The sequence below is a fragment of the Oryx dammah genome, unplaced genomic scaffold, assembly GCF_014754425.2.
Source record: "Oryx dammah isolate SB20612 unplaced genomic scaffold, SCBI_Odam_1.1 HiC_scaffold_21, whole genome shotgun sequence".
In the NCBI taxonomy this organism is placed as follows: Eukaryota; Metazoa; Chordata; class Mammalia; order Artiodactyla; family Bovidae; genus Oryx; species Oryx dammah.
This window is the reverse complement of record NW_024070205.1, coordinates 17,242,466-17,306,322: the sequence shown is the minus strand read 5'-3', so window position 1 is coordinate 17,306,322 and position 63,857 is coordinate 17,242,466. Positions and strand designations below refer to the sequence as shown.

At 46.5% G+C, this 63,857-nt stretch overlaps 2 protein-coding genes across 2 annotated transcripts; both read right to left on the bottom strand.

Moving 5' to 3' along the window:
• Nucleotides 1-4,153: 4,153 nt before the first annotated feature.
• On the bottom strand, nucleotides 4,154-21,933 carry RNASEL (ribonuclease L). Its single transcript, XM_040263847.1, is given in 8 exon segments — nucleotides 4,154-4,250; nucleotides 4,252-4,381; nucleotides 5,047-5,177; nucleotides 7,294-7,426; nucleotides 8,300-8,505; nucleotides 9,922-10,007; nucleotides 17,261-18,921; nucleotides 21,810-21,933. Coding segments are annotated over 7 exon segments (2,211 nt in total). The 5' UTR covers nucleotides 18,735-18,921; nucleotides 21,810-21,933; the 3' UTR covers nucleotides 4,154-4,199.
• Nucleotides 21,934-31,682: 9,749 nt separating this feature from the next.
• On the bottom strand, nucleotides 31,683-37,275 carry RGS16 (regulator of G protein signaling 16). The gene is made up of 5 exons (XM_040263846.1): nucleotides 37,127-37,275; nucleotides 36,138-36,248; nucleotides 35,308-35,372; nucleotides 34,848-35,014; nucleotides 31,683-33,568 (listed from the first exon to the last, which is right to left on the bottom strand). The coding sequence occupies exons 1-5, from the start codon at nucleotides 37,168-37,170 to the stop codon at nucleotides 33,347-33,349; spliced, it is 609 nt and encodes a 202-aa protein (XP_040119780.1). The 5' UTR covers nucleotides 37,171-37,275; the 3' UTR covers nucleotides 31,683-33,346.
• Nucleotides 37,276-63,857: the final 26,582 nt, after the last annotated feature.

Sequence of the window (63,857 nt, the reverse complement as noted above, 5' to 3'; positions counted from 1 at the left end):
AACATATAGGAGAAATAAGTATTAACCTTTAAACATATAGGAGAAATAAGTATTAACCTTTAAGATTAATCCTGTTAACCTTGGGTTAAATAAATTCCTTTCTTGATTGTAACTCACTACACCCTTACCCTATAGGAATGCAACTTTATCTGGAGGGTGGTGCCTGGTTTAAGAAAAACCACCCTTGGAAGAAATAAGGATTTTGGTTATCAGAAAGAAAGGGTCATAGAATGTCAGCAGGTCTCACTCATGGCCAGAAGATGATGTAATATCCCTAAGACCCCCGCGTGACTCTGTATTCATCCCTATGTGTAACAAAAGGTATATAAGCAAACCCCAAAATAAAGAAATCGGATCAGTTTCCGGAAAGACTGATTCCACCATGTCACTTCTTTCTTGCTCCCATTTCTCTGGCTGAATTCAGCCTCTTTTCTCCAACTAAATCTCCTACTACACTATCCATTTCTAATCTCTCTATATATCTGTAATTAAATATGTATTTTTCCAAAGACACCGACGCTGTCCCCACCTTCGAATTCCCTGGATCCACCGGGGCTGGACCCCGGCAGCCGTCTATGGGGTCACAGAGTCGGACACAACTGAAGCAACTTAGCAGCAGCAGCAGCAGCAGCAGCAGCAGGCTTAATGAAGGAATGGATGAAAAGCCCCGAGACTCATCCTCACAGTGACCACCCAGCCTACCTGAACTCCTGTAGCTGAGGATTAGATGATGAAAAGCCATCTTTGGCTGTTCAGGAAAACCACACTGTGGACTTACAGAACTGGGTTTGCACCTTGACTCTTCCACTTCCTACCCATACTTAGCAATCCTTTCTGAGCATTAGTTGTGTCCTCTGTAAAATGGGAATAATTGCATCTGATGGCAATGTTATGTGTGTGTAGGGATGTCATATGTAAAAGTATTTGGCTCTAGAAAGCGGTAGGTGCTCAAGAGGTGGTTATTGTTAACATAATTTTCTCTCTTACGTTGCTTGTTTAGTGCATTCTAGGCAGGCAAGCTCCCCTCATCTCTGTGTAACTGGCACCTCTGCTTGACAAGTCCATGCACAGAATGACGGTGCCTAACATAGTACCTAACATGAACTACAAGCTCCACTAAAGGTTTGTGATAATGGCAACTGAATCAGAAATATGTGTAGCATATCCACAGAAACCCTTAGAGGATTAAAGCAGGGAGAAAAATGATCAGATCTTTTTCTACAAGGACACCCAGGGTGTCCCAGATTAATGGAGAGCTAAAATTAGGTTCCTTTCCCCATTACTAAAGAGCAGAATGCCTTTCTTAAAATTTACCCAGGAGTTAATCATTGAGCATTTCCTACTGTAGATATCACCACTTTCTAAAGTGGAAATGTCACTCAGAAAATCAGACATTTAGATAATTCAAAATTTTACTGAATTTTACTAATGGACATTTGATTGTCCTATCTAGATGCTGACTACAAATCAGAAAATCAAATCTTACTTTTAAGACTACTGCTCCTGAAACCTTAAAGAGAAGTCAAGTTTCTTCCAGCACCTGTTAATTTCATTCCATAACACTTGTTTTAGACCATCTCCTTTTAATATTTTTTAATTTATCTATTGGCTGTGTCATGAGGCATGCAGGACCTTAGTTTCCTGACCAGGAATCAATCCTGTGCCCCCTGCATTGGAAGCACAGAGTTTTAACCACTGGACAACCGGGGAAGTCGATACATCTCCTTTTTATTTTTTATTTCTTTTTATTGGTATACAGTTGCCTTACAGTGTTGTGTTAGTTTCTACTGCACAGCAAAGTGGGCTGGCTATATGTATACACATATATCCCCTCTTCCTTGGATTTCCTTCCCATTTAGATCACCACAGAGTACTGAGTCGAGGTCCCTGAGCTATACAGAGATCACCTTCTTTTTATGTATGTATTTTAAAATGTTTTACTTATCTGTTTATTTATGGCCATGCTGGACCTTCATTGCTCTGGGCTTTCTCTAGTTATGGCATGGGCTTTGGAGCACAGGCTCAGTAGTTGTGGCACACAGCAATGAGGGGCTTAGTTGCCCCTCGGCTTGTGGAATCTTCCTGGCCCAGGGATCAAACCCCTGTTCCCAGCATTGGCAGGCAGGTTCTTAACCACTTGACCACCGGGGAAGTCCCCACATCCTTTTTTGAAAGAACCTATGAGACATGTTCTTGCCCAGCTCCTCTCATTACAAAGCTTCATCCTTACCACCACAGTGAGGATTCAGTTCAGTTCAGGTCAGGTCAGTTCAGTCACTCAGTCGTGTCCAACTCTTTGTGACCCCATGAACTGCAGTACATCAGGCCAGTGAGGATAAATGGAAAGAAATAAGACTTCATGCCAGAAAATCCTTTCAGATCGAGACAGTCACATTTCCTATGCATTAGAGTAAATCAATCTGTCTCTAACCTTAGTTTCCTCATCTGCGAAATGAGGATCATAACACTTACCTTACAGGATTATTTTTAAAACTAAAAGATAAAATATGCAGGTGTAATTTATAAATTATAAAACACCATCAAAATGTCACCTACAAATATTACTCATCTATAAGATGGATCGTTCATTTTTCAATAATTATTGATCACTATCACGTGGCAGACATTTTGCTAGGCTGTAATGACACACATCAATATATCATGGGCCCTAAGGAGCTTAGATTCCAGAGAGGAAGAACCATGCTCTGGGTGGAGAGAAGCATGCTCTGGGATGGCTGTGAGTGCTAGGGAGCAGACAGGACACTCAGACTCAGGAAAGTGAGGGGCTTCAGAGGACTTCCTGAGGAGGTGACCCTGGTGCTGTCTCATTACAGATCCTAAAGCAAGACATCAAACTCTGGTCACTCCTTTGTGAAGTGGGCCACACACTCCATAGTCTTGGGCTCCCAGCCAGTTAAGAGGTGTCACAGCCTCTTAATGCAGAGTTTCTCATCCTCAGAGCCACTGATATTTTAGGCTGGATAATTCTGTTTGGGGGGGTGCTGTCCTGTGCATATCATAGACCATTCAGCAGCATCCCTGACCTCTATCTACTAGAACGCCAGTACCACCCTCTACCCTCTGCTTGGATAGCCATTTTAACTGCCAAATAGCCCCTGAAAGGCAAGATTGTCAACAGTTCAAAAATACTGCCTTAGGTTATAGGAAACCAGCACAGGTGATTCTAGAAGGGATGCAGTTCATATAACTGGTGCTTAGACATACTAGTTGGACTTCCCCAGTGGCTCAGATGGTAGAGCATCTGCCTGCAATGCGGGAGACCCAGGTTCGATCCCTGGGTTGGGAAGATCCTCTGGAGAAGGAAATGGCAGCCCACTACAGTACTCTTGCCTGGAAAATCCCATGGACGGAGGAGCGTTGTAGGCTACAGTCCATGGAGTCTCAAAGAGTCGGACACGACTGAAAGACTTCACTTTCACTTTCAGACATACTAGTTAAGAGCTCAACAAATATTAACGAATGAATGAATGGAATGAATGAACCACCTAGAGTCCCTTTGACCTATTCTTTTTGGGTTTCATGAAGAAGAGCTCTGAGCTAGTCATTAAGTTATAAGGTGACCGAGTGAGAGTTAACAGTAACTCCACATCTATTTATACGGCACTCTGTGCAGGCTGTATAAGCTGGGTCAAGTTGTTCAAACTCCCTGAGTCTGTCAGGCTCTTCAGTTCCTAAATGGGGACATTAATCCTATCTTGTAAGGTTGTTGGAAGAATTACATGAGATAATTGATGTAAAAATAAAGCATTAGGGGTCTAGGAACTCACTCCTTTGGTGTAATTGGCAAGAGGATGCCATCTTAGCAGGATGCCCTCTCAGCTTCTGCCACTAAGCTTTACTAAGGATCACAGTAGTTTGAGCATATGTTTTTTATTGTTGTTGTTTTTGTTGTAAATGTGGAGAATGTTGAGCACTGCACCAGCCGAATTGACACATCGGCTATCCAATTCATCACTCACAAGCAACCAGGTTAGTCAAGAGGCCCAGGGAATTCCCTGGTGGTCCAGCAGCTGGGACTCCACACTTCCATTGCAGAGGGCCCAGGTCCAATCCCTGGTGGGAGAAATAAGATCCCACGTGCTGCATGGCATGGCCAAAAAATAAAAATAAAAAAATCAAGAGGCCCAGAGAGTTGTGACTCGCACAGCAAAATTGTACCTCCCTGAATTCAAAAGGCACTAGGGCTGGCCAGCCTGCTCACCATCACCAATTCCATCACACGTTGGCTTTGTTTGGATTGAGATTTTTTGGAAAATGCTTTGCATATTCTGTGTTCTGTAGTTTCTTATAGACATACATGACCAGATCTGGAAATTTCTCCTGAAAATACTGGGAAGGTTCTCCAATTTTTGACTTCATCCTGAAATGAAACAGAAATATTTTGATATGCCTGCCCCAAACTCTGCCATCTTCCCTTTTATAGAATATGGCCCTGGAAATTTTTTTTGCTTCCCTGGTGTCTATAGCAAAATAAATAAAGACTGTGGAATCTGACAGAGCAAGATTCATCTCCTGACTGTTCAACTACAAGTAAATTTCGGCAACTTAAGTTTTTTTGCACCTCAGTCTTATTATCCATAAAATGGAGATAATACAGTTCTACAATCTCTTATCTACAATGCTGAAATCCAAAAGAGCCCTGGAAACTGCAAACTTTGGGTGAGTTTGCAACTGAGGTTTTTGGTAGCAAAAGCTAACTGAATTAACATGGGGCTACACTTACACTGTACATTTGTTTTACCCAGCCACCTAGCCTCCTGTGTTTCTTCTCATAAGAGTCGCTAGCCTTCTGCTCAAGCAGGCTCCACAAAAACTGGAAAGGAAGACAAGAAGCTGATGGGAACGTCCATCATGGACTATAAGACCCTTGTGGTGGGCCTTTTCCAAACAGAAGGGAGGAATGACTGTCCCTTCATCAAAATAAGTTTTATTCTTTCCATCGAATAGCAGATGTAAACTTAGAACTGGGATTTTTAAATTATTCTGATCTCATATATGACTTATAAGAGCGGAAACAGTTCTTACTGTATATTCTGTTGTTCATTAATGTGCTCTCCCAAATTCCGGATGAACTTCAGCAGGTCACCTACAGTGTTCTGATAGGTATTTTTTCCTTTATAAAATGCATTCATTTTGTTCATCACGGATTCGTCAACCTAAAAAAAAAATTACACAAAAATGTGGTAACAACACAAAATAAATCCTGATAGAATGTTAATACAAAAAGGCAGAATACAAATTTGAATATAGGCCAAAATTACCACTAATTAATAAAGCAAATTAATAGAAAAGAATGGAAGTAAACACTGTACACCATAATGCTAATTGTGGTTGTATTTGGATGTGAGACTATAAATAACTTTAAATTTGTGTATCTATTTTCCAAGAGAATTATTTTCATAGAAATTAACTACAGTAAAACATGGTTTAGGAAATCGTTGGCTACTGCATGAGGAAATTGGCTCATTATACTATACAGTACTGCTATCCCGTGGCCACCTTTCCAAATTCATACCTGATTACATCGCCTCTTTAAAGAGAGTTGTCCTGACTGAGACCAGGCCTTGCAGCCATTGCCATAGTGAGTGTGGCTGTTCTTTGTTTTGTTTGTAGTACGGCTCCAAAGGTTACATATTTCTCCGTGTCCCTAGGTGTCCCAGGGCAGCTGCTCTCCTATTAGTAATTCCTTTTTCTTTGTGCTCTCACTTTTTTTTTTAAATTTTTAATTGGAGGATGAATGCTTTATAATATTGTGTTAGTTTCTGCCATACAGCAACATGGATCAGCTATAAGTATATACATATGTCCCCTCCTTCGTGAACCTCCCTCCCACCTCCACCCCTTCCCACCCCTCTAGGTTGTCACAGAGCACCTGGTTTGAGCTCCCTGCATCATACAGCAAATTCCCACTGGCTATCTATTTATGCTCACACTCTTTGTAGACAGTTCTGATATTTAGAAATAGTTTGGAGTAAGAGAATAAGATGTAACAACCATGAAGCCAGAGGGTCCCTTAGGAAGAGTAACTGGTGACTAGAAGGCTGCCTGGGTGGTACTATCAGTTCCTTGCAGAACTTACTGGGTAGTGGGAAAGACAGATGTTAAGGCAGCAATTATGAGTGTGATGTGTGGGCTAGAGGCAGACAAGGCAAGGAAAGCAAAACGAGAACCCAGAAACAAGGAGGTATGGGAGAAGTAGAGCCCTACATCAGGTCCAAGATATGGAAGATGTTGGTCCCACTCAAAGATGAGAGTTATGGATTTTCCCATAATGCTCTGCTTATGTCTCAGGGGTACCCAGCATGTATCCCACGGCCATCCCTTCTGTAGGTCTCTCAGCCCCACTTGGATACCATACTCTGCTTTGTATATCCATGACCTTGCATGGTCCTAACACATACTGGTATTTGACAGATATCTGCTAATTAATAACAGTGAAAGTTCCGATAGTGCCAATTAGACTGAATGGGTGAGTAATTATTATGCTCCACTGTGGATGCATGTGTACTAAGTTGCTCAGTCGTGTCTGACTCTGTACGACCCTGTGGACTGTGGCCCGCCAGGCTCCTCTGTCCATGGGGTTCTCCAGGCAAGAATACTGGAGTGGGTTGCCATGCCTTCCTTCAGAGGATCTTCCCAACCCAGGGATCAAACCCACGTCCCTTGTGCCTCCTGCATTGGCAGGCAGGTTCTTTACTATTAGCGCCAGCTGGGAAGCCCATGTTCCGCTATATTGAGTTCAAGTTGGGTGGACCTTCTCTGGAAGAGAAGGAATTTGAAAGATGATTGTTTTTTGTTTCTCTGTTTTCTCATCCATAAAGTAGGTGTGGGTGTGTGGATGCTCAGTGCTGGGCTGTGCACTGGCATCAGAGGCAGCCAGTCTCCCTGGATGGAAATGCCCCTGTGGAAGTACCTCCCTTGGACTAAACTCTATTTAATCAGCTGCTCTTGTCACAATGGAAATAGAATTATTAGTCAGACCTCACTCAGAAAACAAGGCTTGAGAGAAAGAGTCACAGAAGAGGAAAAGGCTTTGGGGCTGTGACAAGTCCATCCTAAAGAGGAGCCTAGATGAGTATCTCAGGAGGACCTGGCCTGGAGCAGAAACCCAGAGAGCTGAGGGGGTCTGGGATGGGAGGAGGGCAAGAAAAACCCCTCTTACCCCTTGGTTGAACCAGGCTCATAGTATAAAAAAGTTAGGAAAACCAATATAACACACGACACAGATTCTTATTTCTGGAATAACTCCCAGACCATAGGAGTTGTTCATACCTTTTCTGTCCACTGGTTAAAACTTGTGGAAAGTTCAGATGTTTCAGGTTGCAGAAGCTGGAGGATCCTGCCACAAGTATTTCGTGTTTTGATGTCAGATTCATTTCCCACATCCCGGAGGGTCCGGTAGCGGCTGAGAATGACAGAATGATCATGATCGTTCCACCCTTCCCACTTTTCCCAGAAAGAGAAAACTATTAGATTTTGGCATTTGAGTAGTAACAGCATGTCTCTAAACAATCTGCACAATAGAAGAGCTCTCGCTGTCTCTTTTTGCCCGAATCATTTTTCGGTTCTTCAGTGGAGAAAATCAGATCCAGAAAAGTTAAGTCACTCCTCCAGCGATGTCCTCCCAGGAAATTCCAAGCTGAGAGAAAAGCCTGGGTCTGCTGATTCCCAGCCTGACTCCTGCCCACCTCACCATGATGGTTAATTTCATCTGTTAATTTCACCAACCACAGCACTCAGATTAAATATTACACTGGGTGTGTCTGTGGGGACGTTTCCAGAGGAGATTAACGTTTGAACCAGTGAAGCAGACAGCCCTTCCCAGTGCGAGTGGGCATCATCCAATCTATGGGTAGCCTGAACAGAATGAAAGGGGAAATTTGGCCCCTCCCTGCTGATCACTTTGGCTAGGATGTGGTTCTACTCCTGCCCTCAGTTCTCCAAGTTCTCAGGCCTTCAGACCTTTACTGGAATCTGCATCTTCAGCTCTCCTGGTTCCCATGCCTTTGAATTCAGACTAAATTATACAACTGACTTTCCTGGGTCACCAGCTTGAAGAGGGCAGATGGTGGAACTTCTCAGCCCCAATATTGCATGAGACATTTCCTTATTTTGTATATATATCAGGTTGGTTGAAAAGTTCTTTGCGGTTCTTCTGTAGTAACATCTTATGGAAAACCCCAATTGAACTTTTTTGGCCAACCCAATATAAAGAGCCCTGACTAATACACTCACCATCTCCATCCTAGAGGCCTGTAATATACACTGTTTTCCTTACCTCTCCCAACTCCAAAAGAAGGGATGAGCCAGCAGGCCACTCAGATGACCCTTCACGTTGTCCCCGGGGACTAACAGATGCTGAATGAGGTCCCGAGTTTCCTCATCTGGAGAATGTTCAGTCAAGTCTTCAGTTTTTAGATCCTTCAGCCTCTCAAAAGAGACGTTTCCCTTGTTTACCACATACAGGACCAGCAGTCCCAGGGCCTGCACCGAAGCCATGAGTGAATGAAAGTCACTCAGTCATGTCTGACTCTTTGCAACCCCATGCGCTGTAACCCACGAGGCTCCTCTGTCCAGGAGATTCTCCAGGAAAGAATACTGGAGTGGGTTGCCATTCCCTTCTCCGGGGGATCTTCCCCACCCAGGGATCAAACCCAGGTCTCCTGAATTGTAGGCAGATTCTTTACCATCTAAGCCACCAGGGAAGCCCATAAATCAAGTTAAAAGTGCTTATGAATTCGCACTCTATTTGGGGAACTTTGGAGGGTGGGGCACAGGCTATGAGCAAATGGAAAATGGATAGAATCTCAAGGAGCCCACAGGTTGGGTATGGGCTTGGGCATGGAGAACTCTTCAAGGAAGTGTAGGTTTATAAGAAGCAGAAGATAATCCCAGGCCAGAGCTGTCAGAGCGGACTGCGTAGAGGAAGAGGAGTTTGAGCTAGACCTCAAAGTACAGATAGAATTTTTAGATAAACCAGGGAAAGGGAGAGGGTTTTAAACAAGGGGCAGGGGGTGCTCAGAGACTGGCTCGGAACAGGGACTTTGGGTTGGGCCTGTGTCAGGCAGGAGATTAAAGGGCCAGACCAGATCCAGAAGAACACAGTGAACACCCCAGGAGTCAGGACACAGCAGGGAAGAAAGACTAGGGAGGAGACCAGCACAGGAAATTCTGCACTAAGAAAGACACCAGTCAGGGAAGGAGCTCAGATCTGGAGCCATTGAGCCAGAAAGGCCAGACATGGATGGAGAACTCTTACCAACTGGGTTGTTGGAAGTTCAGCACCCTGGAGAACTCCAGGGGCGGGCTGCCCTAATGGGTCAGAGTCTATCCAGGAGCTGTGGTCTACAGAGGCTATATGTCTCCTGCTTTGTCTCCTCTCTGGGGAAACAGTTATTTAGGATCTTAACCTGTGGAGCCAAGTATAGTCTCTTGAGCTGGGAATCAATCCCATCATTCCCACATGCTTCAGAAGGCCTCAGTATCTGGCCCTCCTAGAGTTTAGCACATGCATTTGAATAGAGTGGGGAAAGAAATCTCATTTACTTTGTCTTCAGGCAGCAAATACCTCCAATAGGAATTGTGGAATTATTCTGGAGAAATCTCCTGGAGGTAATTCTTCAAGAAATGTGGCATGCTCAATATATTTGTTATTTAGCCTGTGCGGGTAGAGAGACATCCAGAGATACAGAAACTGCCACAGCAAGGACCAACTCCACACCCACCCATAGAGATGCTGTTGTCTGCAAAGGAGTGAGGGCCATCATACCAGGGAAATGCCTTGACACTTCTTTCTTTCCTAGGCAAAATCAGAACGTCCTTTAATCGGCCACAGGAAGTAAGGTAATGAACGAATAAGAAAGTAGAGAGATGGAAAAGAAGACTGTTTCTAGAAATTACCTCTAGATCTCTCTTGATTTCCTGTGGCTCTCCAGTTCCCTTGATGCTTTTATCAAAATCTGCCAGGCAAGCACCATTCTTGGAATCTAAAGGAGAGTTTGTAGAGATGCATTGAAATTGCTTATTCTTAGGCAGGAGGTATGCAGAGGGTAACATGGAAACTTACATTACCATATGTAAAATAGATAGCCAATGGGAATTTGCTTATGACTCAGGGAACTCAAACTGGGGCTCTGTAACAACCTAGAGGGTGGGAGGTGGGTGGGAGGTTCAAGAGGGAGAGGACATGTATAATGTGGCTGATTCATGTTGACGTTTGGCAGAAACCAACACAATACTGTAAAGCAATTATCCTTCAATTTAAAAATATATAAATACATTTTTAAAAAAGAAAATCCTCAATCCCCATGTTATAATTAATTTACATAAATCTGTAACTCAATGTACAATCCATCATCGCTGAGGAAGACAATGATGAGCTCATATCTGCCTTGTTTACTTTTCAAAACAGCCACGTGCACTGCATTCTTTGACCTACTGGTATCTGCCAAGAGCAAGATTGACATTTTATTCATCCCAAGCCACGGGTTGGGGAAGCATGAGGACAAGTATAGCTAGCTCCCCCTTCATGCAATTCCTGGGGTCAAAGAGCACAGATTTGTAAAGAAGCTGCTGGCAGGAGTTAAGGTTATATCCTATAGCTGAAGAACAACTGGACCCTAGAGCTGAAGGGTCCAAATCCAAGACCACCTTAGCACAGCATTCCACCAAATCAAGCCCACTCACCAATGCCCACTATGACACTGTCATCTGTGACCACGAGTCAACCACGTGCTTCTAATGAGTCGTTGCCTCCCTTCCCCCTTCAGCATCTTCCTCCCTTGAAGGAAGCCACTGAGTCCTCAGAAACAGGGATAAGAGAGGTGGGGAACAAAGTAAAAGGTGACTTGTCCTCAAAGAGGTGGCTTAAAGGAGTCTGAGAAGGAAGGCTGGCTAACCGCAGATACCAGCCAGTACAATTGTGTACTCAGAGCCCTTTCATTATGAATTTGGACCTCAGCATTGTAGGGAAATCCAGAGTCCCACAAAAATGAACCCATCAAATTGTTCAACAAATGTTTCATGTGAGAAAAAATGATGGCAAGGAAGGAGAACACAGTCCTTGCTCTAAAGAGTTTAGAGTCTCTGGGCAAGGAGACTGATAGTAAAGGAATAAATACATGGCTAAACATTAATTGCAGTTTTGAAAATGCTAGCCAAAAGTTCAGGATGCCCTAAAAGTGTACCATGAGAAGAGCTACATGGCTGCATAGAGAGGGGGAAGTTTTCAATAAGGAAGAGATGCCTAGGGAATTTCCTGGAGACCCAGTGGTTAGGACCTCACACTTCCAGTGTAAGGGGCATGGGTTCAATCCCTGGTCAGGGAACTAAAATCCTGCAAGCCTCAGGGTGAGGCAAAAAAAAAACCAAAGAGATGCCTAGAGAGAAAAGATCAGTAGTAATTGGATAGGTGAGTGGAATGGGGAAGAAGGGGAAAAGAGAATTCCAGATAGGAATTCATGGAGAATGCCTGGGCCGGCGAGACAGAGTCAGAAGGTGGTCTCTAATGAGAGTGAAGGAGCAGATGGGGTGCACATCATAAATCACAAACTGTTTTCAATTATTTCAATAATTCCCTTCACTTATTTAAGCCACTTTGTGTTTTCTGCTACAGAAATTTGAAAATGTTTAATGGGACACTTCACATCTATTCTAGCATTTGTGTTTTTTTTTTCCCCATGAAAAGTGAAAGTGTTAGTCACTCATTCCTGCCTGACTCTGTGATCCCATGGATTGTAGCCCATCAAGGTTCCTCTGTCCATGGGGTTTTCCAGGCAAAAATACTGGAGTGGGGTGCCATTTCCTTCTCCAGGGGAATCTTCCCGATCCAGCAATTGAACCTGTGTCTCCTGCATCGCAGGCAGTTTCTTTACCATCTAAGCCCAATTTTTTATTTTTAGTTTCAACAGACATTGTTAAAGTGCTATAAAAATTTTAAAGCTTATACCCAGTTTCTGTATACAGTGTCAAGAGGGACTTCGGCCCTGCTGACACCTGAGTTTGTGCCAGTGGAACTGGTTTCACACTTCTGGCATCCAGAACCATGGGAGATTAAATTCCTGTTTTAAGGCACCAAGTTTGTGACAATTTCTTTCAACAGCCATGGGAAAGTTATATACTTGGTTATAGCTGTTTCTTTGGGTATAAATTCTCCTGTTTCATGCCTCTCTTTCATGGTCTTAAGAGGGTAACAGACAGGAAGGCCAGGTTTTCCAAATGGAGAAAATAGGCTGCAAGTGTCAGACATTTTTTATTTCTCTTAAGTGGCAGGAGGAAACAAACTACAAATGTTAAGATTTTTTTCCCCTTCTCTATACAAATTTAAAAAGAGGTTTCTCTTAAAATTCTGTGTTGCCATGATGACACCTAGCTCCACCTGAACTTCAGTGCAGTTCAGTTCAGTTCAGTCGCTCAGTCGTGTCTGACTCTTTGAGACTCCGTGGACTGCAGCACGCCAGGCCTCCTTGTCCATCACCGACTCCTGGAGTCTACTCAAACTCATGTCCATTGAGCCAATGATGCCATCCAACCATCTCATCCTCTGTCGTCTCCTTCTCCTCCCACCTTCAATCTTTCCCAACATCAGGGACTTTTCAAATGAGTCAGTTATTCGCATCAGGTGGCCAAAGTATTGGAGTTTCAGCTTCAGCATCAGTCCGTCTAATGAATATTCAGGAATGATTTCCTTTAGGATGGACTGGTTGGATCTCCCTGCAGTCCAAGGGACTCTCAAGAGTCTTCTCCAACACCACAGTTCAAAAGCATCAATTCTTCAGCACTCAGCTTTCTTTATAGTCCAGCTCTCACATCCATACATGGCTACTGGAAAAACCATGGCCTTGACTAGACGAGTCTTTGTTGGCAAAGTAATGTCTCTGCTTTTTAATATGCTGTCTGCTGCTGCTGCTACGTCGCTTCAGTCGTGTCCGACTCTGTGTGACCCCATAGACAGCAGCCCACCAGGCTCCCCTGTCCCTGGGATTCTCTAGGCAAGAACACTGGAGTGGGTTGCCATTTCCTTCTCCAATGCATGAAAGTGAAAAGTGAAAGTGAAGTTGCTCAGTAGTGTCCGACTCTTAGAGACCCCATGGACTGCAGCCCACCAGGCTCCTCCATCCATGGGATTTTCCAGGCAACAGTACTGGAGTGGGGTGCCATTGCCTTCTCTAATATGCTGTCTAGGTTGGTCATAACTTTTCTTCCAAGGAGCAAGTGTCTTTTAATTTCATGGCTGCAGTCACCATCTGCAGTGACTTTGGAGCCCAAAAAATAAAGTCAGCCACTGTTTCCACTGTTTCCCCACCTATTTGCTATGAAGTGATGGGACCAGATGCCATGATTTTTGTTTTCTGAATGTTGAGCTTTAAGCCAACTTTTTCACTCTGCTCTTTCATCTTCATCAAGAGGCTCTTTAGTTCTTCTTCACTTTCTGCCATAAGGGTGGTGTCATCTGCATATCTGAGGTTATTGATATTTCTCCTGGCAATCTTGATTCCAGCTTGTGTTTCATCCAGCCCAGTGTTTCTGAACTTAACTTTTTTCAAACCTTGAGCTAACCAGTGTGTTTTTCTTATGGAAATATTTGTCTTAAGCTATGTTAATGAACTATGTATTTACCCTAGACTGTGTCTTCAAGATGGTTCTGCCTAAGACTCAGACTTGACAAACCAGTATGTTTTACTCATACATTGTTCTTCTAATCTATGATAATGAAACTCTATATTTACTTGGAAACCTGCCTTTCTTCAAGATTCATGTCAATCATTTTAACCCGTGATGACTCACCTGATGCCAATGTTATCTCAAAATGCGTGTTGTGGGTGAGGGGGTTGGTGCCAGTCTCTGAGTTTTAAGACATTTCCTTTCTGTAATTAGCAGAATGCTAGTAGCTATATAACATCCGGCTAAAGACTAGCAGGGGGGCACTCCTTCTGCCCCCTGCTGATCTCTATGTCAGAAGCTTTCTCTATCTCTTATAGTTTAATAAGGCTTTATTACACAGAAGCTCTGAGCGATCAAGCCTTGTCACTGGTCCCGGATTGAATTCTTCTCCAGAGGCCAAGAATCCTGCGTCTTTCGTGGTTCAGCAACAACCTTTCAGTATCAGCAACTCTTATAACTTTCTTTTTTTTTTTTTTTTGCCACATTGTGTGGTATGTGGGATTTTAGTTCCCCAACCAGGAATGGAGCCCTGGCCCCTGCATTGGAAGCAGGGAGTCCCAACCACTAGAACCACCAGGGAAGTCTACCAGCAACTCTTAGGTGATTTTTGACTGTATGTTTTACATTGCAGTTGAGACCCCCTGACATCCTGTGAGGTGCTTCTGTTAATGCCATCCAACACAGAGGAGGGATGAGAGCATTGTCAGATCCTCTGCTTTGCATTTTTTTCAGTGAAGCTCTGGGGTAAGCGGGCCATGCCACTTAATAGTTGCTTTGGCAGACATCCAGTGTGTATAACAGCTCTTTGTTTCTCTCTCTTTTTTTCTGAATTCTTATGAGTTTTTTTAATTTATTATTAATTGGAAGATAATTGCTTTACACTATTGTGTTGGCTTCTGCCATAAAACAATGTGAATCAGTCATCAGTTCAGTTCAGTCGCTCAGTAGTGTCCGACTCTTTGCGACCCCAAGAATCGCAGCACGCCAGGCCTCCCTGTCCATCACCAACTCCCGGAGTTCACTCAGACTCACGTCCATCGAGTCCGTGATGCCTATATCCCTTCCTCTTGAATCTTACCCCATCCACCCCTCTCGCTTGTCACAGAACACTGTGTTGAGCTCCCTGTGTTACACAGTAACTTCCCATTAGCTCTCTATTTTATTCATGGTAATGTTATGTGCTACTCTCTCAATTCGTCCCACCCTCTCCTTGCCACCCACCCCCCCACCCCGGCCCGACCCCCCGCTTCAAACAATAAATGCTGAAGAGCATGTGGAGGAAAGGGAATCCTCTTGCACTGTTGGTGGGATTGTAAACTGATACAGCAACAATGGAGAACAGTATGGAGACTCCTTTAAAAACTAGGAACAAAACTACATTATAACCCAGTAATCCCACTAGTGGATGGAAACCATAACCGAAAAAGACACATATACTCCAAAGTTCATCACAGCACTATTTATAATAGCTTGGACATGGAAGCAACCTAATGTCCACTGACAGATGAATGGATGAAGAGGTTGTGGTACATATATATAATGGAATATTTCTCAGCCATATAAAGGAACACATTTGAGTCTTTCTCTTAAAATCATCAGTGACTCAGTGTCTCAAACAGTCCCCATGTCTGCAGGCAGAAAGGCCTGTCACAGATGCTTGGCCCCTAGGGGAGAGGGGAAGCCCAGGGTTTGATCTTCCTAATTTCTACTGAGGTAGCAATCTGCCTGCTGTCTGGTCCTTGGTTCTCTCCTGTTTCTGGCTTCCATCGCTTTTGAGTGGTGCTTTTCTGTACTCTTCCCACTTTCATGAGTAATGTTTTTCTGTGGCTTTCTGCATTTGTCCTGGGCTCCTATGCTATTCTTCAATCCCATCCTATCTATGTTTAGTCTCTCCATGATTCCTCAAGGATTTTGTCCTCTAAGAATTCTTTTTTTAATGTTGATTTTAATTAAAAATTCACTTAAAAATCTTTTCCCATCATTTGAAGAATTTAATACAGGGAAGAGTCTACAGTATGTGTTAGGTTCACCACCTTGATGCAGAAATATAATCGAATCTTTATTGTTCAAGCTTAGGAATGGAAGAAGTGGTGCTAGAAATTTTGAAGAATAGGTAGTCAGAAATTATTTTTCTTTAGAATGTGATGTGTGACCCTTTCACATCAAGATTGGCAAGTAGAATTGGGAAGGTCGTCACCCCTGAATGAACCTCAAAGACTCTTTCTCACCAGGTAGAGTTGTACATACTTCTGGCCCTTGTCCATCTTGCCAGCAGAGTTGCTTAAAACCAGGAAGGAATGACATGAGCACCTGTCCTCAAACTAAAGCCAGATCTTATGTGTACCTATTTCTCTCTTCCAGTACCTTATACACTGCTCTCTGCCTCTAAATGCCCACACCTTCTTTTTGCCCTGGTCCCTTACACCAAGTTTAAACTCAGTGCGTATCTGTAGGTTAGGCATCTACTTCTGCTTTAGCCCTCTAGACAAGTACCTGGCCTTTGTTGGGCACATACCATGTACAGGTGACTTGTCCATTTGACACACAGCACTTAGACTTTGTAACAACGTTATGAAGGAGGTATTATCAGTCCCAAGTGAGGAAACCAACACTCACAGAATTAAGCAACTTGCTTGAGGTTACAAAACTACAAAGTGGTGGGACTAGGCTGCCAGGCTCCTTAAACCTGGCTGAAGCTGAGGATCTTTCTAAATTATTATTTATGTTTGGCTGCACTGGGTCTTCATTGCTGCAAGAGGGCTTTCTCTAGCTGTGGTCAGCAGCAGTTACTCTCTAGTTTTGGTTCATGGGCTTCTCATTTCAGTGACTTCTCCTGCTGTGGAGTACAGGTTCTAGAGTAAGGGCCTCAGTAGTTGTGGCACATGGGCATAGCTGCCCGGCGACATGTGGAATCTTCCTGGACCAGGGATCAAACATGTGTCCCCTGCATTGGCAGGCGGGCTCTCAACCACTGGACCACCAGCGAAGTCCAAGCTGAGGCTCTTACTATTGCACTACCTCGCCCCCTGGGACTTTATACTCAGCTCTGCTTGTTTCCTTGAACGTTGCTGTAGTGTATGGTTTTGGTTTACAAGAGTGCACACTGACTTGTTCAGCCTGCTTGTGGTGTGTTTCACTTGTGTCACATCTTATCCTGGATCCCAAGTTTGACCTCAGGTTTGCCATTAAGTTTCACGGTAACTGAGCACACACACAATATTCACTGTTAACTGCCACCTTGTCTGAAGGAACACGCACTTTCTAGATTCTCTTTCTTACAGACTACTCTAAGAATTCAAACTTGGAGTTGGCTCCATCCAAGACCTACATTCATATTTGTATTTGCCAAGGGCAGCATAAAGTTAGCCTGGTATTCCATGAGCTTCCTTCACCTCCACATGGAATAATACAGGTTCTACCTGGTAGCAGGAGAAACTCCACTCTATCTACGGATTTGCTACATTCATCCTCCAATTGAACAATCCACACTGACTGTAGTTCTTTCCTATTCTGCCATGAAAATCTGTTCCTCTGATAAATAAAGACCCTATATTTCTAGAGAAGACTGGGGACTCACCTATTAAGATGTTCTGTGGTTCCAGATCCTGATGAGTGTATCCAGACAGGTGTAGTTCCTCAACAGCCTTAAACAGAGATGAGAGGATGTTTCGGGCAAATTCATCTTCCTTGTTTTGCACAGCCTCTCCTCCATGGTCAGCCAAGTGCTTCTCCAGCGTGTGCTCACACAGGGCAAGGCACACATACAGACAGCCCCCGTCACTCTCACTGCCATAGAATGTCACCACGTGGGCGTTGGCTCGGTTGCTCTGCAAACAAGAGACTTCATTTTGTCCCCGTGTGCTGCCTTCACAGAACCGCTTCACGGCTACCTCTTGTTCCTCATAGAACCCCAGGTAGATGCCCCCTTCAGAAGTGTCAGCGATTTTATATTCTTCATCAATAAAGATCTTGAGTTTGCCTATCATAGGGCGGTATATCCTGTGGAGATGTTTCAGAGCCTCCCCCCAACATGAGCTCTGAGGCTCCCAGGCTTCAGCGGGAGGGCAAACGTCTTCTACGGCTCCATGCTGTCGAAGAAACTTTGCAAGGTCAGAGTCATAATTGCGCTTCGCTATTGCGACAAGGTCCCCGCATTTTGTGCTGGCTCCTTTGTGACACAGCAACTGGGCAATTTCCTTCAGCTTAAGCTCAACAGCAAGCAGCAGTGCTGTTTTACCCTCACTGTCTGTGTCATTGATCTCTATACCTGTTTGTTCCAGAAGCATCTGTACCAGATCCAGGTTCTTCTTTTCCACTGCCAAGATCAGCGGCGTCTTCCTTCCTTCCCCCCTCACATTGACATCAACCTTACAGTCCAGCAGAAGGCGAGTAATGGCTTTCACCTTCTCATCATCAGAGTTCAGAAGAGCATAGATCAAAGCATTTCTGCCCCTATTGTCCCGGGCATTGACATCTGCCCCCATCTCATGAAGAAGGATCTCCACGACATCTACATGCCCTTCTCTAGCAGCATCCATGAGAGCAGTGGCCCCTCCTTTCTTAATCCTCTCTTGATCCTCCGTTGTCTTTCTGTGTAAATTCACCTCTGCCCCACTGTTATACAGGAACCTTAAGGCTTCGACTCTGCCATACACAGCAGCTTCCATGAAAGCGGTGAAGCCATTAGCATCACACTCATTGACATCTGCTACTTTAGGAAGTAATAGTTTGAGCAACTTCACGTTTCCGACAGTCCCAGCAATGATGAAGGGAGTGGCCCCATTCTTCTTCTGCAGACAAGGCTCAGCACCATGACTAAGCAGAAGATCCACAATGTCTTCTCTGTCAATTTGCACTGCATTATGCAAAGGTGACCAGCCCCATTCTTCCTGGAAATTGACATCAGCCCCTCTTTCTAGCAGTTGCTGGACCAACTCAATGTTTTCATCTTTAACAGCTTTAATCAACAAATGATTGTCATCCTTTGAAGCCTCCCCATTACTAGAGGGTGTGGGTCTTTCCTGAGGGTTGTTATGGCTCTCAGTCTCCATGATGGTATATACCACTGGCTACAACTTTCTTGGCTTCTCTTTGAGAAAATGAAAACTTATCTCCTTGGGATTTGATCAAAGAGACATAGAACTCTTAGAAACTCCTGTCAGGGGAAATAGGAATTGTCTGGCTACAGACCACCAGTATGAGGAGGCACAATACTCTTGGGGTCTTCTGAATTTTCACCTGGAGATGAAAGAGGTAATTTGTAGTGTTATAAGAGTGAGAAAACATTTGAATTAGATAAATTAATTTTACTAGCAATGTTTTCAAAATACATCTATTATATAATTTTTTTATTATAGAATATTATAAATAGATGTCTTTTCATACTGTTCATGGGGTTCAGTCCTGAATATTCATTGGAAGGACTAATGCTGAAGCTGAAGCTCCAATAATTTGGCCACCTGATGTGAAGAGCCGACTCATTGGAAAAGACCCTGATGTTGGGAAAGATTGAGGGCAGGAGGAGAAGGGGGCAATAGAGGATGAGACGGTTAGATAGCATCACTGACTCAATGGACATGAATTTGAGCAAGCTCCAGGAGACAAGGAAGGACAGAAGAGCCTGGTGTGCTGCAGTCCAGGGTGTCACAAGTGGCTAAGTCAGCCACAACTTAGCAACTGAAAAGCAACAACATAAATATATGTAAATTGTAAGCAAGAAAAGTATTACTCTATTCTCCCACTGCTTAGAAACAGGCATAGTTAGTACAGTCTGTAAATTATTTTTAAAAATAGTTGGGCTCATGATCTGTAACTTTGCATTTAGCTTCCTTTCATTTAATACCTTAATTATAAATAATGTCCTATGTTATTACAAAGTATTTTAAAATATTTTAATGTCTGCAATACACCATCAGAGAGGTGTTTCAGTTCCCTACTACTGAGCAGATTTTTTAAGTAACTTTTAAACAAGAGTTTCAAAATTAGATTTTTTTTTTCACAATTCTAAATAATGTTACAGCAAATTTAGCTTATTTTATCTTGTTTTCTTATGATAGATCTTATAATAGATTTCTTACAATTGATTTCAAAGAACTGAATGATGAGTCAAAGGCTATGATTGTTTTTAAGATTCTCACCTATATTAATACATTTTTTTCCAGTGCAATATAAACACACTCTTATTAGGAATAAATGGCCTCTTAAAAAAACCAGAACCCTTATTTAATAAGAAAAACCATGTTTTTCATCAATCTCAATTTCTGGTTGAGCATGCTCAGTCCATTCCTGGCTCTTTGCAAGTGCAAAAGTGTGCACTCCTATTCAAAGTAGTGTAGAGTAAGCAGCAGTCTCCACACTTTTGGGCACCAGGGACCAGTTTTGTGGAAGACATTTTTTCCATGGACTGGGGGTGGGGAAGGGGTGGGTTTGGAGATGATTCAGAGCATAACATTTATTGTGCACTTTATTTCTATTATTATTACATCAGCTCCAACTCAAGTCATCTGGCATTAGACCCCAGAGGGTGGGGACTCCTGGAGTAGGGGAAAGAACTCGAACTCCCACCTCTGCAAGATCTAAGTTTGGCCCCTGGTTGTGTAACTCTTCTGCTGCTAAGTCACTTCAGTCGTGTCCAACTCTGGGTGACCCCATAGGCAGCGGCCCACCAGACTCCCCCATCCCTGGGATTCTCCAGGCAAGAACACTGGAGTGGGTTGCCATTTCCTTCTCCAATACATGAAAGTGAAAAGTGAAGTCCCTCAGTCGTGTCCGACTCTTACCTACCCATGGACTACAGCCTACCAGGTTCCTCTGCCCATGGGATTTTCCAGGCAAGAGTACTGGAGTGGGTTACCGTTGTGTAACTCTAGACTCTTCCTAATTGTGTAACCTTAGATTATTGAGTCTGAATTCTCTGTTCCCTCAAATAGGGATGACAAAAAATAAAGTCCCCCATATAAAGTGTACTGAAGTAGGGAGAAGGCAATGGCACCCCACTATGAGGGGTCAATTTAGTCCAACTGCCCTCTATCAGATCTGAGCAATTTAGATACAATTCAGACAGCAGAGGGCAGCAAACTTACCTGAATGTTTATAACTGCTTCTGCTACAAAGCGACTTAGCAGCAGCAGCTTTTGTTCTTGGAGAAGGAAATGGCAGCCCACTCCAGTGTTCTTGCCTGGAGAATCCCAGGGACCGGGGAGCTTGGTGGACTGCCGTCTATGGGGTTGCACAGAGTCGGACACGACTGAAGTGACTTAGCAGTAGCTGCTACAAAAATCACAAAGCAACCATTTTTCAGCAGTCCCACCTGCCTGACAGTCTCAAAGCCTCTACCCTCAGAGAGCTAACCAAATGTGCAGCGGAAGCACAATCACCCAGCAATGAACTCTTTGGATCAAATGTTTGTGTAAACAACTTTAGCGACAATGAATGTGAGGTGGGCTGGAAAAGATCAAGGAAAGAAAGAAGCTCAAAGAAACCTGGAGGATTCAGGGTTTCTACAAACTTTTCTTCTCTGCTCTTTTATTTATTCCAGGTGCTTCCTCCAACTGCTAACTTCAAAGTAATACAATCATTTAAGAACACCACACCTTGGAATAACTTATGAGGAAATGCAAAAAAAAAAAAAAAAACAAAACAAAAAAAAACCAACAACAACACATGATAGTAGTAAGACTCCACGGCCTGTAGCCCACCAGGCTTCTCTGTCCGTGGAATTTTCCAGACAAGAGTACTGGGTTGCCATTTCCTGCTCCAGGGAATAATAATAATAACAATAATAAAAGAAATCCGAGTAAAACTTCAGAGTAGAAAATAAAAACAGCTCAACAAAAGCCTTGCGAAAGTCGAGTCCTGCTTTCAGTTTCATTTTCCCCACACGATCAGAGGAGCCTGATAAACAGAGACGCCTTGAAGAAATAATGTGTGTATTATGACAGAACCCTGGAAATCTCAGGAGGACTTAGGTGCAAAGGGTCCCCTGGGACTGGCCGGCTGGCTCCGTGTGCTCTTTCCTCTCCCCCAGTTCCACACCCATTTCACCTCCAGTCCCCAAAGCCCGAGGAATCCTTCAAAGAAAACACCTTCTCAAGCTTTCCCAGCTCTCCTCCCTCTGCATATCCTACCTTCTAAACGCAGAAAACTCCTCCTCAGTCTTTCCTCTGGCGGCATCTAACCGTCAAATACCTGCTGCCAGCAGGAAAACAGCCTCTCCTGGGAACTGAGCCCGCGGGGCGGAGTCCGGAGAATGACAGGAGGAGGAGGGAACGCTGACCACGCCCATACTCGGCCGCGTGCCGTGAGCTAGTAGCATCTTTGGGCTTCCCCGGCGGCTCAAACAGTAAAGAATCTGCCTGCAATGCAGGAGACCTGGGTTTGATCCCTGGGTCGGGAAGATCCCCTGGAGGAAGAAATGGCAACCCACTCCAGTATCCTTGCCTGCAGAATCCCATGGACTAAGGAGCCTGGGCAGGGAGAGGGCAGGGAGGCCGCATGCATCCTGCCGCTAGGCCTGCGGCCTTTCAGGTCACAGCATCCAGTTCCATCTCGACCATGTTGTTCCAAATCCCATATCTTCTTAAGAGAAATGAACGGTAAATAAATATTTATTGAGCACTGACTGGGTGCCCGGCACTTTGTTCATTGCTTCACAAGAGATATGCACCCAGTCAACCCCTAACAATACTGCTGATGATGAAACTAAGGCTCAGGAAAGCTGGGTGAGCCCAAAGCCCAAGCTCCCTCACTCACTGGGGCGCTCTGGAAATGGCACCAAGCTGGCAGTCCAGAGCTGTGGCTGTTCTGCTGGGTGACCTCAGGCAGGTAGTTGAATGATGTTGGGACTCAGTGATTCATCACACAAATGCCTCGTAGGGGGTCTTCCTGGAGCTTGCATCTTAGTAGGGAGAGACAGACCGTTGACCATTGAGAAATGCAAGGTCCATCTAGTCAAGGCTATGGTTTTTCCAGTAGTCATGTATGGATGTGAGAGTTGGAATATGAAGAAAGCTGAGCGCCAAAGAATTGATGCTTTTGAACTGTGGTGTTGGAGAAGACTCTTGAGAGTCCCTTGGACTGCAAGGAGATCCAACCAGTCCATTCTAAAGGTGATCAGTCCTGGGTGTTCTTTGGAAGGAATGATGCTAAAGCTGAAACTCCAGTACTTTGGCCACCTCATGCGAAGAGTTGACTCATTGGAAAAGACTCTGATGCTGGGAGGGATTGGGGGCAGGAGGAGAAGGGGACGACAGAGGATGAGATGGCTGGATGGCATCACTGACTCGATGGACGTGAGTTTGAGTGAACTCCGGGAGTTGGTGATGGACAGGGAGGCCTGGTGTGCTGCAGTTCATGGAGCTGCAAAGAGTTGGACACGACTGAGCAACTGAACTGAACTGAACTGAACTGAACTGAACATGATTTCAGGTCATGATATCATGACCCTAATCATCCCAGTACCTTATGGGCATCATCACTACTACCATCCAGTCCCCCGTCACATCATACTGCTTCCCACATTCATGTCTCTGCGCACACTGCTTTTGCTATCTGAACTAATAATGATGGTAGTAGCAAGCATTTATGTAGCTCTTTAGTATGCTGTAGGAACTGTTCTGAGCCAACAAAAAATACACATTCTTGTTGTTGTTTAATCACTTAAGTCCTGAGATAGATGCTGTTGTGACCCCATTGTACAGATGGAGAAAATGAGGCACAAAGTGATTAAGTGAATTCAATTGTTCTAGAGATTTGAGCTACCTCAAGGAACAGCACAGAGAAAGATGCCTACCCTCATTCTGGTGGGAGAAGCCAGAAAATGAACAAAATAAGTAAATTATGTATAATACGCTTTATGGGGAAAATCCTATGGAGAATAATAAGTAGAATGAGGAAGGTTGAAAACACCAGAATGGGAATTATGAGTCAAGAGAGATATTTTCTAAATAATGAAAACTGAAACTCCATTATCTAGCACCTAACTACATTACATTCCTTACCCTTAGGATCACTCCTCAATTATTTAAGTTTTAAACCTTTCTTCTCCTCAGAAAGTAATTTGAACAGCTGGGCCAATTTAAAAGGTTCAGTAACAGTGAATTACCTTGTGATCACCACTTAATATGCCCCGAACACCTTGTTCTTGTTACCTAAGAGCTTCCATTAAAATTTTTTTCTAGTTTTATTTCACTTTTTTATTTTGATTTTTTTGTCCATGACATATGGCCAGGAATCAAACCCAGGCCTTGGCAGTGAAAGCACCAAGTCCTAACTGCCAGGGAATTCCCTCTAGTTTTATTGAAAAACAGCTGACATATACCATTCTAGAAATTAAACTTATATAGCACGATGTATTGATTCACATATACTATGAAGTAATTACCACAATAGATTTAGTTAACACCCATTATCCCATATAGCTACAATATAAAGAAAAGAAGGGGAATTAATAGATCATATGACAGTTCCATTTTTAATTTTCTGAGGAGGCTCCACACTATTTTCTATCTTGAGAAATTTACAATTTACAGTCTCACGAACTGTGCACAGGGGTTCCTTTTTATCCTCATCCACACCAAGATCTTCAATTTTTTAAGTAAAGGTCAGCCCTGCTGACTAAAGAAATCTTACTGTAACCCCTGTACCTACTGAGCTATCTTAACAATTATGCTAATAATTTTCAATTCAATTAAACATCATTATTAAACTGCATTAATAAACAAAACTAAAGGTTATATCTCTTGGATATAATTCCAAAGGAAAGAGTCAAATTTAAATCAGAGCAAAATTAGGCAGTTTCTCAGAAGAAATGGAGTAGTCCTCATCATCAACAAAGGAGTCCGGAATGCAGTACTTGGGCACAGTCTTAAAAATGACAGAATGATTTTCATTCATTTTCAAGGCAAACCATTCAATATCACAGTCATCCAAGTTTTTGCCCCAACCACTGATGCTGAAGAAGCTGAAGTTGACCAGTTTTATGAAGACCTGGCACCTTCTAGAGCTAACATCAAAAAAAGATGTCCTTTTCATCATAGAGGATCAAAATGCAAAAGTAGGAAGTCAAGAGATATCCAGAATAACCAGCTAGTTTGGCCGTGGAGTACAAAATGAAGCAGGGAAAAGGGTAACAGAGTTTTGCCAAGAGAACACACTGGTCATAGCAAACACCCTCTTCCAATAACATGAGAGATGACTCTACACATGGATGTCAACGGATGGTCAATACCAAAATCAGATTGATTATGTTCATTGCAGACAAAGATGGAGAAGCTCTATACAGTCAGCAAAAACAAGACCTGGAGCTGACTGTGGCTTAGATCATCAGCTCCTTATTGCAAAATTCAGGCTTAAACTGAAGAAAGTAGGGGAAACTGCTAGACCATTCAGGTATGACCTAAACCAAACCCCTTATGATTATACAGTGGAAGTAACAAACAGAATTAGATCTGGTAGACAAAATGTCTGAAGAACTATGGATGGAGGTTTGTAACATTGTATAAGAGGCAGTGACCAAAACTATCCCAAAAGGAAAAGAACTGAAAGAAGGCCAAATGGTTGTCTGAGGAGGCCTTACAAATAGCTGAGGAAATAAGAGAAGCAAAAAGCAAGGGAGAAAGGAAAAGATGTACCCAACTGAATAGAGAGTTCCAGAGAATAGCAAGGAGAAATAAGAAGGCCTTCTTAAATGAATAGTGCAAAGAAATAGAGGAAAACAATAGTGTTGGAAAGACTAGAGATTTCTTCAGATAACCACAATGGTGTGGTCACTCACCTAGAGCCAGACATCCTGGAATATAATGTTAACTGTGCCTTAAGAAGCATTACTATAAACAAAGATAGTGGAGGTGACAGAGTTCCAGCTGAGCTATTTCAAATCCTAAAAGATGATGCTGTGAAAGTGCTGCACTCAATATGCCAAAAATTTGGAACACTCAGCAGTGGCTACAGGACTGGAAAAGTTCAGTCCCAAAGAAGGGCAATACCAAAGAGTGTTCAAACTACCACACAATTGCAATTATTTCACACTCTAGCAAGGTTATGCTCAAAATCTTTCAAGCTAGGCTTCAGCAGTGCAGGAATCAAGAACTCCCATATGTTCAAGCTGGGTTTAGAAAAGGCTGAGGAACCAGAGATCAAACTGCCAATATTCATTAGATTAAGGACACAGCTAAAGAGTTCCAGAAAAATATCTACTTCTGCCTTTTGACAGTGTTAAAGCCTTTGACTGTGTGGATCACAAGAAACTGTGGAAAAGTCTTAAAGAAATGGGAATAACAGACCACCTTACCTGTCTTCTGAGAAACCTGTATGCAGGTCAAGAAGCAGCAGTTAGAAATGGTCATGAAACATCAGAGTGGCTCAAAATTAGAAAAGGAGTATGTCAAGGCTGTATATTGTCACCCTGCTTATTTAACTTATATGCAGAGCACATAATGGAAAATGCCAGGCTGGGTGATTCACAAGTTGGAATCAAGATTGCCGGGAGAAACATCAACAACCTCAGATACACAGATACTCTAATGGCAGGAAGTGAAGAAGAACAAGAGAGTCTTTTGATGAGGGTGAAAGAGGAGAGTGAGAAAGTTGGCTTGAAACTCAACATTCAATAACTATAAGATCCTGGCATCTGGTCCCATCACTTCATAGCAAATGGAAGAAGAAAAAGTGGAAGCAGTGACAGATTTTATTATCTTGGGCTCCAAAATCACTGAGGATGGTGACTGCCGCCATGAAATTAAAAATGCTTGCTCCTTGGAAGAAAAGCTATGACAAACCTAGACAGTGTATTAAAAAGTAGAGACATCACTTTGGCGACAAAGGCGCATGTAGTCGAAACCATGGTTTTTCCAGTAAGTCACCTATGGATGTGAGAGTTGGACCGTAAAGTAGGCTGAGTGCCAAAGAACTGATGCTTTCGAATTGTGGTGCTGGAGAAGGCTCTTGAGAGTCCCTTGGACTGCAAGGAGATCCAACCAGTCAATCCTAAAGGAAATCAACCCTGAATATTCATTGGAAGGACTATTGCTAATGCTGAAGCTCCAATATTTTGGCCATGTGAAGCAAAGAATGAACTCATTGGAAAAGACCCTGAGGCTGGGAAAGATTGAAGACAAAAGAAGGCAATGGTAGAGGATACAATGGTTAGGTAGCATCACTGACTCAGTGGTCATGAAACTGAGGAAACTCTAGGAGATAGTGGAGGACAGAGGAGCCTGGCGTGCTACAGTCCATGAGGTTGCAAAGAGTCAGACGTGACTTAGCGACTGAACAACAGGCAATTCCAAGGAAAAAGTTTGTATAGCCTGACTTGACATAGCCACAGGGAGGCAGCAGAGAGTGTGGAATGGCCTGGTGAGGGATGGGCCAGGCCTCCAGTCACAGGAAACAAGACTGATTGGGAAATAGCATCAGCCAACCTGGCTTTAAGTGAATACTACCTGGATTAATGCCTCAACACTTGATTCCCTCTCCTGGAATTCTGGAATGCCCTTCATAGCAAATAAAATACAGTATGGAAACAGCTGTACTATACTTAAAAAAGTAGACTTGGAATCCTGGCTTTGAATTGTGACTCTTCCATTCTTTTCAAAAGTCAATAAATAGTTACCATGCTGAGTGCCTGGAATCAGATAATAATTACAGTTTAATATTCATGAGACATCAATGTTGTGCCAAACACGTTTTCATTCCATGCTCTATGAAGGGTGCATACACTCTTATTATCCTCATTTACAGATGAGAGACCTAAGCCTTTGGAGAGGTTTAATCACTCCCCCAGGTCATGCAATGAATGAACCAGTTTCCACTCCAACATTCCAACTCTACAGGCTGGGTTGCAGTCTGCCATGGTCTGTTCTGTCCCATTGTATCAAATAATATGGCTCCCAATCTTGAAGAGAGTGGTTTAGTGAAAAAAAGAGCTGCGAAGAGGTAAGTGACAGTGACATGTCTTACATGAAGTAGTCAAGGTAAGAAGAGGGTGTGAAGAGGAATATCTCCTGCCACATCTATAAACAAGGATGTCACAGGCATCGGTTTGAGATTCTGCCCTCCAAATGTGAATTTCTGAGCCCCGAGGGCCCCCAGAAGGGAGAACAGTGCCTGCAATCCAGCAGCTGTCAGCTCCCACCACTCCCTACAGTTGCATCCCTAAGGATGCAACAAAATTAAAAAAAAAAAAAAAATAGGATACAGGCCCCAGACAGCTGAGATGCATATGAAAGGAATGAGCTCAGTGAGCCCTGACTCTTTCATCTTCCCATACATAGACGAGCCCTAAATTCCTTGAGATAGCTGATTTTCCTTAATTAACAATAATCTTCGATGTTCAGACTATCTGCCTCCTCTGTTACAAACTTGTATATAAACTGACTCCCTTCCCCACCCTCCTCCTCGCCTCCCCTCCTCCCCTTTCCCCCCACCACACCCTCGCTCCCACCCCCACCTCCAGAGCACTTTCTCAAGGGCTATCTGAGATGCTGCCTCTGCCTCCTGTCTCAAATTTCAGGTTATGAGCTTTTTTTTTTTTTTTTAGTTGGCAAGGCTGTCCTAGAATCATTGAAGTGTCAGAGAGATTCCCGGAAATGGCTGACTGGGAAGCTTCACTTAAGAAGGTGATGGTTTTGCTAGATTTTCAAGAGGATTTTTGAGGAGGGCATTCTCCTCCACAGCTCCCAAGCTCTAATTTTTTAAAACAAATAAAAGGAAAAAGACATTCCAAGCAGAGAAAAACAGCAGGTGGGTAAGGGCCACCTGGGCAGGGGAGAAGTCATAAGAGGGTCTTGTGTTGGGTCAGAGTGAACCTTATATGTCATCCTGAGAGCTGGACTCTCTCAGGGTCAAAGGAGAGCCACTGAAGGGCTTGAATGCAGGCACGAAGTGCCCTGATCACTGCTTTATGGCTAAAGACTGGCACAGCGGGGACAGGTGAAGCACAGGCATCCATGATCAGACCCAAAGGCTCAGGCCCAGAAAGAGCCTTGGGCCAGCTTTTGAAAGTTGCTTCCCTAGGCTGATGAAGGAGGCTGTAGGTAGCTGTGATGAGAATAGGCGACACTGCAGGGAGCTGGGCCAGGAGGCAGAAGTCAGGAGGCTTGAATAGTAGGGTGAGTGCGGGAACCGTGAGCGATTTGTTTTCAACGGGCAGGTGAGGGAGCAGAGGCCGGAGAAGGATGGGCGGCCCACTCAAGAAGGGCTTTGGGTGCTAAGCCAAAGCCTGAAGTGCTGGGGGGAGGAACTGAGTGGGTGAGTTTAAAGATGCTGGAGACTTCTTGCTGGCTGCAAGATTTTCAGGAAATCTCTGAAACACTCTGAGAACCAATACAATAGGGGTCCTGTGTGTGGTCTGAGCCTGACACCTGAAAGACCAAGAGCCATTGGTCTCCAAGGTCAGCCAAGAGTCTTCTTTATCTCTAATGAGTATCTACCACCTTGAGGCTGCACATGGGCTTCAAGACCATCCTGTATGTGAAGAAGGGCTAGGAGACGGCGACAAGCCTTGAGGATGGACTTACTGGATGAGGAGCCTGCCAGGACCCACCTCAGTCCCTGGAAGTCCATCTGCCCCCATTCATTCCTCTACCATTCGCCGGCCACACCCACCATTTCCTACTGGCACCCATACCTGCATGCTCAGTCATTTTAGTCGTGTCTGACTCTTGGCAACCCCATGCATGGTAGCCCACAAATCTCCACTGTCCATGGGATTTCCCAAGCAAGAATACTAGAGTGGGTTTCCGTTTCCTCCTCCATGGGATCTTCCCAATCCAGGATCTCAACCCGAGTCCCCTGCATTGGTAGGCAGGTTCTTTACCACTGAGCCGCCTGGGAAGCCTATACTGCATCAGAAAATACACATCTGTGCCCTTGTCTGAACCTACCCAGAATCCCCATCCACCATTAACTGAGGCCACCTACAGTTACAGCTATTTTTGGGCTTCTGGCAGGCATGCAGGATGCGCTAGATACAAGAAATGCATGTTTAAAAAGAAAAGAAAGACAAAAAGGTGGGAGGAAAGTAATGGGGACAAGGGTCCTGACTCTCTGGGTACCATCTTTTTTCTTCCCTCATGGATCATATCCCTTGACCATCTCTCACAGACTGGACTTCCCACCCACCACCCACCCCGCCTAGGTTTAATTGTACTCAGATCTCATCTCTGCCCCTCTCTCAAACCGGCTTCCCTGGGCATGTTCCCCCAGACCCCACCCCTGGGAGCTTCAGTTTCCCTCTCGGTATCATAGGGTTATCACACCTATCTCACAGAGCTGTCGTTGGACTAAACGAGATCAGGGCCTGCCCTGGTGTTTGTTCCCATCTTCCTTTCTGGCCTTTAACTTCAGAATCCCTCCTGGCATCACACACACAACTACCCCTTAGATCTGGGCTTCAAATGTGATTCCATGGGCTTTTCTACTTAATGTACCTGAAGTCTGGTCACTTTACTCAGACTAACAACGCTGCTGTTGCCAAGTCACTTCAGTTGTGTCCAATTCTGTGCAACCCCATAGACAGCAGCCCACCAGGCTCCCCCGTCCCTGGGATTTTCCAGGCAAGAGTACTGGAGTGGGGTGCCATTGCTTTCTCTGAAGACTAACAATGAGGGGAAAATAAAAGTCAATATAAGGCCTAGATTTGTATATAAACAGATAATTCAACTTAGAGAAGAATTTGGGGAGAACAGGAGGTGACTGGCAGAGGAAGAGCAGTTTTGATCCTTGCAAGCCTAATGCCAAGTTCTTTCTAACCCAGCACAAACTGCTCATTCTCTTCCCTGGGAATGGAGTAGTTCCAAGCATCAAGTGGTTTCCCAAAGTTCATCTCAGAGATGGAATGCTAATTCCTTGAATTCATAGTGAAATGAAAGTCATTCAGTCATGTCAACTCTTTGTGAACCCATGGACTATACAGTCCATAGAATTCTCCAGGCCAGAGTACTGGAGTGGGTAGCTTTTCCCTTCTCCAGGGGATTTTCCCAACCCAGGAATCGAACCCAGGTCTCCCGCATTGTGGGTGGATTCTTTACCAACTGAGCTATGAGGGAAGCCCAAAAGTACACTAATGCAAATTGGAAATGGGCAAAGGTGAAAATGGCACAGAAGTGCCCCCCCCGCAACCCCTGCAACTGATAATGTGCAGCTACTTGGCCAGGGGAAGCCACCCCTTGCTGTTCCAAGAACCGAGAACAGCTCATGCTGGGTCAGGTGGACAGAGGAGATGGGCTCTGCAATGACAGCTGAGCCGGGTCCAACTGTTACCAGCCAGGGTTCTTGGCCTTCCCCAATCAATAGAAATTGACTGGAGGCCAGACAAGAAATTCAGGCATGGCTCAACCGGGGCCCCTGCTGCAGCAGCAGGGAGGGAGAGCAAACAGGTTCCCTTGCTTGCTCCCTCCCTGAGGAGAGGAGCGGGGAGCTGGTTCCTTTGTGAGGGGAGGGTGGAGTGTTGTTCAGTGTTGTTCAGCTTAGGCAGAAGGGGTAGCCTAGGTGTTCTGTCCACCCCTTAGTTGGTGTTTTGTGCAGGGTGTCTGCGCAGTACCCTATTTTTGCTCTGGCTGCTCAAAAGTGGCAGTTGTGTTTTTTGGTCTCTTTGTATCTTTCGGGTACAGAATTTGCCCCAGCTGTGCATGCACGGGGTTCTTTTGAGTCCCACAGTTCCTTTATATTTTGTTGCTGGAGGAGACATGTATCCAGGTACAAGCATTGCAGCCTTGCTGCAAAGGGCCCCAGGTCCCAGGCTAGGCTCACCGTCAACAGGACACAACAGCTTGACATGAGCTGGGCCGTCACCAGCTGAAGGAAGTTACCATCCTGGAGGCCACTGTTAGAACCAGTCACCAGGCAAACTCGGGCCTTGGACGTGCACCTCTGCCCATACACTAGCAAGCTTCCCCGTGTGTCCTGTGACATTTTTGGAGACCCCCTCTCTCACAAGGCACCCCCTACCCTGAGCACTTCCCTTCCCTCTTCCCCTGACGACACGGCCCTTGCAGACAGGATTGATCTCGCGTTTGGGTTTTATTTTTATTTCACAATAAAATAACATGCTGCAATAGGAAAACGGGGATTGAATAAGTACATCATTCACACCTAGGAAACCAGCTCCCGTGGTCAACAATAAATAAATATTTAAACGGCGAGGAGTTCCTGGCGGGCGCCAAGAGGTTCCCAGCACTTCAAGAGGTAGCATCTGCTGGAAAGAGGGAGACAGCCAGGCTACCAGCTCCTGTGCATTCTCCAGGAGAGGCAGACACGCAAATAACAATAAATAACAATAGCAACAACATGACAACAGCAATAAAAAATAATGTGCCATGACCATTGTCTCAAAACCAACAATATGTTAAGCTTAAGTACTTTTCTCCTGGAGGAGCTCCTAGCGCAGAGAGAACAGTGTGGATTCCCTGGGGGCAAGAGGGGCTGCCTGGTTAATTCACCTCCCCAGCCCAGCCAGGGCAGAAGTCCCACCAGGGAATGGGTGTTTGGTGATGCCCTGGGGTGACAAGCAGGTTCTGATTTCCCTTAGTCCTGCTCTTCCCAGCAGCCTCTCTCCGCCCCAGTTTCATTCCCAGCTTCTACAGGCTGTCCAAGTTCATCGAGGTCCCTGCCTCATTTCTCATCAACACCCCAGTGAGTACACCCCAACAATCCACAGGGAAGAAACACAAGGTTCCCCTTCCATCCTGGGGAATCTCTTTTTCCCTGTTCTCGTCCTCACAAAAATAAAATATTAGCTTGATTTAAACAGGACTTTCTGGAACTGCCATGAGGTTTGTCTCCCAGGAGCCCTTTCTCCCTCGTTCCACCCTGCCCAGCCTAAGGGCTGGACTAGCCGCTCACCAAGAGGCCCCACATCTTGCTCCAGGCAGCTCAGAGCTAAGAGGGGACACATCCCAGCAAGAGGCTCTCACAGGTGGACCCGGTGGCACACATGGAGTCAGAGGCCCCTGCGAGAACCCACCAAGAGCACCAAGGTTCATTTCGCATGGGCAAGATGGCCTGTTTTCGGGGCTCTCTACTGATTTGGAGAGGGGCTTGAAAGCCAGTTTTTGAGGTAAACATCTCATTCGGGGCAAGCATCACATTGGTTCTCTGGCCTTGACAAGACTGCCAGGCTGGACACAGAAGTGTTGAGAGGTGCAAGCTAGGCACCCCCCGACCCTGCCGTAGCCCAGAGGCAGGTGAGGAGGACAGGATGAGAAGACTCCACCATCCATGGATCCCTTCATGCCCAGGACAGTCTGGAAATTAGGAAAACAGGCCAACCGTTCGACAGGCAAAACTGGCTAAGCTGGTTGTCTTTCTCTCCCTCATTTTCAAGTTCCCCTTTATCCATGCATTTCGCAAAGCCCCCTGGAAATATCCCTTGTCCTGTTGAGAATGGCCAGAGCCAATGATGACTCTTGCACCATCATTCTTCCCCCCCTTAAAAGCCCCACACAACCCTCATCTTCAGCCCTGGTCCACAGGTCCTAGAAGTGGGGTGACCCTCTCACGCATGGAATTCAGTCCCAAGGATCTGGAGGTGAGGGTGTCACCGGGTCAGCTTTTTCCTTCGCTGTCCTCTCTTGCTTTGCAGAACCTGCCTCCCCCAAGGGGACAGCACCTCGGGGGTGGGTGACTCAATCTCTCTGCCCGGCTGGCTCCTTCCAGGCCCTGAGGCTCAGGTGTGCGAGGGTTCAGCTGGGCTGCCGCTGGATGGGGAGGCAGAGGCGGCCGTGGCTTGGGTGGCCAGGTCTCGGTAAGCGGGGGACTTCAGGAAGCGCGGGTAGGAGTCCTTCTCCATCAGGGCTCGCACCTTCCGCTGCGCCGCGTCGAAGCACGCAGCCGTGGCGGCCCCCAGGTTTGTCCTGGTCAGTTCCCTGGTCTCGTGGTCTATATTCACCTGTGGGAAGGAGGACAAGCATTTGGTTGAGTCGGGGGCTCAGAGCCAGGGTGAGGGGACTGGCAGGCCTGGAAGGACTGGCAGGGGGGCAGTGGAAGGAGCACTGGGTTCTGAACCAGGAACTGGGGCTCTGCTGAGTTGACCGTCAGTGGGCTTTTCAGCTCTGGGCCTGTCCTCCCTTCTACTCTCCACTCTCTCAGAGCAACCCAGGAGATGTTAAGAATGGGCACAGTTCCACGCTCTTTGCACCTGTTCCTCTGTGACAACCCAGGTTCGAGTCATCACCACCTCTCTCCTAGGCTACTGCCAGCACCTGCTTTTGGGTCTCTCTCTCCTCCCCTGAACCCCAGGGTCTGTTCTCCACCTAGCAGCACAGACAGCCTTACAAAACACAAGTCAATTTGCTAGCAGTTCTGTTGTTCCCCATTACTCCAAGAAAAGGCGGACATGGGTGCTGAGCCCACAAGGCTACCTGGGCCAGCACCTGGCCGCCTGCCACCTGTGTGACATCACCTCCCACTCTCTCACTTCCCGCTCCACATGGGCCCACTTGCTGGCCTGTGATCACAAAGACACTCTCTGATCTTTGTATTTTCTGTTTCCTGTGTCACATCTTCCGACCCTGTACCCTGGTACTCCCTCTCATAGTCTGCTTTCTTTTTATCAGAGCACAGATCACCCCCTGGCAATAATTATTTAATTGGTTACTGTCATCTTCTCTCACTAGGGTAGAGGCTTTGTGTTCACTGCCATATCCTTGAGGACTATAAATGTGCCTTGCATGTAACTGGTGCCCAATATATCTTTATGGGAGAAATAAAAATGCTCAGAAAATAAATACAAAATAAGATACAAAGGCAAGCCATTACTTCCTTCTCTCCAAGAGGTGGCATCATATTCCTTATCAAACATGGTAGAGGCCAGAGGGAAGGTTGAAAGGGTCACCAACCACAGACCTGAGTGACTGAGTCAAGTTATCCTACGATGACCTGTCTCCGCACTTGTGTTAAGTATTCTGAGTCTCTAAAAAGGGCTTAGTTTACAAAGGTAGGTGTGGATAGAAACCAAAACCCCTGCCAACCCCTCCAGTCCCAGTGATATCTGAGAGTAACGGTGGCCTGGAGCCTGGCTTTTTTGATCTCCAGCCTCCTGTGTCAGATAAGGCCACTCTGCTTCTAAACTTGGCCCTTCCCTTACTGGCCCCTGATCATCCCCAGTTCTCAGTGGGGAAGGAGCAGGCAGGGTCTGCAGGATCCCTGGAACATGTCATGGCTCTGACCTCTTTGGGGGCTTCACTGCAGATGAACTCCTCAAAGATCCGGTGAGCCCGGGATGCCAGCTTGGTAGCAGACCGGAGCATCTTGAACTCCTCACAGGCCAGCCAGAACTCCAGGTTCTCCTCACTGAACTCTGTCTTCAGGAAGGCATGGAAGGCGGCCACTCCATCTGGGGTTGCAGGGAGAGAGGAAGAGACAGGTCAGACAGCGGGGACAGCCAGCCGGGAATAAAAGAAGAAAAGACAGCAATTGTAGTTAAGGGCTCTATTTTGGGGATGTAATTTTCTCAAACAAGGACCTGCCTTTGTATTCTGGATAGAGGCTGACACACTAGGGGATTATTATTACTGTTACTATGATTTTGCCCACGTTCTCAGCATCCTCAGGCTGGCTCTGCAGCACATGGGTACCCATGTGCCACCCGTGTGCCATTCACAGACAGACACAACAGACACAACTCACTTTTACTGCTCAGCAGCAAGTCAAATGACTCTTTCCATCCCAGCACGTCTTCTGAGAAGTTTTTGCTAAAAAAAAAAAAAAAAAAAAGGGAGGGGGGCAAGATTTTAATTTAAAAAACAACAACAACAAACTAATACACAGCACAAATCCTAGCCAGAACTCTCAAGTTGTATAATTCACACGGAGGCTTGCTCAGTAAAACTACCAAAGCTGACTCCTCAAACTCCCCAACTTTTTGCTGAGGTTTAGGGAAATGGTTGTGTTTTCTAGAGGACAATCTGGTAACCAGAAACCAGAGCAGGGACCTTCCAGCCCTCAGTAAATATCTAAGACTGTGTTTTTGCTGTCCTAAATTCCTCCGATTCCCCTCTCAGTTTGTTTTATACACTTTCTCAAGGAAATAAGGGTCTCCTGAATAGAGATTATGCCTACCCACAACCCCAGAGCCCAGCACAGCACCTGCCACAGTTGATGGTCAATGTAACAGGGCTTCCCAGTACGCTAAATGCAAGTAGCAGCAGAGTCCAGTGCCCTTGGGCCCTGCCCTTGCCCTCGTCACACATGCAATGGCATCTCCAGAAGGTAGAATCTAGTAACTAGACATTCCAACCCTGGGTATCTTCATTTGTTGGTGGACTTAGAAGGCGGGAGCCATCCACCCAGTGACAGCCATCGCAGACCAGCAAGAAGTTCCATTACAGTCTCTAGGAAGAGGTCACCAAGGTCCACGATGGTATGTCCTAATTTCTCCTAGTGTTTTCCTTCTCAGGGCTCCCTTCCATTACTGGCTCCTTCCCTCTAGGGGCTCCGGGCTGGTCGTCGGGACTTACCCCTCTTTGCTGTGTTTACTGCCCCACTCGAACTTGCCAACACTCCCGGTATCAGAGCCCAGTTCTGACTTATGAAGAAAGATCCCCAGCCGTGTCTTGAATTCTTTGGCTCTGGAAGGCAAAGCATGAGTTCGTGAGGATTCTCCCCTTGCTCAGCCAGGGCAGAGAGATCCGTGAAGTCCCAGAAGAGCACAGGTTTGTGCCACCCAAATTCCAAGCCTGAGGGTTTCTGGGAACCCACAGCTGTTCCCAGGGCTTACGCTTCACCTCTCTCATCAGTATCATGAGCCCAGAAACAATGAAAGCAATATCTGAGCCGTGACTTGGTTGTCTTTCAGTTTGGGGGTTTGCAATATAGCAAACATGGGCTTTTTCCCCACTTAAGTCACACTTTTTGTGCCTGTTGATTTAGCAGAAGGCAATTCAGCACTCTCTAGGCTTGTCACAAACATTTTCGGAGCTGTGTGGAAGCTGATTTCTGCCTTCATCTTTACTTTTTCCTTCCCAGCCTTCGGCTCCAGCAAAGATTGGGGTGGGTGTGTAGCTCCCTGGGAAGTGGGGACATCCCTCACTGAGGGCCTGAAAAACAGTTCCCTGTATTTCCAGGATCAGAGGAGGCCATGCCCTTAGATCTATAACTTAGAATGAAAGCCAAGCGCTTTATGAAACTGGGGAAGACTCAGTTTTGCCTGGTGACGCCACCGCCGTCTTCCTGCAGTAGGTCACCTGAGTAGAACCACCACTTGTCAGAGGAATGATAGGGAATGGCAGTAATTCCCTTCGCTTTGCCTTCTCGGTTCCCGTCACCCATCCTTCCCTGAGACTCTAAGAGAGGCATTTGAGAACGTGGAACCAAGTTGACCTCTGCCTCTGAAGTCACTTTCATACTGTTCTCCAGACCACACCGGTCTGCAAGCCCGCCGCTTCACTCCCTAAGGTTGGTGGGACTTGTTCTTCTTCCCCCAGGCGTCTGGACAAGCTGCTCTTACCTCTCCAGGCAGGAGGTGGGGAAGGCGGCCAGGGTCCGACACATGGCTACGGATGCAGGGCAGCACGTCTTGGGGACGATGGTAGCGGGCTCCAGCGGGCACGGCAGAACGCGAAGACAGAAAAACGGCGGCCAGCGCCTGTCTGGGTTTACTATACGGGATTCGCGGAGCCAGCGGCTTTTATTCCCTTGTAGGGGGCGGAGAGGCTGAGCGCCGCCGACCAATCGGAGAGCGGTACTCAGCGCGGGCGAAGGCGGAGGCGGGGCCTGGAGCTCGACGGGGCGGGGCGCCCGGCCCAGGATGCGCCCTCGCCGGGTGCAACCTTCGCCTCGCGGGGGTGCTCACGGGGCTGCCCCCTCCTCCGAGCGGCCGCCGGCGTCGGGAGGTAGAAGCGGCAGAGAAGTCACACGTAGATGAGACGCGCGCACCCAATTTAGTAGGGAAAAAAAAAACCGCCGGCCGCTAGTAAAAGCAGGAAACCAATTCAGCGATGCCAGGAGAATTTGCGTGGGGGTGGTGGATAGGGGAGGTACACCTGGTGTCGATCACAGCTCAAGCCTGAGCCTGTTCGGCCCTAACGACCCGAGCACACGGTGCAAGCCCAACAGCACAGCATCATGGTTACACTGATAACTTCCACTTACTGTGTTCTTACCCAGATGGTCTCGGGTCAACCAAGTAAGCCCTTCGTCATCATCACCTCATTTTATAGATGAAGAAACTTGAGTCAGAACGTTAAAAAGACTTGCCCAAGATCCGAGTTAGAAAGAGCAGACAAAAAGTGTGTGGGGGGGGCGGGGCGGGGAGGGCAGAGAGGTGGGTGCTGGCTTTATTGAGCATCTACTATGTGCTTGTTACTAAGACTCAGGTTGAATAATTTGCTCAAAGTCACACAATGAGTATTCTGCCGGAATTCAAATATGAACTTGCCATACTTTTTCTGCTGGTCCTCTTCAAATCCCAACACTTCGGTAACTAATGAATGATCCTGCCTTTAAGCAGTTGTTAGCTAGTTCAGCATCTTCATCTCTGAGATACAGGTAATAAATGCCCTGCCTCTCTCCCCAGTTTCCCCATGTCCTGATGCTTCCCTTTGGGATTGCTGTTAAGAGGCTGCACGTGAGGGCTTCCCCGGTGGCTCAGTGGTAAAGAATCCACCTGCAATGCAATGCAAAACAGGCTGCACCTGAGTGTAAGATCTAGATTTTTCAGTTTCAAATCTGGGCTCCTCCATTTACTGATGGGAGACCTTAGGCAAGCTTCTTAACCATTCCATGCCTCTGTCTCTATAATAAATCATTCCTTGTCTCTAGAATAAATCATGCACTTATTTCATAAAGTTGTTGTGAGAACTAAATACATTTAATTCTTAGTTTGAATTCCCTAGGAAACAGGAAACTCGGTTCCTCTGAGGCAGAGACTCACTGGGGAGAGTTCTGGGAACTAAGAGGGTGGGAGGGAAACAGGGCCGGGCAGAGGGAGGAAGCAAATGCCGAAGTAGGTCCCAGGGGGTGCTCTGGAGTGGGATGGCCCTTCTGAGCAGTCCCCCACTGAAGCAAGGGGGCGGGCCTTTGCACCCCATGTCACTGGTTCGTTGGACTATCTCATTTTAAACCAGGCAATTCCCTCTGTCAAGGCAGCATCTGAGACAGACTGCTGTGAACCTGCAGTAGCCAGCACCCTGGAGAATGGGGGTCTGGTCCCAGAAGGAAATTTGGGAGACCCAGCACCCGTGATCACACCCAGAAGGTGCTTGGGACAGCGTTCAACTTGTAGTCAGCACTCAGTCAGCCTTCACTCTCAGATTTACTTAGTAGGGATACAAGGGTTGCTAAACAAAAAGGATAAGGCTCAATAGCACGTTTTTTTTTGTGACTCTGGGAGTTTAGGTGTTTATTTCACAAGGGGCATTTGAGAGTTGCTATGTCTCAATGAAGCCTGGAAGTAAAGGGTCAGAAAAGAGAGGACATAGGAGAAGAGATCTCCCCCGACAGAACCCATGAGAAGGCCCAGAAAAGCTGGTCAGGGAGGGAAAGGCGAAAAACCACAGAGGGGAAGAGGGGAGGAAGGCTGTGAAACAAGGCATGACCACAGGAAATGATGCCCAAATCAGAACCATGTGGGGGAATCTTAGAGCAGTTTCCTTTTTGAAGGCAGCGCCTGCAGGAGCTGACCCAGGAAGTCAAAAGCTGATTCACTCTGAAGCCAGAGCTGAGCCCTCCCCAGCCCCCCAGCCCGTTAGAGGCCTGGTTCAGGGAGCGCAGGCTTAGAGGCAGCAGTGCCATCTTAGGTGCCGGACCCGCCTGCACCTGGTCTTGCCTGCCTTGGCTCTTGTTCTGCCTTTCTCACAAGTCCGGGGCCAGACTGGTGTGGGGCAGCGCGATGGGCAAGGCATGGGAGGAGGCCACGGAAGGAGGCCTTTGTGAACGTCTGCTACTCAGCAACGTCCTTGGTCCACACGATGACGCGTTAACTGGGATGATGGCTATTTCTTCACCTGGTGCCGCCCCTGCCCCAGTGCACACTTTTATCACACAGCTGCTGAATGGGGATGTGGGTGGTGTCTGGGATAGCTTTTCTCCAAGCAATAAAGGTGAGTTTATGGATGGATTGAACCCTCGGTCTTATCCTCAGTAGTGCCACATTGGAATCAGCCTGGATATGGCCACATGACAACAAGAATAGTGGTTAGGCAGAAAACCTCTTCAAACCTTCCTGTTCTTTCTGTATCCCCATGAATAGGCCAAAGGAGCTCTTAAGTGTCCATTCTGCAGACAACAAAACGGCAGTGGTTAAGACACTTAGTTAAGGGCACTGGAGCTGAAAACAGCTGAACCCTGGGCCCAGTGTCCAGATTCCTGAGCTAGTACTTTTTCATTCAGCAAAGAAAGCGAAACAGACAAAGGGATTGATGCATGGTGCGCAGACGGGCGAATCCAGGAGCACAAAGCTCCCTGCTCAAGATGAAGAGCCCTCTCTGAGCTCGACCTGCCTCCGGTTGCCATGGTTACCCCTTCAGTTTCCAGGCAGAAAGTTTTTGAAGTTCACGGTTTATCCCAAATTCTCTTCCCAGCAGGTAGGTTGGTTCATGTCTGCAATTTCAGTAATGACTAAACAGTTGCTGTCAATCCAGCAACTTGAGCTCACTTGTGAATTGCACTGGCTTTGACAGAACCTGACCTCATTTTTGCCCTGTGAGCCCAGAGCAGATGCACTCTCTTTAATGGAGACTGCGCAGACACAGCTCTGCACCTGGGTCATCTGGGGTCAGGATTCAACATCCGCAAGGCCCCAGCCACATGGCCGTCCATCTCTTTCAGCTCTCCCTGACCATTCTTTCCAAGGCGACTGAGATCTAGACAGGACCTTTGTCTACTGGAAGTGGTTAGAGGAAATGAAAACACTTTTTGGTTTCTGAAGGACCCTCCAATCCCAGTTCTACTCTTTTTTTTTTTTCAAACTTTTCATTTTGTATTGCGGTATAGCCAATTAACAATGTTGTGGTAATTTCAGGTGAACAGCAAAGGGACTCAGCCATACATGTACATGGATCCATTCTCCCCCACTCACCACCACCCCCACACACACCCATCCAGGCTGGCACGTAACAGAGTTCCATGAGCTGTACAGTAGGTCCTTGTTGGTTATTCATTTTAAATATAGCAGTGTGTACATGACCTTCCCAAACTCCCTATCCCTTCCCCCAGGCAACCATAAGTTCCTCTTCTGAGTCTGTGAGTCTCCTTCTTATTTGTAAGTAAGTTCATTTGTATCATTTCTTGTTTCAGATTCTACATTTAAGGGATGTCATGCGCTGTTTCTCCTCTGAGTTACTTCACTCAGGATGACACAGTCTGCGTCCGTCCATGTTGCTGCAAATGGCATTATGTCATTCCTTTTAATGGCTGAGGCCAGTTCTCACTTTAAGATTTATTTTCAGTAAACTAATTTACACAGATTGAGATACAGCTAGCATATAGTTAAATGCACAGATCTTAAGTGTTCAGCTCATGAGTTTTGATGAATGTAGTCACCCACATAGCCATCATACACCATGCCAGCTTGCCGGATGGTATTTTACCTAAGAGCCAATCAAGCTATGGAACACTTCCATCATCCTAGAAACCTTCATGCTCCTTCCAGCCAACCTCCCACCACACCCATCAGAGGCAAACACTAGTCTGAGTCCTACAACCATAGGACTTGTGTTCACTTGAGTTTGTTATTTTTAAGGCTGGGCTCCAGTGCTCTCTCATCTCTGGAACTTTCTCCTCCCTATGTTGTTCTGAACTCAGAATTGATTCCCAGTCTGTTTGCTCTGTGAGCTCCTGGAGGGCAGGGATCATGGTCTTGGTCCTCTTTTTATCTTCAGCCCCTGGCAGCATGCCTGGTTTGGTGTGTATTCTATGAATGTTGGCTGGCTGGCTTCTGTATCAACCAAGGTCATAATAGCTAACATTTACTGAACACTACCTGTGTGCCAGGCTCTGTTCTATGTGCTTTCTTTCCCCCGAACTATCTCCAGTTCTCGTAGTTACCCCATAAAGCAGGTTCTATCTTGTCCTCATTTTACATTTGAGTAAACCCTGGCAGAGGTGGGTTAAGTCACTTGGTGCCCTCACACAGCTAGCAAGTGGTCAAGCTGGGTTTTGCTCTCAGCCCAAGTCCAGAGCCTGAGTTCCTAACATACACCATCCCATCTGTGTGTGATGTTTTCTAGAGCTCAGAATTCATCACTGTGAGATGAATGAAGCAGAGGCTTGGGAAGAACATTACCCTTCGTCTTGTCTTCCGTGGTTTTCTCTCCTGTATCCCTCTTCCTTGCTCCCCATGCCTCCCACCTTTCACACTTCCCACTTTTTTTTTTTTTTTTCCCTCAGCTGTGTGTCATCACTGGCTCTGGACTTGTCTGCTTCTTCTGTCCTTTGTGTGTGTGATTCCCATGTGTGACTGCCGAGGCACCTTTCTCTGCTAAAGTCCCTCAGCTAACATCTGGGCTTTTATTATCTTTTCAGGAAAACTCATTTCAGCTGCTTTGCCCCGCCTCCCTTCCCAGCGATGCCTCCCCAGCCCTCTTTGCTCATGAGGACCTTGGCTCCTACCTTGGAGAGAACCCAGGGGTGGCTTTCAAGGGAGGCAGATCTCCAGGTCCCATTTGGGCTATGTGGGGCTTGGGGAGGCCTTTGTTCCTCTTCACCCTCCTGCTGGTAGATGGAGCCCCCAGATGCTTTCTCGTGGTTTCATGCGGCCCGTGGCCCTTCACAGGCCCTGCGCTTGCCGCTGTGTGGTGTGCTGCTCTCAGATGGGCCTGCCTGCCTGGCTGTGATGATTTGCTTTACCCCACACTTCTGCCAGACTGCCTGCCTGTCTCTGAATCCTGCATTCTCTCAGTGCCTGGGGTCCCCCTGCAGTGTGCTGTTCTAGACCCTTCCCTGTGGGGCCTGTGCTTGCACGTGGATGCGTTCCCTAAAGTACCAAACAAATCAGTGGTCATAGATGAGCCCCATCTCACCCTACTACTACCAGTTCCGAAACAGGAGGGTTCCTAAGCACCCTGGGTTTCTGTCTTCCTCTTGCTCACCATCCCCCTTTGCACTTTTGTCACAAGTGTCATTTTTTCTGAGAGCATCTCACTTCCACTCACTGAATCTTAGAAACAAAGTTCTGTCAAAATCCGGGTTGTTCTCACTTGATAATTTTCCAAGGCCCTAAGAAACCACTTAGAATAAAAGACTTGTTGTTGTTGCTGTTTAGTTGCTTTGCAACCCCATGGACTGCAGCATGCCAGGCTCCTCTGTCCTCCACTGTCTCCTGGAGTTTGCTCAAATTCATATCCATTGAGTCAGTGATGCTACCTAACCATCTATTCTCTGCCACCCCCTTTTGCCTTCAATCTTTTGCCTTCTACTTTTGCCCTCAATCTTTCCCAGCATCAGGGTCTTTTCCAACAGTCAGCTCTTCGCATCAGATGGCCAAAGGATTGGAGCTTCAGCTTTAGCATCAATCCTTCCAATGAATATTCAGGGTTGATATCCCTCAGGATTGACTGCTTTGCTCTCCTTGCAGTCCAAAGGACTCTCAAGAGTCCCCTCCAGCACCACAGTTTGAAAGCATCAATTCTTCAGTGCTCAGCCTTCTTCATAGTCCAACTCTCACATCTGTACATGACTACTGGAAAGACCATAGCTTTGGCTACACAGACCTTTGTGGGTAAAATGATGTCTCTGCTTTTTAATATGCTGTCTAGGTTGGTCATAGCTTACTTCCAAGGATCAAGCGTCTTTTAATTTCATGGCTGCAGTCACCATCTGCAGTGATTTTGGAGCCCAAGAATATAAAATCTGTCACTATTTCCATTGTTTCCCCATCTATTTGGCATGAAGTGATGGGAGCAGATGCCATGATCTTAGTTTTTTGAATGTTGAGTTTCAAGCCAGCTTTTCACTCTCCTCTTTCACTCTCATCAAGAGGCTCTTTAGTTCCTCTTCACTTTCTGCCATTAGAGTAGTACCATCTGAATAATAAAAGATTTGAGGGTGGAAAAAAGTGAAGCCTGGGATTTGCAAATGGCTGAAAAGGGAGGTTTATGCTTCCAATTCCCTGTTCTTTTCTGGGCTGAGGAGTGAAGACTTGGATTCCCGACCTGTGATGTGAGGCAGGAAACAAGCACCAAGGGAATCTGACAGGCGCCTGGTTGGGGAGGAGAGGGGAGTCCTGGCCAACTGGCCCCCTCTATTGTATCCTCCATCCAGGACGACCACCACTGCTGATCGGTAATGTTTTGGGCAAGAAGAAGGTGCCCTGCTGTCTGGGAACACTCTGCAAACAGCCTACGTGAAACCCTGTTTTACTCTCAAATCGTGTCTGTGTGTGTCTTCCCTCCAGGGAAGATCCCCTGGAGGAGGGCATAGCAACCAGCTCTGGTATTCTTGCCTGGAGAATCCCCATGGATAGAGGAGCCTGGCAGACTACAGTCCATGGGGTTGCAAAGAGTCAGACATGACTGAGCAGCTAAGCCCAGCACGCAGGGCACAGATGATACACAAGGACCGCTCACAGCAAGCCCCGGCATGTGAATGTCTCAGGCACGTGCAGAGATGTCAGGTCAGAGCTGCAGCAGGGGGTTGTGTGGGGGGGGTGGTGTGTGTGTGTGTGTGCGTGTGTATGTGTGTGTAGGGGCAGAGGACTGAAAGACTCCCATAGACAAGTAGCAGCTTAACTGCCAGCCCACCCACCCTCATCTCTCAGGAAAGCTCAGCACACCAGACTCTCCCTGGTTCTAGGGACACTGTGCGTGCCCTCCTCGGTTGGAAAGCTGCCTTTGAGACATGGGTGCTCCCCTCAGACACTACCTCGGGGTGGCCTGGAACCTTGAACTTGTGCCTAGCACAGTGTCCCGCCTAATATAGGTAGAGTCGTGACATGCTAGATGGGGAAGGAGGGACTGCAGCCCCTGCTGGACTTGGCGGATGTCTCAGAGGCCCACTGTCAACCCAGCCTCCCCAGGCTCTTGGGGTCACAAGCATTCTTGGCTGAACTTCAACCAGAAGACTTTCTGGAAATGGGTCACAGACAGGCTGGCTTACACAATGACATTTATTATTATGCGCCTCCCAAATGTGACCCCCTCTGGGGCTTGTAGAATCCCCTAGTGCAGAGAAACCAGCCCAAAGTTGGGGAATGTCTGGCCAACATCAGTGATTCCAGAGCCCAGCTTGAGCTGGAAACAGGGCACCAAACACACAGAGGCATGCCATATCATGCCATCCCTCTGAAGGTCTTCCGTGAGGAAAGCCACCGCACACTCCATCCCCTTCCCCCGCTCCTAGGTGTTCCAGAGAGGCAGGTGCTAGGGAGGTGCTGGGTTTGGTAGGAAGAACGGATTTCAGCTGGTTGCAGCCAGCTAACACCTGACCTTTTCTTGAAGGAGGGGATGTGCCATTTGCAGAGCACTCCACAACCCAGTGGTTCTCCCATGCAGGAGACTGGGTTTGATCCCTGGGTTGGAAAGCTCCCCTGGAGGAGGGCATGGCAACTGACTCCGATATTCTTGCCTGGAGAATCCCCATGGATAGAGGAGGCTGGCAGGCTACAGTCCATGGGGTCGCAGAGTCAGACATGACAGAGCCACCAAGCACAGCACGCGGGCCACAGACATGCACGAGGACCGCTCACACAGCAAACCCTGGCATACGAATGTCTCAGACACGTGCAGAGATGTCAGGTCAGAGCTACAGCGGGGGGTTGCCATCTCCAGGGAGGCAGGGAACCTGCCTTCCTTTGAGTCACTGTCCCCGAACCCCCATTTCCATAAGGAGAGTGGGGGTGGGGTGGGGAGGGCTGATACAGGAGCTCCGAAGAAAAGCAATCTTGTAGCCAAGTGGGAGGCTTGACAAAGCATCAACACTCGCTGTGAGCACTGTAACAAGTTGGGAGGAAACGTGCCTCTTATACTGTGCCCGCTGGCCCCCATGCAAGGAGGGAGGAACGTGGCAGGCCGTGTGAGCCGCTGGAGACTGGGGCCAGCAGCAGCAGGGTGGGAGAGAGGGAGGGGGGAGCCGTGGGAACAGGTGGTCCTTCCACAAGCTCCCCAGCCGTCAGCCCCTGCCATAGCAGATGTCCTAGAAACAGGCCCAGGTGGACCGAGGGAAGAGCACAGCAGGGGGAGGGTGCGTGATGTTTGGCAGAGAAAGAAATGAGCTCTGCCTAATGGGCCGGCCACATCTGAGCAGGGGAGACACGCGCGGAGCTGTGTGACCGAGCCCCGGAGAGCCACTCCGCCTCTACTCGCCCTGTGGCTGGGCAGTTTCAATGTGGGCCAGAGGAGAGCCTGCTGGAGCCGAAGGCCCCGGCTTCCCGAAGCCCCCAGCTGCAGCAATGGTGATGACAACCACTAACGTGAATCGAGCTTCTCTGTGCCCTACATTTACGGGTCTTCTCATCTCTTCCTCACGCTAACCTGTGCAGAAGGTAGGCTCGCTGTCGTTGTTTTACAGATGGGGCAACCAAGCCGTAGAGAGGCTAACTGAAGAAAGGACAAGAGGGCAGAGCCATGATTTGATACCAGGTCACCAACTCAATGGACGTGAGTCTGGGTAAACTCCGGGAATTGGTGATGGACAGGGAGGCCTGGCGTGCTGTGGTTCATGAGGTCGCAAAGAGTCGGACACGACTGAACGACTGAACTGAACTGAACATCTGACTCCAGGGCTCCCCAGGTTGTGCTAGTGGTAAAGAACTCACCTGCTAATGCAGGAGACATAAGAGACTCAGGTTCGATCCCTGGGTCAGGAAGATCCCTTGGAGGAGGCCATGGCAGCTCACTCCAGTACTCTTGCCTGGAGAATCTCCTGGACAAAGGATCCTGACGGGCTGCAGTCTATAAGGTCACAGAGTCGAACACTGCTGAGGTGACTTAGCACTCACACATCTGACTCCAGCATCCATGCAGCAATGCTGCCACTCACTGCATAGACGGCCCCATCCTTGCCCCTTCCAGAGCTGCAGAAAGCTCTTTCCCTGCTTTCCAAATGTTCACATCCCCAGCTTCAAGAGGATCCTCATAATGAAGGTTTACCTTCCTTCTCTTAGTTCAATCTGGTCTTTCCTTCTTGGCAACAGGAACACGGCTTTCAGCTTCCAAGGCACAGGTTAGGAGGACCAGCCCGGTCAATCCTCGCACATTTTGACCCTGGAGTCACACGTGTCACCTAGATAGAACCTTCCTCCACTCTAAGAATGGTACTTTCACTTACCCAGCAACTACCTGTCCTAGCCTGGAGTTTGGAATCTCACACTCATGAGCTCATTTAATGCTCACTGGGAACCTACAAGGTGCACAGGCCCCCCTCTGGCTGGCCTCCCACATCCGTAGCTGTCCCTCTTGTCTTCCATCTGTCTTGCATAGAGGTGCTGCCCAAGCTTGTGCCCTGGCCAGGCTCTCTCCTTGTACTTTAGCCTTTACCAGAGTTAAGTTGTTTTGCTTCAACCACTGTCTGTATGTTGCTGCACCCCTGGACCCAAACCCATCTCTCTGGCCCTTTCTAGCATTCAAAATCCATATTTCCACCTGCATACTAGGTGTCTTCAGTTCAGTTCAGTTCAGTCGCTCAGTTGTGTCTTTTTGCGACCCCATGAATCACAGCATGCCAGGCCTCCCTGTCCATCACCAACTCCCGGAGTTCACTCAGACTCACGTCCATCAAGTCAGTGATGCCATCTAGCCATCTCATCCTCTGTCGTCCCCTTCTCCTCCTGCCCCCAATCCCTCCCACCATCAGGGTCTTTTCCAATGAGTCAACTCTTCGCATGAGGTGGTCAAAGTGCTGGAGTTTCAGCTTCAACATCAATCCTTCCAATGAACACCCAGGACTGGTCTCCTTTAGGATGGACTGGTTGGATCTCCTTGCAGTCCAAGGGACTCTCAAGAGTCTTCTCCAACACCACAGTTCAAAAGTATCAATTCTTCGGCGCTCAGCTTTCTTCATAGTCCAACTCTCACATCTGTACATGACTACTGGAAAAACCATAGTCTTGACTAGACGGACCTTTGTTGGCAAAGTAATATCTCTGCTTTTTAATATGCTATCTAGGTTGGTCATAACTTTCCTTCTAAGGAGTAAGTGTCTTTTAATTTCATGACTGCAGTCACCATCTGCAGTGATTTTGGAGCCCCCCAAAATAAAATCAGCTACTGTTTCCACTGTTTCCCCATCTATTTCCCATGAAGTGATGGGACCAGATGCCATGATCTTAGTTTTCTGAATGTTGAGTTTTAAGCCAACTTTTTCACTCTCCTCTTTCACTTTCATCAAGAGACTTTTTAGTTCCTCTTCACTTTCTGCCATAAGGGTGGTGTCACCTGCATATCTGAGGTTATTGATATTTCTCCCGGCAATCTTGATTCCAGTTTGTCCTTCTTCCAGCCCAGCGTTTCTCATGATGTACTCTGCATGTAAGTTAAATAAGCAGGGTGACAATATACAGCCTTGACGTACTCCTTTTCCTATTTGGAACCAGTCTGTTGTTCCATGGCCAGTTCTAACTGTTGCTTCCTGACCTGCATATACGTTTCTCAAGAGGCAGGTCAGGTGGTCTGGTATTCCCATCTCTTGAAGAGTTTTCCACAGTTTGTTATGATCCACACAGTCAAAGGCTTTGGCATAGTCAATAAAGCAGAAATAGATGTTTTTCTGGAAGTCTCTTGCTTTTTCGATGATCCATCGGATGTTGGCAATTTGATCTCTGGTTCCTCTGCCCTTTCTAAAACCAGCTTGAACATCTGGAAGTTCATGGTTCACGTATTGCTGAAGCCTGGCTTGGAGAATTTTGAGCATTACTTTACTAGCATGTGAGATGAGTACAATTGTGCGGTAGTCTAAGCATTCTTTGGCATTGCCTTTCTTAGGGATTAGAATGAAAACTGACCTTTTCCAGTCCTGTGGCCACTGCTGAGTTTTCCAAATTTGCTGGCATATTGAGTGCAGCACTTTCACAGCATCATCTTTCAAGATTTGAAATAGTTCAACTAGAATTCCATCACCTCCACTAGCTTTGTTCATAATGATGCTTTCTAAGGCCCACTTGACTTCACATTCCACTTGTCCAAAACTCATCCAGTATGTACACCATTATGTGTACAGATGTGACTAGATGAATGGCATTGATGAATGGCTGTAAAACATCTGTTCAGTTGGTCTTGAGAAAAATCTCACTCACCATCAATGATCTCTCAATTTCACCCTTCTTCCTTTTAAAAAAAAAAAATTTTTTTTTTTAATACAGGCCATTTTAAAAGTCTTTTTTGAAACTGTTACAATATTGCTTCTGTTGTTTACATTCTAGGGGGTTTTTTGGCCAGGAGGCATGTGGGATGTTAGCTTCCGAACGGGAATGGAGCCTGTCCCCACCCCACCCTGAATTGAAAGGCAAAGTCTTAGACACTGGACCACCAGAGTGCCCTTCCTGTTTCCAGTCAACCTCCAAGTTCCTGTCTACTATCATCTGATCTCCGGACTCTAACCTTTCCATCCTCACAGGCACTATCCACCTTCTCGCATCCTAAACCATCTTCTCACATCCTACCCATCCTGCCTACTCTGGTACAAGATTTAGAGCATATCCTCACACTCTTAAAACCTCCAGTATCTCCCACCTGCACCTGCCTCCTCCCCAGGGCCCCACGCTAAAATCCTTAGTGGGACATTCCCCTTTCCTCCACAGTCGGTTCAAATCAGTTGCTCCAGCCTCCTCTTCTACCTGCTCCCCAACCATTTCAGCTCTGGTCACATTCCATAACCTTTCCCCCCCAGATGCTCCTCACCTTTCACCCATTTGCCATTGCCTGGAATGACCTTCTCATTTTATCTGATGAACTCCTATTCATCCAACAAGACCCAACTCAAAATTTGCCTCTCCATACGCCCTTATTCTTCAAAAACACATGAATGTTTAGGAGTGAGCCTCATGACATCCCTCATTGACTTTGAAATGATTTATCTACATGCCTACCTGTGGGCAGCATGCTAAATCTCTTCAGTCATGCCCAACTCTTTGTGACCCCATGGACTATAGCCCATGACAGGTTCCTCTGTCCATGGGATTCTCCAGGCAAGAACACTGGAGTGGGTTGCCATGCCCTCCTCCAGGGATCTTCCTGACCCAGGGATCAAACCCATATCTCTTATGTCTCCTGCACTGGCAGGCGGGTTCTTTACCACTAGTGCCATCTGGGCCTCCATAAATATGTATTTATCCAGGTAGCTATATCCATCTGTCTATGAAGAGAGAGACAGAAAATATGGCAAATGCTTACAATGGTTGAACCTAGGTGGTGGTTATAATCGTCTTCAACTCCTCTATATGCTTGAAAATTTTCCCCATTAACAGTTGGATGATGAGGACCTAATGTATAGCACAGGAAACTATAGTTAATATCTTGTAATAACCTATAATGGAAAAAAATCTGGAAAAAACAGGTATGTGTATATATATATATATATATATATAACTAAATCACTTTGCTATATACCTGAAACTAACACAACAACTGTAAATAACTGTACTTTAATAATTTTTTTAAGTTGAGTGGAAAAGCTACCTCACCTGTCATTTTTTTCCGCATTGTCCCCAACAAAGTGAATTACCCCTTTCATTGTGTTCCCATAACATTCTGTATTTGCCCTTCCCTTGTAGCTCAGTCGGTAAAGAATCTGCCTGCAGTGCAAGAGACCTAGGTTCTATCCCTGGGTTAGGAAGATCTCCTGGAGAAGGAAATAGCAACCCACTCCAGTATCCTTGCCTGGGAAATCTCATGGACAAAAGGGCCCAGTAGGCTGCAGTCCATGGGGTCGCAAAGAGTCGGGCACAACTAGGCAACTAATACTTACACTTATTTACACTTACTGCATTTTATTGTAATTTTGCATTCAGCAACTTGTCCACCAGTTGTGAACCTGCAAAAGCAGGGTAGCTGCACACAGTAGGCATATTCACGTGCACGAATGAACAGCCTCTCCTGTGAGGTTGAGGTTGAAAAGCAATAAACCATAAGAAGAATAGGAAGTCCCGGGAATTACCACAAACCAGCCCCCAGGCTTCGTCCTGCATCTCAGGGATGCCAGTGAGCACAGGAAGTTTCCGTGATGCAGGGAAAGCTAATAAATGGTCGCTTACTGAATGCAGTAAACTGACTCATTTGAAAAGACCCTGACCCCAATGCTGGGAAAGATTGAAGGCAGGAAGAGAAGGGGACGACTGAGGATGAGACGGTTGGAAGGCATCACCGACTCAATGGACATGAGTTTGAGTAAACTCCGGGAGTTGGTGATGGACAGGGAGGCCTGGCGTGCTGCAGTCCATGGGGTCGCAAAGAGTTGGACATGACTGAGCAACTGAACTAACTAAATGCAGAACATAGTGTAAAACTGAGGAGATCTAACCTCTGTGGCTGGTTCATATGACTAACCAGCTGTGTGACCTCCGGTAGTCACCAACCTGTCTGTGCCTCTGTTATCTCACTTGCAAACAGGGAGTTACAAAGTCTGTCCCCTCAACAAATGGAGCGGGAGAAGTGTATGACTGTGCTCTGAGAAGTCTAAGATTTACACAAATAATGTGGTGCTCTCCTCATTTCTGTTATTAAAATGAGCAAGCCTTTTTTGTCATGACCAAGACCAGTGAAGAATTCTGAGTCACTCCCTTTGGGGCGAAGGCAGGGCGGAGCTTCGCTTCTGTGAAGGATGGGAATTTCCACCCAGTTGGAAGGAATGAGCCCCTGTGGCTTGGGCCTCATTTCTCCCACCCCCGCTTTCTCTTTCCTCTGACCAATTGACAACTTCTGGGAAACAGAACTGGGAATCTTAAAATAGAGCAGCAAATGTCTGGGCTCCTAGCCCCAGGCTCAGTTGCACCGTCAGTAGACTTGGGCAGCAAATGCCAAGAAATGGATGGCTCACGTGGCCTCCAGCCCTCTGGGCCGGGGCCGAGGCCATGGAAAAAGTAACACAGGGGTTTTGGAGAAAAGCAGTCATCCAGGAATGCGATGTTTTAGTTGGCTAGAATCCAGCCTATTGGGGTGAAATGTTCTGCCCTGATATTCCTGGATCATCCAAGGCCTGAGGAACCACCCCACCCCCCTGCAAAAGGAACAGCTCTTCCTGGAAGCAGTGGCCGTCCCACTGGTCCCAGCAGGCTGGGGAAAGACAGTGAGAGGCCTCTGGGGAAAGAGACAGGCATCCATAACTCTGTGGTTTCAGAGAAGGTTGGCTTCCCAGGCTCTGAGCACCCAGGCAAAATGCTGGCAGCAGGAAGCGCTCAGAAGAGGAGAAAATGCTGAAGTTTCAGACCCCAGATTTCAACCTGGTAAACTCTCAGCCTAACCGTAGGGAAAGGGCCCTCCCCTGACAGCGAAGGTTAAAGCAATGAGACACAGACCATCAGACCCTGAAAAGCTGTATTGTTACTTGGATTTCTCCTAAGTTCACCCATGAACACGTATGCCGGGCCATCTTCTCATATGTGCCCTCATTTAATCCTCCCAGCAATTGTATACACAGGAACTGTTATTGTCCCTGCTTTACTGTCGGGGAAGCTGAGACACACAGAGGTCTCACACTGGCAGTGCCACAGTTCAAACCCAGGCAGGCTGTACCCTGGCGTCTGCGGGCATAACCAGGATGCTATGCTGAGCAGCTTCCAGGAGCCTGGCAGTGGAGCGGCCCCAGAGGATGGCAGAGGAAGCCCTCAAGCAGCTTACACCTGGAGGAGGAAAAGAGATGATGAGCTAGCACCAAATCAGTAAAATGATGACGAGCCACGATGAACGCAATAAAGAAATAGAAAGCAAAGAAGAAACCACTTTAAGTAAGGCAGTCGGAAGGATGTCCTGGTCAAGTTTCCATAGCTAAGGATGGAAATGGACTGTCTCTGACTTAAAGAGAAAAAAAAAATCATTGAAGGGAGTGTGGGGTAGCCCACAGAATTTTCAGGAAGTCTCAGAACACAGACAAGAACAAAGGGAGGTTCAGCGGTCAAAAATCCCTCCACAAAACCACACTGATGGGCACCCAGCAGGTGCCACGGCTGAAGGCTAGACGTCTCAGCCTGCTCACAGCCAATGCTGGAACTCCCCAGACGCCCCGGCTTGCTCTGCTGCCCCTGGAAACCGGATGCCACTGCCACCGCTAACCCCAAAGCCAAGTCTCCACCACCCCATTTCTTTGCATCACCAGTTCCTGACTCAGAGTCCCAGATGAGGCTACCTAATTGGCACCCTGCTGCTTCTGATGCAAGGTTTCAAGCTGTGCTGGGCAGATGCTGGCAGCTTCTGGCATTGGTCCAGTTGCTGCTGAGTGTGCAGACCTGAGCTTAGGGCTATCTATCCACTCTTTATTGCAGTCGGCCTGCCCCCACCTCCAAAGCCATTTTGGCTGATGGCAGCCTTCCTCTTTCCCCTTGATAAGATTCCAGCCTCTCTTCCAATAAAAATAATAGCTACTAATTTGAAGTGCCTATTATACACAAATCCTTTACAGACATCATCTCTTAGGCTTACTACCTCTTTGCAAGATAGCTACTTAAATGCTCTCCATTTTAGGATGAAGTCTGTTAAGGCTTAGAGATTAGGAATTTTGCCTGGGACATGGCTGAGCCCAGATTTGAACACAGACCTGCTATATTCTCAGGAGCACACACTGTCTCCCAAGGGGGTTGAAAATCAGGCAAATTTGGGGCACAGAAGAGACATGTGCTGCCAAATCTCAGCCATGATCCATGGCGAGAGAGGGACAGTAAGCTCCATTTGGATTTAGGTTCACCAGCTCTTTACCTAATCACCTATATCTCTTCTTGATACCCCAGGACTGCAGCGGTCCCAGTCTCCCAGGTAGCCACACTCTGTGAGGCCATTTGGCGGGGGTCTCTGGTTTCTTCTTTGTCAAGGCAGACCACTCCACCCCCACTAAGCCTTAGCGCAGCAGGCCTCCATCAAGTTTCTCTGGGGTTCTGTGCCTCTGGGTCTACATTGCTACGGGCAGGGCTCCCTTTCATAAAACACATATGGTCCCCAAAGCTGTGGGTGATTCACATCTTTGTGAATCAATCCTGCATGCTCATTGGCTTACCCCCTAATTTCAGCAATCACTGTTAATCTCCAACTGCTTTTCAGCACACACTGACAACTGGGTGCGTGCGTGTGTGCTAAATCACTTCAGCTATGTCCAAGTCTGTGTGACCCTACGGACTGTAGCCTGCCAGGCTCCTCTGTCCATGGGATTCTCCAGGCAAGAATACTTGAGTGGGTTGCCGTGCCCTCCTCCAGGGGATCTTCCCCACCCAGGTATCAAACCCATGTCACTTACGTCTCCTGTTTTGGGATTCAGGTTCTTTACCACTAGCACCACCTGGGAAGCCCTGACAACTGGGTGTTTCAGCTTAAAGGTTTCATTGTCCCCTTCATTCACACTCTTCTTGGCAAGCAACGATCTATAAGCCAATGTTAAATATACCAGAGAAGCTCACCATTTCCGAGAGAAAACATCTTACAAACTGAAAAAAAAAAACCTGCTTTTTGATAAGAAAGGTCATCCTTGAAGACATTTGAATTGTGAACTGGATTTTTTCTTCTTGGTTTTTACTCATAAGATTGTGTGTATATACTTAGAGGTTTTTAGTAATAAATCTTTAAAAATGGATAACTTAGTCAAAGAGAATGGAGAGAGAACAAGAGAGGCAGTGAAAGTGAGATGAATTTCTGGTCCTTTTTGTTACCGGTTACTCATGGACCACCGGGCCAGCCATTCAGGACTCAGTTTCTCTCTTTGAAATACAGAGCCTGGAGTGTCTTGTATATTTCATGAGGCTCTCATGAGATTTTAATGAAGCTCTCTGGTTAAGACCCTTTGAGACGAGCCCAAAGTATTATTAGAATATGCCTGCTTGCATCTGCTAAGAGAGCAGCATCTCACCTATGGCTGTGATGAAGAGGTTGCTGCCCCTCCTTCTTAAGTGCTCTCCCCTGGGCCACACTTCTGTTCTCCCAAAGTACTAGCGCCTGAGTCATTCCTAGCAAGGAGGGCTGGCATCGCACCATTGGCCCTCTTCCCCAAGGCCCAAACAACAAGACGCAAAATGGCTATAAAATTGAAGGCTCACTCTCTGGCTGCTGCTGGAAGCCTGCTCGGCAGTATTTCCCCTGGCAGCAGACAGCTGCCATGTTAGGTGTGAATCAAACACACAAACCTCTGGAGATTTGTCTTTCACTTTCCCGAGACGCAACTTAGCAGAATTACTGAAAATGTGGTGACACGTTGCCTCAGCGCTGGGGCTTTCAGGGAGGCGGCGGAGGGGAGGGAGGGAGCGCTGTTTCTCACCAGCGCTCAGGAGGGCGTCTAGTCCCCATCGCTACCCCCCTGTGCCTCTGTGCCCTGCCATCACTGTCTCTCTTCTCCACCCTGCCTTTCTGGAATTATCAGACTATAAGAAGTCAATTTGGCCCCCAGCTGTCCCTGACACCTGTTTGGGACCGTGATTATATCTCCAGAGACACCAAAGCTCTGTCTGGGGAGCTCTGGGCAGGAGTCAGGCTAGAAATGACCTTCCTCATCTCTCCCCTGATCACTTGAGGTAGGAACCCAGTCATATGTGCATATGTGTACATGTGTACACACATGTGTGATCCCTAAGCTGAAGGACTGAAATTCTCTCCAAATACGTAGCAGTTTCAGCCGGTCGGTGGTCCCTTGGTAATGTTTGAGTAGGGAGGGGCAGGATAGAATCATTCTTTAGCCTCCTCCGGTGCTGGATCCAGGCTAGACTTATAACTTGGAGGCTGAGGAAAGCCAGGGGGCTAACAGAAGCCTATGCAGAGCTCCTGAATTTGGGGCCTGACAATTTATTTTATGTCATTATTATGTGCTGGGCTTCCCTGGTGTCTCAGATGGTAAAGAATCTGCCTGCAATGCAGGAGACCTGGGTTTTGATCCCTGGGTCAGGAAGATCCCCCGGAGAAGGAAATGGCAACCCACTCCAGTATTCTTGCTGGGGAAATCCCAGAGACAGAGGAGCCTACGGGGTTCCAGTCCATGGGTTGGCAAAGAGTCAGACACGACTTAGCGACTAAACCACCACCACCAACGTATCTGAGCACCCATTCTACAAAGTGCTAGAGAGGCAAAAACAACACAAGAAGTCAAACCTCCCCAAGGTACCTCTGCATGGAATGGTACCAGGGTGATGAGGCTTCATACCACACCAAGGCTTCAGGTAGGGGGAGCGAGCGGCCCCTTTGGGCATTGGTCCTCTGACTGCTCAGGTTTTGACTCAGACAGCCAGAGTCCCCATCCACAGTCAGACCCACGCTTTGTAACTTCTCTTCCTGACCAGCAACCTTTGGAAGTACTGTCTGTGGACCCCTTGCCCTCCCAGCCATGCCTGTCACGGTCTTGCTCCCTCCCTGGGGATACTCGTGGGAAACAGGTCCCAGGCCTCCTCTGCTCTGATGACCCAGAAGCCATCTATTCCTTCCCGCCCCAGCCCCAGGGGACTCTCTTTCTAGTGGAGAGTTCAAACCACTCCAGAGAGGAGACTTAGAGACGTCAACTTGTGGAGTTCCCCACAGAAAAAGCCCCACTCAAGCAAATAGAGCTTTGAGTCACGCACTTCGTGTTTTGCTCTTAAATGTGAGTGAAAGCCAGGGATCACCAGACCTTAGGACAAAGTGTCAAATGTGAAAGAAAGAGACTAAAACGAATAATATCATGGGACCTAGGAGAAGCAGAAACAACGTAGGGAAAAATAAACAAGACCCATCATTAATATAGGGCTTCCCTGGTGGCTCAGAGGATAAAGCATCTGCCTGCAGTACAGGACACCTTGGTTCGATCCCTGGTTTGGGAAGATCCCCGGGAGAAGGAAATGGCAACCCACTCCAGTATTCTTACCTGGAGAATCCCATGGACAGAGGAGCCTGGTGGGACACGGGGTCACAAAGAGTTGGACACGACTGAGCGACTTCGCTTTCACTTTCTTTATCATTAATATACTCAGAGAAGTAGGAGAAAATGTTGCATCGTGAAGTGAGAACAGGGACTTCCCTGGTGGTCCAGGGGCTAAGACTCCTAATTCCCAATGCAGGGGCTCGGGTTTGATCCCTAGTCAGGGAACTAGATCCCACATGCCACAACAAAGATCAAAGATCCCACCTGCTGAAACCAAGACCCAGTGCAGCCAAATAAATAAACTTAAAAATAAACAAGAACAGAATTTTGGTTTCTGAGATTTAAGGACTAATCAGAGGAAAAAATACAAACTCTTGGCAGTTAAAAATACAATAGCAAAACAAACAACCAACCAACAGAAGTGTCCAAAGTCAATGTTATGGAAATCTCCCAGAAAATAGAAAAAGAGAAAGAGAAAGATAACCCCCCCTCCACAAAACAAGAATAAGACTAATAGGAGATAAAGCGTAAGAGTCTCATTTCTAACTAATAGGTGTGCCAGAAAAAAACAGAGGAAACAATAGGAAAGAAATTATCAAAGCAATGATATGAGCACACCATCCCCAAAGTGAAATGTGTGTGCATGCTAAGTTACTTCAGTCATGTCCGTCTCTTTGTGACTCCATAGACTGTAGCCCGCCAGGTTCCTCTGTCCAGGGAATTCTCCGGGCAAGAATAGTGGAGTAGGTTGCCATTTCCTCCTCCAGAGGATCTTCCTGACCCAGAGATGATAGAACCCATATCTTTTCTTCTGTACTGCCAGGTGGATTCTTTAGCACTAGCGCCACCCAAGTGAAGCATATTGTTGTTGCTTAGTCTCTGAGTCATGTCCAAATGGGCAAGGCCTATTAAGTGCTCAAATACATGGATAAAGCCCCACATCAAGCCCCATGTCATTGTAAATTCAGAACCCTGAAACAAACAAAACAAGATTCCGCAACCTGGGAAACCAGAGTGATGGGGGATGAGGAACAGACCACAGATAATGCCCAGAAATCAGAATAATCTGTCTTCTCAACAGCAACACTGAAAACAGAAGACAGAATGGTGCCTCCCAAGGACTAAATGGGAACTGTTTTCTACCTGGAATTCTATAGCACTCAAATCAAAGGCGAGCAGAGAGGAGAGTTTTAGTCAAAAAAGTTTCCGAAACTTTTCCATGTGCCCTTTCTTAGAAAGCTACCACTGGAATGTGTGCCCTGTGGAAATAAGAACAAGAAAGAAGATGGGGTGAGAGACAGAATTACAAGACAAGAGAGAGGTAAAGGGATTCCCAGGGGACTTCGCTGGTGGTCTGGTGGCTAAAACTCTTCCCTCCCAATGCAGCGGGCCCAGGGTTCGATCCCCGGTCAGGGAACTAGACCCCACATGCCGCAACTAAGAGTTCACTCACCACAACTAAAGATCCCACCTGCCACAACTAGGACCCGGCACAGCCAAATAAATAAATAAATAAATTGTTTTTAAATAGGAGTTCACAGGAAGTCAGCGAGTGAAAGGGCTATAATAGCTCAATGGTAGTCCTGAGACAGTCACCGATCCTAATAAAGGGTCAGAGGACTCCAGGAGACACATCTGAGGTGGTGGATTGTCTGACAGGCTCCACAGTGTGGAAGCGTCACTGGGCAGTGTTTTACAGCTGTGGAAGCACGTAGGAAGATTTAATCAGTTGTTGATGAAACACTGAACAGATGAAAATTAAAGGCGATTATTAATCCTGGGGTGGAGAGGGTTTGTGCAAGAAAGCATATGTAATTTAATATATTAATTGGCTTAAAATAAATAATACTTATACAATCATAATAATAAAAGCATTGTTAACCAGAAATTGGGAAGGCCTAGACAAAGAGATAAAGTACATGAGTTTAGAATCCTCATTATCGTCATGGGAAGTCTACAGCTAACATCTGAAATGGATGAATCAAGAGTGAGTGGCATGCTCTTTGAGTTAGAAATGTAGGGGAAATCACCAGATAAATAACTCAGAGTTGAGTTGCCGGTGGTTTTCTCTGTGGAAAGGGAACTGGGGCAGAGAGGAAGAGAAAAAGAGACAGGCAGTTTTTATTGTGTTTTTTTCCTATGTGTATAACTTACAACTCATTTCCTAGTATATTTTTATTGAAACATATATTAAGCGAATATTATTTTTAATATCTTAATAATATTAAGATTATTAATTCTTAATATAAAGAATATTAAGTGAATATTTAAAATGGCCCCCAATGGTCACATATATGAAACAGACACATAAACAGATCAGAACAGGAAAGAGTTACAGGTGCTACCTGTGTACAGGTGAAGCACAGGCATACAAGAGAATAGCTTATTCTACCTAAGAAGGGAGCGCCAAGAAATTCCTGACTTCTTATCCCCCACTTTATCCAGGGTTACTGCTGCCAGGGTGTGTATACACATATGGCTCTCTTGAAAAATCAAGCGAGGCAGAAACACACCAAGCCCTCGTGGAAAAGTTGTTAGCATCTGCTGATTAGGATCCCAGACCTGAGTGTCACTCTGTCTGGGTTTGAATCCTGGCTCAGCCACCAACTAACTATGTCATTTGGGACATGCAACTTACCCCTTCAGTTCAGTTCAGTTCAGTCACTCATTTGTGTCCGACTGTTTGCAATCCCATGTATCACAGCACACCAGGCCTCCCTGTCCATCACCATCTCCCGGAGTTCACTCAAACTCATGTCCATCGAGTCAGTGATACCATCCAGCCATCTCATCCTCTGTCATCCACTTTTCCTCCTGCCCCCAATCCCTCCCAGCATCAGAGTCTTTTACAATGAGTCAACTCTTCGCATGAGGTGGCCAAAGTACTGGAGTTTCAGTTTTAGCATCATTCCTTCCAAAGAATACCCAGGACTGATCTCCTCTAGAATGGACTGGTTGGATCTCCTTGCAATCCAAGGGAGTCTCAAGAGTCTTCTCCAACACCACAGTTCAAAAGCATCAATTCTTCAGCACTCAGCTTTCTTCATAGTCCAACTCTCACATCCATACATGACTACTGGAAAAACTATAGCCTTGACTAAATGGACCTTTGTTGGCAAAGTAATGTCTCTGCTTTTTAATATGCTATCTAGGTTGGTCATAACTTTCCTTCCAAGGAGTAAGCGTCTGTTAATTTCATGGCTGCAGTCACCATCTGCAGTGATTTTGGAGCCCCAAAAAATAAAGTCTGACACTGTTTCCACTGTTTCCCCATCTATTTGCCATGAAGTGATGGGACCAGATGCCATGATCTTAGTTTTCTGAATGTTGAGCTTTAAGCCTTAAGTTTCCTCAAATGTTTGTACCTTGTAGGATTATTCCAAGGATTAAATGAGTTAAAGTGTAAAGGGCTCAGAACAATTCTTGGTTCATGTAAGTGTTATATTCTCTCAACAGCTACTTGGTGCATTTACCAAATGCAGGCACTGGATAAGCAGTGCAGAAAACAAAGAACTCTAGGCCTGTCCCTACCCTCCAGGAGCTTAAGGAGAGGGTACCAACTGGGGCAGAAGATGCGCCCATAAATAAGCATTTTACCAGCACCAGTGTCCAGGTGGCTGAATGAAGAACCAGGGGGACCAGATTCCCATAAGGAGAGCTTGTCAAAATGTGCTCCATGGAAGGTTTTGGGGGACACTTTTTGGATTGTGCCTCCAGTACCCTCTTCTCTAGAAATTTCCCCTTCCCTTCCTGCCTCCACACAGTCACAGCTGAAGCTGTGTTCTGATAAAGTGAGCTTGCCTCCTTGACCCAAGGGAGCATATCCAAATCAAGTTGGGGCAGTCAGCCTGGGAGTTTTTTGACCCAAGTCTGAAAGACAGAATGGTCTCCTCTCTGTGTCTTTGTGTTAGGACTGCTATGTAAACATGGGAGCTGCCAGCCATTTTTCACCATGCGAACTGGAAACAGAACACCAGTCTACAAGAAAAGAATAGGCTGGGCTGGTGCACAGAGAGAAACAGAGGGAAGGAGGGACAAGGTTCCTGGGTTCATTAAAGCTCTGCTCACTGTTTCTGGTGCCAGTTGGGTGGCATCCCTGTCTAAATTCCATAGGATGCCCCCTACTCTGGCCAAGTTCCCCTTTTATTCACACTGGTTTGAGGTGAATCTATGTGGCAAACCAAAATTTCCTTTGTAATAGAGGGGGGCCTCCCTTGCTCCCTGCTCCTGTAGTAGGCAGCAGGAAGAAAACGTGGGGAGATCTGATCATATTCCCTGATCTGATGAGACATGGGGAAGTTTAAACCTGGAAAAACCCAAAGGAGTCCCCGGACTTGCACTGAAATATAATCTGGCTCTGGGCCCAGGACACAGCGATCCTGGCTTCCTGGGAATGACTTGGGCTGCGGGATGGGATGAGAGAGTGGACAGCAAAGGCTGAGGTCCTGGTCTCTGGGGGAGGCAAGGACATCTGTGGCTGGGCTCATTCAGGCTGGAAGTGCAGAGTCTGCAGTGAGAAGATGCGAGGGGAAGGTAGACAGACCCGAGAGCCATGGCAATGGCCAGGTGAAGAAGGAGGGGCAGGGGTAAGCAAAGCAAAGGTGAGCTACTCAAGATGCGGGTGCTGGCCGATCACTAGTAGGCTTTGCCATCCATTGACTATGTTCTTTGCTGCCCATTATATGCTAGGCAGCCACATTTGGGGACAAGCAAATGAAAGACCAACTCTTCGGTGACTCTGCTATGGAGATGAGTCATGGAATTAGGAGTGTTTCCATTGTGCTTCCTTAGGTCAGCGTGGCTGAAAAGTCGCCAGTCAGCAGGTTCCGCTCAGTTCAGTCGCTCAGTCGTGTCCGACTCTTTGCGACCCCATGGACTGCAGCATGCCGGGCCTCCCTGTCCATCACCAACTCCTGGAACTAGCTCAAACTCATGTCCATCAAGTCATTGATGCCATCCAACCATCTCATCCTCTGATATCCCCTTCTCCTCCTACCTTCAATCTTTGCCAGTATCAGCATCTTTTCTAATCAGTCAGTTCTTCCCATCAGGTGGCCAAACTTTTGGAGCTTCAACTTCAGCATCAGTTCTTCCAATGAATATTCAGGACTGATTTCCTTTAGGATGGACTGGTTGGATCTCCTTGCAGTCCAAGGGACTCTCAAGAGTCTTCTCCAACACCACAATTCAAAAGTGTCAATTCTTTGGCGCTCAGCTTTCTTTATGGTCCAACTCTCACATCCATACATGACTACTGGAAAAAACATAGCTCTGACTATATGGGCCTTGTCGCCAGAGTGATGTGTCTGCTTTTTAATGTGCTGTCTAGGTTGGTCATAGCTTTTCTTCCAAGGAGCAAGCATCTTTTAGTTTCATGGCTGCAGTCACCATCTGCAGTGATTTTTGGAGCCCAAGAAAATAAAGTCTGTTTCCATTGTTTCCCCATCTATTTACCATGAAGTGATGAGAGCAGATGCCATGATCTTCGTTTTCTGAATGTTGAGTTTTAAGCCAGTTTTTTCACTCTCCTCTTTCACTTTCATCAGGAGGCTCTTTAGTTCCTCTTCACTTTCTGCCACAAGGGTGGTGTCATCTGCGTATCTGAGGCTATTGATATTTCTCCCGGCAGTCTTGATTCCAGCTTGTCCTTCTTCCAGCCCAGCATTTCTCATGATGTACTCTGCATGTAAGTTACATAAGCAGGGTGACAGTATACAGCCTTGACATACTCCTTTCCCAATTTGGAACCAGTCTGGGTCTAACTGTTGCTCTTGACCTGCATACAGATGTCTTAGGAGGCAGGTCAGGTGGTCTGGTATTCCCATCTCTTTCAGAATTTTCCACAGTTTGTTGTGATCCACACAAGACTTTAGCATAGTCAATGAAGCAGGAGTAGATGTTTTTCTAGAATTCTGTTGCTTTTTCTTTGATCCAACAGATGTTGGCAATTTGATCAGAAGGTAGATGCACCATTCAAAGCTACAATTCAAATTACCTCCAAGGAGGCAAAGATCAGAGAGCAGGGCAGGTAGGGAAAACTGGGACACCTTCATGGAGGAAGTAGACCTTAAAGGCTAAATAGGATTTAGACATTTAAGGGCCAAGGTTTACAATATCCAGTAGCCAGATAGTTTTTCTCTTTGTACGCCAACTCCCACAGTACTAACACAGCAGATGCTCAAAATTTTATGTTTTATTGAATTGGACTCCAGGCAAAAGGAATAGCATAAGTAAAGGCAAGGGGCAGGAAAGGGTATGGATACATCTATAGGAGTCCCAAGTAGTAATCCTATCTGTTTTTAAAAGGATGCACAAAATCAATCAATGGAAGATACACTGAAAAGGAAACTGGAGGCAGTGGCTGATTACTCCCAAGCAGAGAGCCCATGACATTTATCCTAGCCTGTCTGGTCATGGTCTCAAAGGCCTACAGAGTAGGTGCACAGAAAGTATTTAAATGAATAAAAGAATATAGAAAGTTATACCATTACCCAAAAGTTTACCCCTGGATTTCTTTTTTTTTTCAATTTAATTATTTTTGGCTGCACTGGATGTTCATTGCTGCTCTAGGGCTTTCTCCAGTGGCGGCAAGTGGGGACTACTCTCTAGTTGGGGTGCTCGAGCTTCTCGTTGTGGTGGCTCTTCTTGTTGCAGAGAGTGGTCTGTAGAGCGCAGGCCTCAATAACTATGGCACACGGCTTCGGTTGCCCATGTAGTGTGGACAGGGATCAAACCAGTGTCCCCTGCATTGGCAGGAAGATTCTTAACCACTGGACCAATGTGGAAGTCCATTCCTGCCTCTCTTTAAATCGAATGTCCCTTAGTCCATTTAACGTAGGACTCAGTGCACAGAAATGACTTTTCCCACATCTCTCAGGACGAAGCCCACTGATGTAGTAATTGCTTTGGTCTGTGGACCTGTGTCTGAACTCCACCTGACTTTTGAGGGGAATGTTAATTTCTGATTCCTTGCCTTTCCATGTGAAGGGAGTCCCCCAAAGTTATACTTGTGGCCTTTCTTCCCAGCCTGACTCAGTCCTACCATGGAAGCAGCAATGTCCTAAGTGGCCTGTCGCCAAACTCCCTACTCTTTTTCTAAGTTTAGTGGGGCCTGAGGGAAAGCCTGGAATGTGCCAGTTAGGATCAGAAGAACCTGTTAGCTCAACCATTTAGCAGCACTTCTCAGTCAAGCCTCCCAAACCAGCTTTTATCAGTAATGAATTTGACATTTTCATCATTGTGTGTCTGACTCCTGAGTCAGTCAAAGAGTTCAGCACTCAGGAACTGAGTGGGAA

Coding starts and splice junctions, on each gene's coding strand:
- RGS16 (XM_040263846.1), bottom strand. CDS start 37,170: ATGTGTCGGACCCTGGCCGCCTTCCCCACCTCCTGCCTGGAGAG. Junction 35,015..35,307: donor CTTGCTGCTGAGCAGTAAAA/GTGAGTTGTGTC, acceptor CTGCAACCCCAG/ATGGAGTGGCCGCCTTCCAT. Junction 33,569..34,847: donor GCAGTGAAGCCCCCAAAGAG/GTCAGAGCCATG, acceptor TCCTTCCCACAG/GTGAATATAGACCACGAGAC.